The following is a 70,129-nucleotide window of genomic DNA, read 5'->3' on the forward strand; positions in this document are numbered from 1 at the left end:
GAGTATTTTCCCAAAAGTCTTGGGGATCATCAAGATGTTTTCTGGCAAAACTGAGACAAGCCTTTATGTTCTTTTTGCTCAGCAGCGGTTTTCATCTTGGAACTCTGCCATGCAGGCCATTTTTGCCCAGTCTCTTTCTTATGGTGGGGTCATGAACACTGACCTTAACTGAGGCAAGTGAGGCCTGCAGTTCTTCGGATGTTTTTTGTGGGGTCTTTTGTGACCTCTTGGATGAGTCGTCGCTGCGCTCTTGGAGTAATTTTTGGTCGGCCGGCCACTCCAGGGAAGGTTCACCACTGTTCCATGTTTTCGCCATTTGTGGATAATGGCTCTCACTGTGATTCGCTGGAGTCCCAAAGCTTTAGAAATGGCTTTATAACTTCTTCCAGACTGATAGATCTCAATTAATTTCTTTCTCATTTGTTCCTGAATTTCTTTGGATCTCAACATGATGTGTAGCTTTTGAGGATCTTTTGGTCTACTTCACTTTGTCAGGCAGGTCCTATTTAAGTGATTTCGTGATTGCAAACAGGTGTGGCAGTAATCAGGCCTGGGTGTGGCTAGAGAAACTGAACTCAGGTGTGATAAACCACAGTTATGTTTTACAGCGGGGGACAAGCACTTTTTCACACAGGGCCATGTGGGCTTGGATTTTATTTTCCCTTCATAATAAAAACCTTAATTTAAAAACTGCATGTTGTGTTACTTGTGTTATCTTTGATTCATATTTAAATTTGTTTGATGATCTGAAACAATAAAGTGTGACAAACATGCAAAAAAAATAAAAAATCAGGAAGGGGGCAAGCACTTTTTCACACCACTGTAGAAACTTAGCAAAAGCAACAATACTAGATTGCAATTTTTATATTAAATAACATTTTACTTTTACTAACTTTAACCTGTGTAAATCATTTCAATATCAGTCTGTAACCTACAAGTTTATTTTCCTGTTGTTTATCTCACTGTTTTTTTCCGACCCCAGTTTCAGATGTGGCTGAATCTGACCCAGGATCCCTCAGTCTGTCTGTAGTTATCAGTGTGCTGATGTTAATGTGTGTGGCTGTTCTCATCATAACTGCTCTCATCATATGGAGGAAGAAGAGACGAGCTGCTGGTAAATGTTCTGTACAGTCCAGTTCATTATATTTAATGCTCATTTAGAAAAACAAACCAAACATCAGTTCCTTTAGAGACTTAGAGTTCACAGTATGAAGCTTTTTGTTTCTGTAGTGTTCCTCTGTGTTTATTCTGGTTTAAAAGTGTCACGTTGTTTTAGGACGAGTCTCCGAGATGTCACAGTGTAAATACTTCCCTACTCCATGTAAGTACACTATATGAAATAATATGAATTCACCAACATGTTAATTTTAAGATTCATTTGAAAAACCTTCTAGAAAGGAAACCAAAAGGTTATTTTCTTTATTGCAGCTTCAAGATGAGGTTACGGCAATACATCATGCAAAACTTTGTAGATGCTTTTTGGGTTATGCTGTGATAATGACTTCTACAATGCTGGGACAGAGATGGGTCTTGCACATGTTGCCCACTTGGGACCCACCTAGTGTCAAGTGCAATTCTGCATGAAATCCATGCAATTTGCATGGTGCGATTATGGAACCCACGGACAATATAGAGCCAAGTTTTTCAGCCCATTCATTTCATACCCATATGGGCCCCACATACACATGTTGGCTGGGGAACTGGATTCAATATTTTGAATGCTTGGATACACAATCTGACTTTTGACTTGTGATGCAGCCTGAATCATAATAACACTGTGTTCGTTCATTGGCCAGAGGAGGGCCCCCGGCTGAACCTGGCTTCTCCAAGGCTCGCTTTTTTCTCCATTCCTGTCACCTGAAGGAGTTTGTGTTCCTTGTCACCGTGACATCTGTCTTGCTTAGTTGGGGACACTTAATATTCAGCAATATTACTGATTTGACTGCACTGACACTATTGGATGAGAACTTGATCCAAAGTGAATCAACAATGAACTGATTTCAACTGACTGTTTGTGACTGTTCAAATGACTGTTTATTATTGTCTTTTTAGAGCTACTTTACTACAGTTTAATTCTGTTTACATTATTGAATAATTTTTCAAACAGTCGGCCTAGAGTACTTTCTGTTCTTCTTCTCCTCTTTGTCATTTTTATCATTAAATGTGTCCAGAAACAGGCAGGAAGAACTCTGGAAGTAACACTGACCTGCATAGCTGATCTTTCCATTCTTTTGTTTGTGGAGGTAATACAGTTATTGCGTTGACAGACTTTACACATTAGGAACAACAATTAAGTAAACAGAATGCAAAGGAATAAGAAAAAATATATCACAAAGAATAAGCAGCACACCAGAAATATGATAATATAGCAAAGATATGTCTGAGAGAATAAAGCCCAGGTTTATAATAATCTGAATGGTGATCAAATATAAATGCTTGTGAAATATACAGTGGCATGAAAAAGTATGTGAACCCCTTGCAGAATCTGTGAAAATGAGAATTATTTTAATAAAATAAGAGGGATGATAAAACATGCATGTTATTTTTTTGTTTAGTACTGTCCTGAGTAAGATATTTTACATAAAAGATGTTTGCATTTAGTTCACAAGACAAAACAATAGCTGAATTTATTAAAATAACCCCATTCATGTGAACCATTGATTCTCAATACTGTGTGTGGTTACCTGATGATCTACGACTGTTTTTATGTTTTGTGATGGTTGTTCATGAGTCTCTTGTTTGTCCTGAGCAGTTAAACTGAACTCTGTTCTTCAGAAAATTCCTCCAGGTCCTGCAGATTCATCAGTTTTCAAGCATTTTTGCATATTTGAACCCTTTCCAGCAGTGGCTGTATGATTTTGAGATTCATCTTTTCACACTGAGGACAATTGAGGGACTCAAACTCAACTATTAAAAAAGGTTCAAACATTCACTGATGCTCCAGAAGAAAACACTATGCATTAAGAGCCGAGGGGTGAAAACTTTTGAATTCAAATATAAAGGTAAATTGTACTTAATTTTTCTGCCAGGAAACATGCAAGTATCTTCTGTTGGTTCCGAATGGCAGTACTAAATGAAAAACAATGATATTTAAACAAAATAAGAAAAATTGTGACATCTTCATCCTTTTCAAACGTTTTCACACCCCGACTCTTAATGCATCGTGTTTCCTTCTGGATCATCAGTGAATGTTTGAACCTTTTTTAATAGTTGTGTTTGAGTCCCTCAGTTGTCCTCAGTATGAAAACACAGATCTCAAAATCCTACAGTCACTGCTGGAAAGGGTTCAAATATGCAAAAAGGCTTGAAAACTGATGAATCTGCAGGAGCTGGAGGATTTTTCTGAAGAACAGAGCTCAGTTTAACTGCTCAGGACAAACGAGACTCATGAACAACCACCACAAAACAAAAAAACAGTCGTGGATCATCAGGTAACCACACACAGTATTGAGAATCAATGGTTCACATACTTATGAATGGGGTTATTTTAATAAATTCAGCTATTGAATTGTTTTGTGAACTAAATGTAAAAATCTTTTATGTAAAATATCTTACTCAGGACAGTACTAAACAAAAAATAACATGCATTTTGTATTATCTCTCTTATTTCATTAAAATTATTCACATTCACAGATTCTGCAAGGGGTTCACATACTTTTTCATGCCACTGTATGTCCATGTTCTTAATATTAATTCTAGAAATTGGACATTGAACGTTTGCTGACAATTAATATTAAACTTTACATTATACATATATATATATACAAACCCGATTCCAAAAAAGTTGGGACACTGTACAAATTGTGAATAAAAAAGGAATGCAATAATTTACAAATCTCATAAACTTATATTTTATTCACAATAGAATATAGATAACATATCAAATGTTGAAAGTGAGACATTTTGAAATGTCATGCCAAATATTGGCTCATTTTGGATTTCATGAGAGCTACACATTCCAAAAAAGTTTGGACAGGTAGCAATAAGAGGCCGGAAAAGTTAAATGTACATACAAGGAACAGCTGGAGGACCAATTTGCAACTTATTAGGTCAATTGGCAACATGATTGGGTATAAAAAGAGCCTCTCAGAGTGGCAGTGTCTCTCAGAAGTCAAGATGGGCAGAGGATCACCAATTCCCCCAATGCTGCAGCGAAACATAGTGGAGCAATATCAGAAAGGAGTTTCTCAGAGAAAAATTGCAAAGAGTTTGAAGTTATCATCATCATCATCTACAGTGCATAATATCATCCAAAGATTCAGAGAATCTGGAACAATCTCTGTGCGTAAGGGTCAAGGCCGGAAAACCATACTGGATGCCCGTGATCTTCGAATGCTACTGTAATGGAAATCACAACATGGGCTCAGGAATACTTCCAGAAAACACTGTCGGTGAACACAATCCACCGTGCCATTCGCCGTTGCCGGCTAAAACTCTATAGGTCAAAAAAGAAGCCATATCTAAACATGATCCAGAAGCGCAGGCGTTTTCTCTGGGCCAAGGCTCATTTAAAATGGACTGTGGCAAAGTAGAAAACTGTTCTGTGGTCAGACGAATCAAAATTTGAAGTTCTTTTTGGAAAACTGGGACACCGTGTCATCCGGACTAACGAGGACAAGGACAGCCCAAGTTGTTATCAGTGCTCAGTTCAGAAGCCTGCATCTCTGATGGTATGGGGTTGTATGAGTGCGTGTGGCATGGGCAGCTTACACATCTGGAAAGGCACCATCAATGCTGAAAGGTATATGCAAGTTCTAGAACAACATATGCTCCCATCCAGACGTGTCCTGACGCTGCGTGTTCAGCTCCTCCAGTCTAAATCCGTGTTCTCCTAAGATCCAGTATAGACTAGAGCATCCACGTTCTATATTTAAATCCTTTCACTTAGCCCAGTATATATATATTTTATTAATATCCTGTATCCAACTCTATCTCTATTAAAATCATATCCTAATAAATATTCTAAATCCTTATTTACCTTTCCTTTTTTGTTTAAAAATTATATTAATTCCTTCCTTTCTTCATCATACCTTTTACAATCATATATTACATGCTCCACTGTTTCTTTCTTCCCACAATTCTCACACAGACCAGTCTCATGTATTCCAGTTATAAACAATGAAGCATTCAATCCCGTATGTCCAAGTCTCATCCTAGTAATAATTACCTCTTCTTTCCTATTTCTACCACTTATATTTCTTTTAGTATTTACCATTTTTTTTAATATTATATAAATGTCTTCCCTTATTATCAGTATTCCATTTTTCCTGCCATTCTTTATTAATATTTTCCTTAATAATAGTTTTAACTTCAGCTTTACTTAAAGGAACATTAAAATCTATGACTTCCCTTTTTAAAGCATTTTTTGCTAATTCATCAGCAGATTCATTACCAGCTATTCCTACATGTGCTGGCACCCAACAAAATCCAACTATCACTCCTTTTCTTTGAATCCGCCACAATAATGTAAATATTTCACACAAAAGATCTTCTCTAGAAGAATGATGAGTTAATAGCGATGTTAAAACTGAAGCAGAGTCAGAGCATATCACTACTCTGTCTGGATTTACTTCCTCTACCCATGTTAATCCTATTATAATAGCAATCATTTCAACAGAATATATTGACAAATTAGATGTTAATCTTTTAGTTATGGATATTTTAAAATCTGGAATGTACACTCCTACTCCTGTAGTACCTGTTTTGGGGTCTTTGGATCCATCCGTATAAATGTGCATACTTGCATAAAATCTTTCCTGAATATACTTATTTACATTATATTTAATCTTACCTATTTCCTCCCATTCCCTTTTCTTCTCTAGGATCTCTAAATCAATTTTAATATCAGGAATTATCCATGTTGGGACCTCTCCCCACACAGGTGATACACTACATTCTATATTTGAAATCTGATATTTCTCTGCTAGCTGATGTATATTCCATCCATATCCTCTCCCTTTGTTGTTGTATTCCCAGCAATTATTTAAAACATCTTTAGCTATATGTTTTCCAGTATAACTCTTTAAAGCTGACATATATACCAAAGACAATTTAGCTCTCCTTAAACTCAATGGTTGCTTGATTTTTTTTTAAATCATTGTTTATAAAAAGGCAGCCTTCCGTTTAAGAAGCACCATGTGAACTTTTATTTTGGTTTGGTGTTATGACGTCATAAGGCTGCGCCGCTCTCATCTTACTCGACAAAGGTTTGTGTTTCTGAACGATTATGTATTTAAGGTGTTTAAAGCGATTCATATATATATATATATATATATATATTATTTATATATTATTTTTTTTTTTTACAAGTAACATAAAATAAATCAATTAATTGTTATGTTTAGTCATGGTCCGTGTGCGTAGTGAAATTATTATTTGAATAACCGTGGGTTTTAGCATTAGCACGAGGGTGTGTGTTGGGGGAAAAGATGGCCACGGGCTGCACTGACTTTGAGGAGTAGTTATGCCGCGTTCCAGGCAACCCGTAACCCATGTTTTCCAACCTTCTTACCCGTGAAAGTGCACTGGAACAGCAGTCAAACCCGTGACTTCCCACCCGTGAATTCGTACTAGATCGATGTACTCCCAATTACGGGTTCTGACGTCACATAGCCCGCGAAACAACAATGGCAGCCCCTACGGATGCAGTGTTTATGCAAGTGCACGGTAAAATAAAAGGTATAACAGCTTCTCTTGCCTTATGCGCCGTTTTCCTCCTCTGTTTCCCTCAAATATATTACAATATATTATTGTTAATGAGCATAAGCCCCTTACGGTCCGCCATGTTGGGTTGTTTACACTTTTACGCAGTTTTGCGTGATTTTCCTGGAACGCTACAAAGTCGTGAGTTGTTTTTTGAAGTCGTGACTTACGGGCTCAAAAACCTGCCTGGAAAGCAGCATAAAACACAATGGACCTTTTTGACACGAAGTTCCATATTTTTTCTTGTTAATGATTGCATTTATTAAATGTAGATCCCAAAATGATAATACTGTATTACTCACTCCCATGTCGCTCCAAATATGTATGGCTTTCTTTTTTTCCGTGAAACACAGGCTATATTTTCCATTTGTATTGGCATGGTCTAAAAATTGTTACATTGATACTGTTAGTTTGTCCCGTAAAGGGCTCATAAATGATGTGTTATTTGTCTGTAAGTAAAGTGTGTTCATACTTAAGTAATATTGGGTTTTTCATACTTAACATGACAAAATGTCTAAAATACAGGAAAAACTCCCGGTGAAACAATTAAGATCACGTGACATATCAAGATGGAGTATATTAAAGAGGAGACTGAGGACATGAGAATCTCAGAACCATTCAGAGTGAAACATGAAGAAACTAAGGAACAAACAGGTTGGTTCTTAAATGTGAACTCTGTTATTTGTTGCTTATTAAATTGTTGACATCTAAACAAATGAATGATAATTTTGAAATATGTTAGTCCTGTAAATTGGTATGATATTAAGAATCCAATCAAATGAATGCCACAATTAATGTGGCGGATGTATAAGAGCTATACGTAGATTTACAAGATGTTGAACTCATGATACCAATGTAAGTAGTCTGCATCAATACTAGTAAAATTTTACAGTTCTCAGTACCAGTTTGTGTATAGCATAAAGAACTATTAGCCTAAACTGTTTAGTGATTTAATTTGCTATTACTTAGTTTATTATTTAATTTTATAAACACCGAGACTATACTACAGGGCTGGGCGATATATTGCATGCGATTGTCACGCGCATTTCGTCAGTAAAGCCGGTTCTCTGATTGCCGCTAAATCGCCATCACCTGCTTTCAAATGGAGCGGCATTTAATAAACAGAGCCATAGTTCTCTGATAAGCTACGCAATATCACGTTCATTATCGAAGGCGATTCATCTGCGATAATGAACGCGGTATTGCGTAGCTTATCAGTGATCTACGGCTCTGTCTATTAAATGCCGCTCCATTTGAAAGCAGGTGATGGCGATTTAGCGGTAATCAGGTAACCGGCTTTACTGACGAAATGCGCGTGACAATTGCATGCGATATATCGCCCAGCCCTATGCTGATGTCTTTCCTCCATGGTATTGTTAACACACACCTGAAGGCTCAAGACGAGCAAACTGCCAAAACTTCTGCTTTTATAGAGGGGATCACACTTGCTGATGATCAATTAATCAAAGACATTTGATTAGCAGTGCCTGACTGCTACTTACCCTCTTAATTCCTATAGAAGCAGTAATGGTGTACATAGTTTGTCACACATGGCTTTTAATTTCATTTAATTTTTGCCTAGTTTTTGTTAAAACAATAATGACACACTGTTGTTGTTCATCTGAGGTTGTATTTACCTAATTTTAAGACCTGCCAAGGAACCAGATTAATTTTTCATTATTTCCTGATATATAGCGTTGGGGATAAACAGTTTAGGACCCTTGAAACCAGATATGTTGAATAAAGACCCGGAGTCAAAGTTTAAAAAAAATTAATAAATTGAAGAAAAATTTAATGAAGAATAGTTTGCAGTTTCATCAGCAGAAGCCAACTTCAAGTCTCACAAGGAGTTCCTAAGGCCGCCCTGCATACATACACATTTCCACACCAATTATACTCTAACAGAGTCTACTAACTACGTCATTACCAAGGTAAAAAGGATTCTGATTGGTTAAGAGAAGATAGACAAGATTAGAATTTTTCCACACATGGTCAGATAGTAAGAAGCGTATCTCCAGGCATCAGGAATCTGACGAGGGACCCCTAGATTTAGGGACTGGATGTCCCTTTAGGGTCGTGAGGTGGCGTCTCTCTGTCTCCAGCTTGAACTGCCAATTGTCCGGACCTGCACAGATTATTAGCACACATACACAGATTCACAGCTTCACAGCTTTTTCTCCAAGGTTGAAGTCAACCCAGGCTCCAACTGTAAACAGGAAAGTTTTCTTCAAAACATAAGATAACATGTTCTAGTTCTGTAGAGAATTACGTATAATATTCATCTTTATTCTTTAGAGAAGTACATAGAGACAGGATAACACTGTGAAATGAGAAAAAGTCACGTAGTCCAGCTACTAGGGTGACCTTTGTGACCTAGCTGTCCAGGGTGTTAGAGAAACATGGATCTATGGCTGGACATATGGTGAGAGTGTCTCCAAATGGACAGACAAAGACACAGATATCAGCAGAACTTCTGAAAAGAACATTTCAACAGCCACATAATCATTCTATGGATGTATATGAAACAAATCACTCAAATCAGTTAATAATAAAAGAGGTTACATATTGATTATTGATTATCACTCTTATTATAATCACTCATGTCAATCATTCAAAAAAGGATATATGTATATATAGTGAAGAGGCAAGGGAATTTTGATTATCTCCCTTCAATAGGCAGCAGAATTCAATAGGCTGTCCTTTCTTTCTCACATGACTGTGGCTGTTTGATGTCTTTTGCTCTTTATTAAATTGGTGTTAACTTGTTTTTTTTGTTTTCACCTTTCAGACCTGATGCTGCTTAAAGAGGAGAGTCCAGATCTGAATGAAATGGAGGAGGAAGATCAGTATGAGAAACATGATTTCATAAATGAAGATAGTCTTTGCTCACAGACTGAGAAGTCTTCCGCACAAAAAAGAGGCGAGGAGGCAGGATCTAAAAGATCTTTTACTTGCCATCAGTGTGGAAACTTTTTCACTACAGCAGGAAACCTTAAAATCCACATGAGAGTTCATACTGGAGAGAAGCCTTTCACATGTGATCAGTGTGGAAAGAGTTACACACGAAGCAATACCTTAAAGGATCATATGATGGTTCACACTGGAGAAAGACCTTTCGAATGTGATCAGTGTGGAAAAAGTTACACGCGAAGCAAGACCTTAATGATTCACATGAGGATTCACACTGGAGAAAGGCCTTACACATGCAATCAGTGTGGAAAGTGTTTCATACGTAAAGACAACCTTAAATTACACATGAAAATTCACACAAGAGAGAACCATTTTATATGCCATCAGTGTGGAAAGAGTTTCAAAGACATAGAACACCTTAACAAGCATGTGATAATTCACTCCGAAGAGAAGCCTTTCAAATGTCACCAATGTGGAAAGAGGTTCAAAATAAGTAAAAATATTAAGGCGCACATGAGAAGTCACAGTGAGGAGAAGCCTTTCAAGTGCCATCAGTGTGGAAAGGGATTTGTAATAAATAAGGACCTCATAAGACACATGAGAAGTCACACTGAGGAGAGACCTTTCAAGTGCCATCAATGTGGAAAGGGTTTAAAACATGAAGAATCGCTTGCTTACCACATGAAGATTCACACTGGAGAGAAGCCTTTCAGCTGCACTCAGTGTGGAAAGTGTTTCATACATAGAGGACAGCTTACTGTTCACATGAGAGTTCACTCAAGAGGGAACAATTGGAAATGTAAATTTTGTGGAGAGTGTTTTACAGAAAAGAAACTCCTTCAGATACATAGAAGTACTCACAGCCACAAAGAAAAGCCTTTCCCCTGTCCTCAGTGTGGAAAGCGTTACACATTTAAAGGACGCCTTAAGAATCACATCAGATCTCACAAAAGGGAGAAGGCATTCACCTTATTTCACCATGTGGAAAGTGGTTCATACATAAAGGACACCTTAATTGTCACATGAGACTTTATAAAAGAGAGAATGATTTAAAAATGTCAACCATGCAAAGAGTTTTACATACAAAAACAAAACAAACAAAAACACTTAAAAGGCATGTAAATATTAACAGAGGAAAGAAACTTTTATTTTTCAGATTTTTCATCTTCTTTTGTGTTCAACAGAAGAAAGAAAGAAACCCATACTGGTTTGGAACAACATGAGGGTGAGTAAATAATGACAGAATTTTTAAAGGGTTATTTCACCCCAAAATGAAAATTACTCACTCTTATGTCATTCCAAATCCAAACCCATAAGTCTTTAATTAATATTTGAAACACAAAGATATTTTGAATGAAATCTGAGACTGTCAAATTTTATTAAAATATCTTAATTTCTGTAAGAAAAAACCCTGTATGTATGCACTTTTCTTTGACATATCTATTTGTATTTTATTTGTATGCATTAATTTATGCATGTACCAGGTTGATGTAAAACATCATACAAATTATTTTTGACAAAATTAAACATTAAATGGAAGGGTCACCCTGTTAGGGATAAATTAACTCCATTTTAAAATACTTATGATTCTAATTTATGGGCATCGTGTACATTATGTAGACAACTCATACCCCTTTGTCCCTTTCAAAGCATAATAGATTATCAGAATAATATATGTGTATATATATATATATATATATATATATATATATATATATATATATATATATATATATATATATATATATATATATATATATAATATATATATATATATATATATATATATATATATATCCTGAGACACCTTCATCTGATGGATTTCTGAAGGCAGCATAGATGTATCCTTCGCTGCCTTTAATATCCCACAATCCTGCACATTCCATTCCCTGACTGTTAACTAAAAAAATAAAGATGGCATCTAAAATTTGAGGTTGGTGTGTCAGTTTGTGTATAAAGTGTACATTTTGACCAACTTTCCCCACTTTTGATGACATTTCTAGCGAGAAGTTAGTATTGTAGTAATTAAACATTCAATTTGTTGTTACCAAAGTGCTCTCTGTTTTGTTATCTGTCATTAAATCGTTACGCTGCCTCAGAAATCAGTTTTGTACCTTCGTGCGCTGCTTGCCAAGTCATTGCCTGATAGGGCAGTGAGGCAACAAGTCAGCTGGTTTTCGGATGCAGCAGTATTACATTAAAAGGTCATATATTTTATAAATGTGCTATATTGCAACTTCATCACAAATGTGTAATTACAAACATATTTAAAAGCATACAAGTTTCAATAAAAATGAAGTTAAAGTGTATTTTAGTTTATCATAAATTATTGTCTGTATATTTGAACTATATTTCAGTGACGATAGAAGAAATTATATTAAAGGTCTTCTTAATTGGGTTGAAAAAAAAGCACTCTAAAGTTAAGTTAATTGCATTTAACATAAATGTTAGCCTATAATACATTTTCGTCTCATTGCAATGAGCATGCAGTGTCCAAAAACATTACATTCATTTCACACTCAAGTATATTTTTTAAATTATATTATTTTTAATAAGAATGACACTTTTTAAAAGTGTACTCTTTTTCAAAACACAATTTGGAGAAACCGTGTCAAGCTATGAGCTTCTTAAGATATCAAGTAGCCTGGTTAAATAACTACAGTTAAATTCCTCTTTTCAAAAAAAAAAAAGAAAGAAATTCAGTCAGCTACATTACATGTTAGATAACTACACTGAAAAAACGTAAGGAGGCAATATATTTTTAAAAATTGTATGTGCGCCCAAAGTCTTGATTTGGACCTGATGGGACTTCTGTGCTGGGAATCTTTAGGCTCCACAGTTCAGATTTATTTGTCATCTTGTTGGCTCAGTTTGATTCTTATTCATCTAGTTATCACTGTGAGATTTCCAGCCTGAGTCATCAGAGCTGCCCAATATTATCTGCCTGCAAAACCAGAGGCTGCACTTTTAGGACCTTTGTTTTTGTGACAGCGCCATCTAGTTTAAATATTTAAACAAGGTTAACAATCGGTAGGTTTAGGGATAGGGGTTGGTTAGGACAATATATCAATTAAATTTAATCAGTAGCATTACCAACAGGTAGGTTTAGAGCTAGGGTTGGTTAGGATAATATATAAATTAAACTTTTAATCAGTTAAACAACTAAATCATTGCTAGGGTTCTAGCAATGCGGTTCTGAAAATAAAGCATGCTTTAGAAACATCAGCTTTTGCTTATTTTATATAATTTTATACAAATTTGATATAAATATCACATCAAAATGGTCTTAAAATGTTGACTGGGTTAGATTTTGAAATTCTTAAAAATGCCATTAAAGAATAAAGAATGAAATCTCTGTAGAAGAATGTCCTTGGACTATTTTGTGTGTTTGAGGCTATTATTCATTTTATATATATATATATATATATATACACACATTTATTTATTTTTTCAGTGTGCTGACTTGTTACTTTTCTTTTATAGTCCTACCAAAATAACCAAACCTCTGTGTATATGGACTAATCTGGACAATCCGGATAAAGTGCTGTACATTTGAAATAAACAAGACTTGGAAATTCTGTCATATGCTGAAACAATAGTTAAAAATAAATACTTTGTCTCAGGTTACTTCAGACATGGCACAGATAAGAAAACATTATCACTTAGCACTCAACATTGTGATTAAAAAAGCATGTTTTTTTAGCATAAAGATCAGACCACTCCTGTATCACAGCAAGAAAATTATTGATGAGTTTCTGTAACATTAAGTGCCCTCAGTTGTCATCAGAGTATAAAGGGTTTCTGCACCAGCTCACTCTTACAATAGTACTTATATTTTCAGCACATTGGTTGACAATTAAAAAAAAAAAAAATAAATATATATATATATATATATATATATATATATATATATATATATATATATATATATATATATATATATATATATATATATATTTGTCAACCAATGTGCTGAAAATATAAGAACTACTATATATATATAATTATATATATTGTGGACGGGACTTTTATTTTGGTCTGGCGTTATGACATCATAAGACTGCACTGCTCTCCTCTGGCTGAACAAAGGTTTGAGTTTTTGTGTGAGTATTTGAGGCGTTTAAATTTATACAAGTCGTTCAATCAGTTAATATCTTACATGTAGTTTGAAACGAATGGATTAGGTGCCATTTGACGCTTTACAGTTCAGTTTTCAGGTAATGGATATCTGCCGACTTCTTTCTATCATTTGTTTTCCTGATATTAAACATGAATAACGTCCAAACACACAGGAACAAGAAACAATTGGTGAAACAACTGATATCTACGTGACACTGTTTTCAAGATGGCATTTATTAAAGAGGAGACTGAAGACATGAACATTTCAGAACCATTCAGAGTGAAACATGAAGATACTGAGGAGCAAGAAGGTTGGTTTTCAAATGTGAACTCATTTTGTTCTCATGAAAATGTTGACATTTAAACAAATAAATAATCGTTTTGAAAAGTCATGACTTGAAATTGACATGAAAGAATCTGAACATATGAAGAATATAGACATATGAGTGTCACAACTAAAGCATTAGACATAATGCTGTTATGTCATAATCAATAAATCAATCACTATAGACACTCCAGAATCCTGAGTTAAATCCATGCTTTTTAAGAGAAATGTCAATTTACAAGATCCAGAACTCTTAGTGTTGTCACGATACCAAAATTTAAGTAGTCTGTGTCAATTCCAGTTTCAGTATATAGCAAAAACTATTAGAACTATTAAACAGTGTAATTATTTGATCTATTTTTTAAAAATGGTTGGTCTTCAGGGCACAGCTATGCAACATGTACATTTATGTGACTCTAGTGCAGGAGATGTCCACTCAGTTGACCAAAACACATCTTAAAGGATTAGTCCACTTTCAAAATTTTCCTGATAATTTACTCACCTTCATGTCATCCAAGATGTTCATGTCTTTCTTCAGTCGAAAAGAAATTAAGGTTTTGATGAAAACATTCCAGGATTTTTCTCCTTATAGTGGACTTCAATGGCCTCCAAACGGTTGAAGGTCAAAATTACAGTTTCAGAGCAGCTTCAGAGGGCTTTAAACGATACCAGACGAGGAATAAATTATCTAGCGAAACGATCGGTCATTTTTGGAAAAAAATACAACTGTATATGCTTTAGAAACACAAATGATCGTCTTGCACGCGATTGTCTTGAACGCAGCGCCAGTTCCGTTTTTTTCCATAAATAGAATAGGGAAGGCGTAGGACATACAGCGTAAGCTTGTTGAAGAATACGGAAAGCGGAAGCTTAAAGCCCTTTGAAGCTGCACTGAAACTGTAATTTTGACCTTCAGCCATCTGGAGGCCATTGAAGTCCACTATAATGGAATGTTTTCATCAAAAAACTTAATTTCTTTTCGACTCAAGAAAGAAAGATATGAACATCTTGGATGACATGGGGGTGAGTAAATTATCAGGAAAAGTTTATTTGAAAGTGGACTAATCCTTTAAAGTGTTAGTTCACCCAAAAATGAAATTTCTGTCATTAAATACTCACCCTTATGTCATTCCAAAACTGTAATTTTCGGAACACGAGTTTAATATATTTTTGATGAAATCTGAGAGCTATAAGCCAGCAACATCAATGCAACATTCAGTGCCCAGAAAAGGTTGTAAAGACATCATTAAAATTAGTCCATGTGAATACAGTGGTTCAACCTTAATATTTTGAAGTGACGCAAATACTTTTTGTGCACTAATAACAAACAAAAATAACGACTTTATTCATTTTTGAAGGTACTCAAGGATCAGAGTTGGGAAGCCCTGATCTAAATGATCATAAAATAACTGTTACAGGTATCTAAACTTGCAAATTTTTCATTATGATAATGATAGAATATCCTTTAGCACATTGAATACAAGTAGTCATTTGATGTCTGTTGCTTTATGTTAAGAAATTGGGCTTAACTTGTATTTTTCGTTTTTCAGACCTGATGCCACTTAAAGAGGAGAGTCCTGAACTGAATGAAACGGAGGAGAAACAACAGTGTGAGAAACATGATTTCATAGCTGAAGAAAAACTTTGCTTGCAGAGTGAAAACTCTTCCTCAGAAAAAAGTGGTGAGGAGGCAAGAGGATCTAAAAGATCTTTCACCTGTCAACAGTGTGGAAACTTGTTCACTACAGCAAGAAACCTTAAAATCCACATGAAAGTTCATGCTGGAGAGAAGCCTTTCACATGTGATCAGTGTGGAAAGAGTTACACAAAAAAAAAGACATTAAATGATCACATGAGGATTCACACTGGAGAAAGACCTTTCAAATGTGATCAGTGTGGAAAGAGTTACACCAAAAAAAAGACATTAAATGATCACATGAGGATTCACACTGGAGAAAGACCTTTCGAATGCGATCAGTGTGGAAAGACTTACACACGTAAAGACTCCCTTAATTTCCACCTGAGGATTCACTCAGGAGAGAACAGTTTTATATGTCATCAGTGTGGAAAGCGTTTTACACGCAAAGACTCCCTTAAATTACACATGAGAATTCACACAGGAGAGAACTGTTTTATATGTCTTCAGTGTGGAAAGCATTTCACACGTAAAGACACCCTCAATGTACACATGAGAATTCACACAGGAGAGAATTGTTTTATATGTCACCAGTGTGGACAGTGTTTCACGACTTTGAAACGCCTTAACAAGCACAGGATAATTCACTCTGAAGAGAAGCCCTTCAAATGTGACCAATGTGAAAAGGTGTTCAAAATGAAAAAGCACCTGAAGAGACACTTGACACTTCACACTGTGGAGAAGCCTTTTAAGGGCCATCAGTGTGGAGTCTGTGAACAGGTGTTCAAAAGAAAGAACGACCTAAAGAGACACATTACAAGTCACTCTGCAGAGAAGCTTTTTAAGTGCCATCAGTGTGGGAAGTGTTTAAAACATGAAGAATCCCTTACTTGTCACATGAAACTTCACACAGGAGAGAGGCCTTTCAGCTGCCCTCAGTGTGGAAAGAGTTTCATAAATAAATCATACCTTACTACTCACATGAGATTTCACTCAATAGAGAATATTTTTAAATGCACTCAATGTGGAAAGAGTTTTACAAAGAAGAAACACCTTAGACTGCATGAAAGTGCTCACCCCAAAGCGCAGTATTTCCCCTGTCCTGAGTGTGGAAAGAGTTTCACACCTAAAGAAAACCTCAGAAAACACATGAGAATTCACACTGGAGAGAGACCTTACACCTGGGAAGATTTTCTTATATAAAGTTGTCAAATGAAAATCCACAAAAGAAGGAACAATTTAAAGGTGCCCTAGAACTTTTTTTAAAAAGATGTAATATAAGTCTAAGGTGTCCCCTGAATGTGTCTGTAAAGTTTCAGCTCAAAATACCCCATGAATTTTTTTTAATTAATTTTTTTAACTGCCTATTTTGGGGCATAATTAGAAATGAGCCGATTCAGGGTGATTCCCTGAATTCCCTTTAAATCTGGTGCTCCACACCCCAAGAGCTCGCGCTTGCTTTAAACAACATAAAAAAGTTCAAACAGCTAATATAACCCTCAAAATGGATCTTTACAAAGTGTTCGTCATGCAGCATGTCTAATCGCGTAAGTACAGTGTTTATTTTGATGTTTACAGTGATTCTGAATGAGTTTGAGGCTATGCTCCGTGGCTAACGGCTAATGCTACACTGTTGGGATTTATAAGAGATTTATAAAGAATGAAGTTGTGTTTATGAATTATACAGACTGCAAGTGTTTAAAAATGAAAATAGCGATGGCTCTTGTCTCCGTGAATACAGTAAGAAACGATGGTAACTTTAACCACATTTAACAGTACATTAGCAACATGTTAACGAAACATTTAGAAAGACAATTCACAAATATCACTAAAAATATCATGTTATCATGGATCATGTCAGTTATTATTGCTCCATCTGCCATTATTTGCCATTGTCCTTGCTTGCTTACCTAGTCTGTTGATTCAGCTCTGCACAGATCCAGACGTTCTGCACTTGTCTAATGCCTTTCATAATGTTGGGAACATGGGCTGGCATATGCAAATATTGAGGGCGTACACCCCGACTGTCGGTGTTATGTTGAGATTTGCCTGTTCTTCGGAGGTCTTTTAAACAAATGAGATTTATATAAGAAGGAGGAAACAATGGAGTTTGAGACTCACTGTATGTCATTTCCATGTACTGAACTCTTGTTGTTTAACTATGCCGAGGTAAATTCAATTTTTGAATCTAGGGCACCTTTAAAGCCCGGGACACATCAAGCTGATGGTCGGCCATAGGGAAATGTTGAGCTGTTTTTGAGAGTCAGTCGGCTTAGTTTTTTCTGTGAGTTATGCACCGGTGGCTCTCATCAGATGCTCAAATCAAATCATGACGAGAAGTAAATGGAACTGACCATAGCAAACGTCAAAGTAAAGAGGAAAACGCACTACAGACAGTTGTCATTATTGTCATTTCATCTCATTTGAGCAGTGGATTATGTAAGGAATAACTGACAATGGCCCGTTGAATTATTAGAAAATAACGCACACCCGAGGTGGTAATAAGGCTGTGATGCGAAGCATTATTATATTCTAACAATTCAACGGCCCAGAGTTAGTTATTCTGTTTGTCAGGTTTTTGTCCTTAAAACACTCTTGTGTGTGTGACTAATTTCTTGTTCATCTCATCCTAAGCCTCTGTTGCAAATTCCAAAATGTCATTTCAGAGCTAGTTACAGAGGTTTTTAGTAACACTTCGGCAGCAGCATCTCTACTAATAGCGAAACAGTAAGTTTATCTACCCTCAAGAACTGCACCATTATTACCTTGCTGGGGAGAAGTGTCATCTGTGCATATGCATAATAAAATGTATTTTGTGGCAAAAACCATGACAATACTTTGTTGTTTTTATCCTGTTGTTTACTATATTTATTTGCTTGGTTGGTTGGTTGGTGTCGTTTAGTTTTTTTTCGCGGTTGTAGGCTGTAAGGTCCTTTTGAAATAACTGAATTCATTTGGTGAAGTGATATGGAACTGTAACGTGGTCAAGACCTGCCTATTACTACTTTGGCTGTGCGTTTGCCAGGAAATGATTGCACGCCTTAGAACGTTTGTGAACCAATCAGGTTCGAGCATTTAACAGCCCCATAGTATAATTTAATAATAACCAAGAGCTGACATGCCAGTGACAAATTGGCAGACATAATGGAAAAAGCTATACAATTCTGTTAAGAGTGAGACTGGTGTAAACAATAGTAAAGGCAAGCGCTGTTTGCTTTTCAACAACACATATCTAATGAGGGAAAACTGGTCAAGAAAAACAGTAGTCGACTCCAACAGCAGTCAAGCTAAGTAGGATTCGAGATGGTCCTCACTGAGCACGAGATCCAGGGGGTGAGGTTGGATCCAGATCCAACTCTTCTCACTTTCCTGTAGTAGACATGAAAGTGTTAATGGGTTTTTGCTTATGTCACGTGATCATGGTTGGGGTTCACAGGGTCATGTGTAAGAATGGGAATATAAGTCACCTGTTCACTGATTAATGGCAGGGAGAGGGGGTGAGCAGGGACGATGTATTTCTTTGTTGACCATAACTTTTTTACCATCCAGAAATACCAGTTATAATATAATGAATGCAATAAAATGAAAAAGCCTATCAGAAGTACTTTTGCCTCACCGATATTTCATTTATGCGTCATCAATGCAGTCCCTGTCTTAGTCTCTCAGCGGCTTAGAAAGGACATAGTAGCCGCTATATTTCCCAAGGGTGGTCATACACTGTGTGATTTCAGCAAGGTTACCAACTCACACTGTACGAGTAGATTGCATGCGATAAAGCCAAAGCACACAATTTATGTGCTCACGCTATGTGGTCCAATGGTCGAGCTGTGACTTGTCCCAAATCACTATTGAAAGCCTATAACTTTAAATAAAGTTAAAGTCCCTGTGAACCGGAAGTTGCAAAGGACTTTTCTCCAGTATTGTGACGTATTTCCAAGTGAAATGAAATATTGAATAGAGTGCAGATTTTTACTTTAGCGCTCCTCCTCTCCATATCTCACTCATACCAGACAAACGGTTGCAGAAGAGTGGTTTAGGTGTTTTCAAGCCGTCAAACTGACGTTATCAGCGAAGGAATGGCATTCCAGACCGGAAGTAACTTTTCAGATTTTGATTAAAGATAGACAAATTTTTTCTGTGTTTAACTTGCACGTATTCATTGTTTACCACAAGACTAGTAATATGCACTAACAAAGTAAATAAGGTCAATTTTGATTTCATGTGTACTTTAAAGTAAACCAAAAACGCCCTATTTTTTTGTGTGTGTGTGAAGCTACTATTCATAATGTATTTTTTCCAGTGTGCTGACTTTTCTTTGCCAATTTTCTTTGAATTAAGACTCTTAAGGGAAAATCGTGAATTTTAGCATGAGTTAGTGACTTTTCAAAAAGTTGCTAAAAGTTGCCAAATAAAATTTAAAAGTAGATACATTTATTGCTGTGTGCTTTTTGGAAGAAAAAAAAAATGACTAAGTTGGCACCACTGCTTTTATGTATGATTTATTTTCTATGCACTTTCTGTTTAGACAGGATGTGGACGGGACTTTTATTTTGGTCTGGTATTATGACATCATAAGGCTGCACCGCTCTTTGGCTAAACAGAGGTTTGAGTTTTTAAACGCTTAATTATTTGGCGTGTTTAAATTGATACAAATCGTTCAATCTACTCGTAGTTTTTACAAGTAATGTGAAATGAATGCATTTTGTGTGAGGTGCTGTGTGACGCTTTAAAGTTCATTTTTCAGTTGATAGTTGCCGTTTTCTCATTCAGTTTCTAAATCGTGACTTCAGGAATGATTATTTAATCATATTACACCCATTTTATTATATTTTTGTGTCTTAAACTCAACTACTAAGCGTTGCATTAACTGATAGTCTTGGTCCTAAAACGCTATTTTATTATTGTTATCTGTTTGTGATTAAAGTACGTTTATACGCGAGTAACAAATCAGGGTTGGATTTATATTTCTTTCTATTAGTTGTTTTCTTCATTTTAAACCTGGAAAATGTCCAAACATACAGGTACAAGAAACTCTGAAACAACTGAGATCAACACTGTTTTCAAGATGGCGTTTATTAAAGAAGAGACTGGAGACATTGCAGAACCATTCAGAGTGAAACAAACAGGTTGGTTTTCAAATGTTAACAGAGAACTTATTTTTTTTCCTCGTTAAAATGTTGACATTTAAGTAAATAAATTATAATTTTGAAAAGCCATGAAGGAGTCTGAACATATGAAGAATTAATGAAGAATATGAAGAATCCAGTCTCATATGAGTGCCACAATTAAAGCTGATTTGCCAAAAATATTTATAATTGTCTTAATGTCATTATCACCAAATCTGTTATAATGTCAAAAGCACCAAATCATTCACCATAATAGGCACTGTGGAATATGGGGTTAAATCCATGCTTTTTAAGAGATAAAAGTACATGTACAAGATGTAGAGCACTTAGTGTTGTTACGGTACCAAAGTTTAGGTAGTCTGTGCCAATACCAATTCAGTATATAGCAAAAACTATATTAGATTAAAATATGCAATTATTTTATTTATTTATTTTAAATTGAAATACATAAGTTATCAGTAAATAATACATTAAAGGGATAATTCACCCTCAAATGAAAATTAATTACATAAATTACTCACCCTGGTGTTGTTCTAATGCCATATTCCACTCTTTCTTTTATAAACCACAAAAGGAGAATAAAAAAAAGTCCTGCTCCCACTCGTCCATATAATGGCAGTGAATAGCGACCAGCATCAAGCTTTTTAAAAAAAAGACGTATCACAGAATGATCCCATGCGACACATGTTGTATATTCTGGTACTATACTATATTTTCAGAGTATACCATACTCTGGTGGTATTATATTAAATTTAAAGTATTAGTTAACGAAAATCCTGACTTTGGCCATTGGTCTTCAGTGCACGGCTATGCAACGTGCACGTTCATGTGTCTCTATTAGCGCCACAGTTCACTCCATCAAAAAAAAAGCACACAAGTTGTAAAATCTTCTAAAGTCTTAATTTCTCACAACTTGTGTGCTTTTTCTGGGCAAGACGAAATAAACTGTGGTGCTAATAGAGTCTCAAGAACGTGCACGTTACATTTTCGTGCACAGAACACAGATGCAAATTTTTTTATTTAATAAAACATTGATTTTCTAATTCATGTACAAAGCCAAACACTGGAATTGGAATGATCTACTGGTATCAACATTGTTGCCTTAAAAGGCTCTGAAAAAAAGTATCTCTGATTACAAACTGATTTAATTTATTGTTTGTAATTTTTATATTCCAAAGTCTGATGTAAAATCCTTGATATATTATTATGATTGGAAGTTGGTTGATCCTCTGTCATTCTCTACTGCAATCAGTGACTCCCCCTTTCTGCCTGTTTCTGTCTTTGCAGTGCAGAAGTCCCTCTTAATGTCTATGATGAAATTTCTTCTACTTTTTTGAATGAATATTCTCCTTAAAATCTATATATGTTCCATCCTCTTGCACTTATTCCTTGTTCAACACTGAGCTTAGGGCAATGAAAACCAAGGGCTGCCATCTAGAAAGGCTTTATAAGAAAACTCACCTTTCTGTTCACTCCTTGGTATATATACTGACACATTCAGCAGTATAGGGTAACTATATAAATAAAATATATATAAAGTATATAAAGCACTATATAAATAAAAATTATTATTATTATTAACCTTTAGCATGTTGAATACAAATATTTGTTTGATGTATGAAATTGGGGTTAACTTGTATTTTTCTTTTTTTACCATTCAGACCTGATGCCGCTTAAAGAAGAGAGTCGAGAACTGAATGAAATTAAAGATAAACAACATTATGAAAAACCTGATTGCATAAATGAAAAAAAACTTTGTTCAGAGCCTGAAAAGTCTTTCTCACAAAAAAGAGGTGAGGAGGCGGAAAGATCTAAAAGATCTTTGACCTGTCAACAGTGTGGAAAATCGTTCGTTACAGCACAAAACCTTAGAATTCACTTGAGAGTTCACACTGGAGAGAAGCCTTTCACATGTGATCAGTGTGGAAAAAGTTTCACACAAAACAATACCTTAAAGGATCACATGAGGATTCACACTGGAGAAAGACCTTTCTTGTTGTGGTGAGTGCGGAAAGGATTTTGCGCGTAAAATCTGCCTTGATGTCCACATGAGGATTCACTCAAGAGCGAAACGTTTTATATGTCATCAGTGTGGACAGAGTTTCACTGCTTTGAAACGCCTTAACAATCACATGATAATTCACTCCAGAAGGAAGCCCTTTAAATGTTACCAATGTGAAAAGGTGTTCAATTTTAAAAAAGGAGCTGAAGAGACACTTGGAGCAGTGTTTTATGTGCCATCAGTGTGGAAAGTGTTTAGAACATGAAGAATCCCTTAATAACCACATGGAACTTCACAATGCTGGAGAAAAGCCTTTCACTTGTTCTCAGTGTGGAAAGGGTTTCATAGATAAAGGATACTTCAATGCTCACATGAGAGTTCACAAAAGAGAGAACGATTTGAAATGTGATCAATGTGGAGAGATTTTTACAACAAATAAACTTCTTAAATTGCATAAAAATACTCACCCCGAAGAGCAGCAATTCCCTTGTCCTGAGTGTGAAATGAGTTTCACATCTAAAGAAAACCTTAAGACTCACAGGAGGATTCACACTGGACAGAGAGCTTACTCCTCGGAAGATTTTCTTACATAAAGGACACTTTAATTATAACATGAAAATTCAGAAAAGAGGAAACGATTTAAAGCTCTGGACACTTGCGGGTTGGTTGCGGTGGATGAGAGATAAATCGATGTGTTGATTTTAATAAAGACACTGAACCTGGTAAAGCACAAAGAACGTGTGTTACTCTTTTACTTTTGTTTTCAACAACAATGTAAATCTCTTTGGGGAAAACCAACCAAGGAAAACATGCCTAGAGCAACTCATAGTGGTCATTATACATTATTAGCAGAAAAAATTTTGATGTGTTCTCCAACATGATGGAAATATCAGGCACTAATTTGCAGATTCAAGCAGCAATGGAGGTAAAACAGACCAGAGAGAAATTTCAAAAAGGAGAATTTAAGAACTAAAGGAAAGAAAAGTACAGTGTTGGAGTGTTTTACTGAAATAGTTAACCAGGGCGGATTAAATGCTGGTAAGTGATATGTAACACTGTGAAGTGCTGCATATGGCAATAAACTAATGATATCCAGCCTTTGCCTGTGCTGAACATATTTAATTTCATATATATATATATATATATATATATATATGAAATTAAATATATATATATATATATATATATATATATATATATATATGAAATTAAATATATATATAGTCTTGCTGTTATCTATAAGCTAGTGTGTTCCCAAACAATGACAATTTGCTTTTAGAAGATATAAGCATTCAAATACAGTCCCTCACTTCCACCAATATGGATCAATGACATCACCCTTCACTTCAGCTTCTCATCAGATTTTCTGTCCAATCAAATGAACTCTAGAAACTAAAGCTTCCCACTCCTTATAAATAGACGCTGAAGCTGCGGCTAAAATCAGTCACTGATAGGGAACAATTAAGAAAGTGTATGCTTTCCATTGGGGCTAATGAAGTCTGGTTTCATGTTAGTGTCATGCGAACCGCCGCAGCGCCCACACAGTCTGCTATGGTCCAGAGACACAATAGCACAGAGTGAATCATATGCGTGAGTCGACGCATACCAGAAAATGTATCCGACCCATTTGAATTTTGCACAGTATGCTATATTTTAAAGCGATATTGAGGAGATTAGGAGGAAAAGTGGTCAGATTAAGAGGAAACTGCGACTTTACCGAGCCCAAGAGCTCTGGCCAAGCTGTGATATAAACAAAACGCTATTGGCTAGTTGAAAAAGGGGAGGAGCTAATTGATATGTCCCATCCTACCCTATCTTCCTGTTTCAGTGGAAATTACATCAACACTGAATAATGCTGCATTTTTCAAGGCACTTCAGTGTGCCTTTAAGTTTGAAGGAGTAAATCCATATCATGCTTAATGTAACTTTTTTGTCCTGACGCAAGGTGACGTCATAGCTTTTATCAGCGCTATTCTTTGGTGTCGGTTTGGTGTGATCCTAGCCTAAACTATCAATGGTGTAGATAGAGTTTTACAGAAAAGATACATCTTACAAGGCCACGTAAAGTTTCACCTTTCCACACTCGAAAGAGTTTCACACTTAAATCTGGAACACACCAAGCCGACGCCGACGAAATCGTGGTGACGATAGCAGACTGCGGGGTTGGCTCACGTCAGCAGCGTCAGCAATTTCAAAAAAAATTCACTCTGGCCATTTAACTGTGATCACTGTAATAATAATAAAAAATATATTTTGCCTTCAGACTTAGAGATAAACCTGAAAAGTCATGCAGGTGACAAATCCTGTTTGTGTTCTCTGTGTGGAAAGACTTTCAAATGGTTCTGCAATTTAAGATCGCACCAGAGATTTCTACGGACTCCGTAATTTAATAGGTAAGAGTGTCTAATAAGTATCTAATGACTAAGTACTAATATCTAATAATATGTACTAGTGTCTAATGAATATGTACTAGTATCTTTTTAAAAAGTACATGTAGCCTACCTAAAGAATAATCACTAGCTAATAAATAAGTACTCGATAGGATAGATACTGGTACGAAAAATAATTGTTAGGGATTAATGTTAAATTGGCTTGCCATAGCTTTTTTTTTTTTTTTTTTTTTTTAAATTGCTTTTCCACTTGGCATTCAATGTTGTAATAAAAAAGCATGTTCTATAGCTTAAAGTTCAGATCACTCCTGTATAACAGCATGAAAATAATTGTTGACTTTTATTCAGTGCCCTCAGTTGTCATCGGGGTATAAAGGGTTTCTGCACTAAAAGGTCAAAATTTTGCCTTTAGACAGAATCTAGCATTTCAGATATTGTGCTCACTCTATCATTAGTAGTTTTTATTTATTTTATTTTTTTTCAGCTGATAAGTATTTGTTTTTAAATACGTAATTCAATAATTCACTTTACATTTCCGCTACGAATGTCTTTGACATATTATTTGTATGTAGTCTTTATGTATGTACATTCCTTTACGCTTTCTGCGTTTTTAGGCAGTATTTGTGGACGGGACTTTTATTTTGGTCGGGTGTTCTGACATCACAAGGCTGGACCGTTCTTCTCTGGCTCAACAAAGGTTCGAGTTTTTATTTATTTGGTGCGTTTAAGTTGATACAAACCGTTAAATGCATTAATATTTTGTAAATGTGATATGCCTTGTAACGCTTTGCAGTTCAGTTTTCAGTAACTGCCGTTTTCTCTCTTGCCATTCAATTTTTCTTTTTCTAAATCGTGTCTTCAGTAATAATTATTTCATTAATCCCATTTTATTGTTTCATTTTTGTGCTTGAAAACTGAACTATAAGACGTTGCATGAAACCTGATAGTTTCTCTAGTAAATTGCTCGTTTATTATTGTTATTTGTCTGAGTAAAGCACATTCATACATGAGTAAAGATACATTTTGTTTTTATATTTTATATTTCTTTCCGTTGATTGTTTTCCTCATATTAAACATGACAAAATGTCCAAACATGCAGGAACAAGAACGTTTTCAAGATGGCATTTATAAAAGAGGAGACTGAAGATATATGTATTTCAGAACAATTCAGTCTGAAAAATGAAGATGCTGAAGATCATACAGGTTGGTTCATAAGCAATCTATTATTAATAATAAAATGTTGACCTTTAAACAAAGTGATAAAAATTCATACGAGACACCTAATTGTCTCAAATTCATATGTCAATATGTTCATATTGTCACCTAAATTCATATGAGACACCTAAAGCTGATGTATGTACGCAGAGTGGGTCACCTCATGATTGAATGATGTGAAGTGAAGTCCTCAGAGGTGTGTGTTTACATTGTGTTTAGATATTAAAAGCTGATGTTGACCTCTGGTCCTGAGTTGTAGCTCTTATCTGCTACTAATGTCCACTACAGTTTGACTCTAAAATTTAAGATCCAACACAAAACCACACTCTAAAAATGAATGTTCTTTAATTGTTCTTTACACATAGTTCTGTTTAGAACCATATCATCCTGCACTCTCAGAAAAAGGATAGGCTACAAAGGCTGTCAAAGGGCTACACTTTTTTTTAAAAAGTTACACTTTTGTACCTTTTATGGTTCTAACATGTACAATATGTACCTTTAAAGTAGCAATATGCACCGTGTAGGTACAAAGGTGTACCCTATGAATAGGTACCACAGTGACAGCTTTTCTTTTTTTCTGAGAGTGTGAGGAACCCTTTTAAGATGAAATGGAGATTTTGGGGTTCTTCTCACCTTTTTGTTTTTTTAAATCTGCAACTTTCAAAAACTTACTTCAAAGCAATCGCATTGATTTTCTGGAGCTTAACCATCTAACTACACTGGTCAACACTCTCAACAGGTACTTGATAATTTTCTTAAAATGTCTATACATTTTAAATTTCAAATTGTAACTGGTTTCCTAGAAAACATACTGTCATTTTTTTATCTTAGTTTTTAAACGGTACACGTAAGTGTGACAAGCTTGGTTCAGTTGATGATTCTTCTCTCCTCTTCTCCACTAAGCAAGTAAGTGACAGTGATACTGGATTTATGATCCATATTAGAGATTTTTCAGTTATTACTTGGGTTTATGCTTACAAATGCCCAGTCTACAAAAACATGAAATCTAATTCCTTGATATTTTATAATTTATTTTTCTTTTTAACATTACTAACTGTAATAACATTCACAACAGCTACTTTTGGCCTAATTGCTTTTACTTAAACAAATGGCAGAGTGTGACTCTAAACTCAGTTGTGTTTTTCTACCCAGACAGATCATGTCACACCCCACAACCTCATCATCTGCAGAGAGAAGCTGCCACTCACTCAATTACACCAAAATACACATAATGATGGACATAGAGACATCACAGAGGACTGTAAAGATATATCACTGGAACTACTTTACTTTGTGTTTCTATTTTTTTCTTTTTCTTTTTTTTTTTTTTTCTCTGCTTGAAGTAATCTACTTGAATTTGACTTTTTTTGAAAACAGCTATATTTGTGAAGAGGTACTTGAAAAGTGCTTGAATTATTGAAAACCTTTGTATATATGAATGAAATTAGTGTTTCAATTTTAAAATAAAAAGCACAAATACAATCTTTTCACGTAAAATTAATGCTGCAGCCCATCTGATATAGTGACTGAGCCATTTCGCATGGCTATGAGCATGATATTACTCATGTATTTTCAAGTATTATATATTCTTTATGTCAATCTTATATTCATGATTGAGGAATGAGGAAAGCAATATCTTTGTCACAGAATTATTTCAATTGTTAAGGGGATTTTCCTTGACTGGGACAGCGCTGGTCAATGGATTGATCTCTTTAAAGTGAATCATCAGATTCAGCTTCACCCCGTAGCCGCATTGCTCGTCAGTTGCGCCTTATAAGGTGTTGTTCAAAGTTAAAATAATTTCCTTGTTTACAACCTTGCTTTGTTCCATAATTAATCTACTAACTCACTCTTAAAGTCAGCCCCTTGCCACCACCTATAGGCATAACTATGTAACCTCTACTGAAGTTATAAACCCCCATTTACCGTTTCTCAATACCAAGTATGCCAACATTATAATATAAAATATTGTTTATTGAACAATAATAGCCATTATAAACTTTGTGTGTAATACATATTATTCAATAAGTTGTAATTTTGGTTGTGACGTTGTATTTTGGATACCTTATATGTGTAATTTGTGAAAAAAATATCTGATTGTAGTTCTTCAAACCCCAAAAAAATCCTTAAAATTCTTGGAAATTCATTTTATAGCATCTGTACAACACTGTAATCACTGTTGTTAGAGCATTGTCATTTTCCCCCTTCAATTTGTCAATAAAATTGGTGTCAATAAAAAAACAAAAAAAATAAAAAGTACCTAATTCAATCTTCATCAGGCAGATTTTTATAATAATAAATAATAATAATAAAATATTATTTAAAAAGTTCTTTATAACATTAAGGATTTATTTAGCACTTTCAAAGCATTGTTCTTTATGGAAACTTGTAAAATGGTTCTGGTATATAATACAAAAATCTGGTATATAATCCAAAAATGTAACTGTTGCAGGAATCTAGACTTGCATATTTGCATATTAATATAATATGACTGCTAATTAACCCAAAAAGAAATATGAAAAATTACTTAACTAGTTATATTCTATATCCCTTAATTATTACCCAATACCTAAACTTAACAACTACCTTACTAACTATTAATAAGCAGTAATTAGGAGTTTATTGAGGCAAACGTTGTAGATAAAAGTTAATAGTGAGAATTGGACCCTAATCTAAGTGTGGACCCTAATTTATTCACCCCCATGTCATACCAGATGTTTATGTCTTTCTTTCTTCAGTCGAAAAGAAATCAAGGTTTTTTTAAGGAAAACTTAAAATCCAGAATTTTTCTCCATGGACTTCAACAGGGTTCAAAAGGTTGAAAATCCAAATTGCAGTTTCAGTGCAGCTTCATAGGGCTCTACACAATCCAGAGGAATAAGGATCTTATCTAGTGAAACAATCTGTCATTTAAAAAAAAAAAAAAAAAAAAATTATATACTTTTTAAACCACAAATGCTCATCTTGCACTAGTTCTGCGATACGCTGCACATTATGTAATCATGTTGGAAAGGTCACGCGTGACATAGGCGCAAGTACCGCAGTAAGGTGAAAAACTCCATCTCATTTTCTCCTCCAACTTTAAAATCAAACAACATCGTTGTTTTTTCCTTTTTTTTTGTAAAAAAAACTTCCTTTTTTTTTGTAAAGGCCGTTGGACTTAGTCTTTCCAGGTTCGCTTTGTAAACACTTGCTCGGTACTTCCGTCTCCGCCACGTGTGACCTTTCCAACATGATTACGTAATGCGTGGTGCATTGCAGAGCTAGTGCAAGATGAGAATTTTTGGTTAAAAAGTACATAATTTTATTTTTTTATTTTTTTCAGAAATGACTTTCGCTAGATACGTCTCTTATTCCTCGGCTGGGATTGTGTAGAGTCCTTTAAAGCTGCATTGAAACTGTAATTTGGACCTTCAACCTGTTAGTAGCTGTTGAAGTCTACTATATGGAGAAATATTCTGGAACGTTTTCCTCAAAAACCTTAATTTCTTTTCAGCTGAAGAAAGAAAGACACAAACATATTGGATGACAAGGGGTGAGTAAATTGTAAGGAAATTTGAATTCTGAAGTGAACTAATCATTTAAAAATCGCAACCGGAGACTGCAACAACAGCAGACACCTGGGGCACGGTCAAGCTCAAACCGGTGCGCAACGTTTTGCTACGGTTTCCAGGTTGAAAGACATGTTTCCTGGAAACATGGTGTGCAACAGGTTTGAGATACGTTTTCTCTTGTTTGGTGGGTGTGTCAAAAATGTTAGCCCAATCAGCATCAACATGCATATAAACCACGCGGTATTAAAGAGACAGCTCGTAAATGTAATTAACAACAAAATAAATTCATAAGAGCAAGTATATTGTTTGCACATGTGTATTTACATTAATGGCAAAATAACTTAAACAATAAGAGCACAAGTATAGATCTGGAACTTCTTTAAGTCTGTCTAAATATCATTTAGGCCTATTTGCAATGTCTTCTGGTCCATATCCGAATGTGTGCTAGACACTGATTAATGTAACATAAAAATACTAGGCCTATACTATTTTGCTATTGTATTGTGGAGTGATATTTTCATAAACTTTCATAAACAAAGGCAAATGTTGTATCACAATAATTAGAAGTTTCCACAAATCCCTTCACTCGATTGGGATGTCCTCTTTTATTCTGGACAGCAGGGCAGTGACTGTAATATCGAGCGTATTTTGCAGTATTAAACACGTATTTATACCGATTTCATCAGGCTCCGAAAATTCTTCAAAAAGAACACAAAGAATGGCCTTCTCAGCTGCCATAGTTACATCTCTTGTGTCATCACAACGGGGTGTTCAACGCACCACCGTTTCCGTTTAAAAAACCTTTTGCAACGTTTTGTCGGGGCTGAACGCAGCCCTGCATTAACAAACGCTTGTGTGAGGGGGTTATGAGGCCACAACTTTAGTTTAAAACAATACAAAAACATTTTTATCAGTCATAACTAATGGAGAAAAATAGTGCAGGCACTGGACAAAGATGACACATTCTAGAGTGTGTGTTCATGCACACTATCAAATGGAATAAACACAGCAGCAGAATATGGTCGTCAGTCCTATATTTGAGTCGTTAATATGGTTACGTTCACGCAAAGTTCAGTTATTTACGGGAGTAACAACCGCATCCTATAACCGAACTCACACCTGTAAATTTTCAGGACAGCCACATTTTTGGAAAACGGAATGGAACAGGACTGGACAGCTAGATGTATGTCACGTCATACAGTGCAAGAGATCTGCTGTATGCTGCACAAACACGTGTCTACTGTGTGTTGCAGGTTTTCATGTGTGGTTTTGGTAACTTACAGCAACAGAGATATGAGCTGCTGTCGATTAATGAAGATTTGACTGATGAACTCGCAGCTTAATTGGACTCTTTTTGTGTCAAAAGTGATAAGACTTTTCAATTTTATGGAGTTTGGATGTCCTCATCTTTGATGGATGTCCTCATCTTTGATATTAAGTCATTGTCACTATGGTTACTGGTAAGAGAATGTGGGCTTGACTCCTGTAGCACTTTTGTACAGACTTCATACATTCGAAACTGCACGATATTGGAAAAATCTGACATTGTGATAATGTTTTTCTCTGATATATATTATGATATGAAACAAAAAATGACTTAAATAGCTCTTTTTGTAAATAATTAAACATTCTTTTGATTTGATTAATTCACAAATCATTCAAGATTGATTTGTGTGATCTTGTAGGGAATCTGCATAGAAAATAATAAGCAAATTACAAGCACAGATAAATACAACCTGAATTCCTGAAATGTTGGGACATTTTTAAAATTTGAATAAAATGAAAACTAAAAGACTTTCAAATCACATGAGCCAATATTTTATTCACAATAGAACATAGATAACATTACAAATGTTTAAACTGAGAAATTTTATCCACTAAATGAGCTCATTTCAAATTTGATGCCTGCTACAGGTCTCAAAAAAGTTGGCACGGGGGCAACAAATGGCTGAAAAAGAAATTGTGAAAAGATTCAGCTGGGAAAACATCTTGCAACTAATTAAGTTAATTGATATCAGGTCTGTAATATGATTAGCTATAAAAGGAATGTCTTAGAGAGGCACAGTCTCTCCAATCTGTGAAAGAGTGCATAAAAATATTGTGGAAAACAATGTTCCTTAACGTCAAATTGCAAAGGCTTTGCAAATCTCATCATCTACATTGCATAACATCATCAAAAGATTCAGAGAAACTGGAGAAATCTCTGTGCATAAGGGACAAGGGCGAAGACCTTTATTGGATTCCCGTGGTCTTCGGGCCCTCAGACAGCACTACATCACTCATCGGCATGATTGTGTCAATGACATTACTAAATGGGCCCAGGAATACTTGCAGAAACCACTGTCAGTAAACAAAATCTGCCGTGCCATCTGCAGATGCCAACTAAAGCTCTATCATGCAAAAAGGAAGCCAAATGTGAACATGGTCCAGAAGCACTGTCGTGTCCTGTGAGCCAAGGCTCATTTAAAATGGACTGTTTCAAAGTGGAAAGTGTTCTATGGTCAGACGAGTTCAAATTTGATATTCTTGTTGGAAATCATGGACGCCGTGTCCTCCGGGCTGTGTTCGTGTGTGTCTGTGCAGATATGTGTGCATTAGATTAAAAAAATGAATTACACTTTGGACTTTAGTTGCTCTTCAGGGGCAGTGCCTTAGAACTCTACCTCATGGTTTACTTCTTGGATGAGAGGTATTGTTGAATCATAGTTAAATATAACAATATTTGTGTGTGTGATCTGTCTTAGTCACTACATAATTAACCTTTAGCACAAAGGATAAAAATAACAGTTTGATGTTACTTTGTGCCATTAAACTGGGTTAACTTGTATTATTCTTTTATTTTACCATAGACCTGGTGGTAATGAAAGTGGAGAGTCAAGAACTGAATGAAATGGAGGAGGAAGATCATCATGGAGAAACACTTTGCTCACAGACTGAACAGGCGCCCTCACAAAAAAGAGCTCGGAAGACGGGTTCTAAAAAGTGTTACATCTGCCCTCAGTGTGGCAGGAATTTCACTTATGAAAAAAGCCTTAAAAAACATGAGGCAAATCACACTGGACAGTGCCCTTTCACCTGCCAACAGTGTGGGAACATTTTCACTACAAAAGGAAGCCTTAAAAACCACATGAGAGTTCACACTGGAGAGAAGCCTTACACATGTGATCAATGTGGAAAGAGTTACACACGAAGCAAGACCTTAAGGGATCACATGAGGATTCACACTGGAGAAAGGCCTTTCACATGTAATCAGTGTGGAAAAAGTTACATACGAAGCAAGACCTTAAGGGATCACATGAGGATTCACACTGGAGAAAGGCCTTACACATGCAATCAGTGTGGAAAGAGTTTCATACATAAAGTAACCCTTAATTTACACATGAGAATTCACTCAAGAGAGAACCATTTCATATGCCATCAGTGTGGAAAGAGTTTCAAAGACATAACACGCCTTAACAGGCATGTAATAATTCACTCTGGAGAGAAGCCCTTCAAATGCCACCAATGTGGAAAGGGGTTTCAAATAAGTAACAACCTTAAGGCACACATGAGATGTCATACTGAAGAGAAGCCTTTCAAGTGCCATCAATGTGGAAAGTGTTTAAAACATGAAACATCCCTTAACTACCACATGAGACTTCACACTGGAGAGAGGCCTTTCACCTGCCCTCAGTGTGGAAAGAGTTTCATTCTTGAAGGACAACTTAGTCGTCACATGAGATATATCCATACCGATGAGAAGCCTTTCGTGTGCCATTACTGTGGAAGGATTTGTGAAAGCAAATCAAACCTGAAGATTCACATACAAATTCACACTGGAGAAAAGCCTTTCTCCTGCCCTCAGTGTGGAAAGAGTTTCATACATAAAGGACTCCTTAATTATCACATGAAACTTCACACTGGAGAAAAGCCTTTCAGTTGCCATCTGTGTGGTATGGGTTTCAGATATAAGGGACTTCTTAATGGTCACATGAGAAGTGTGCACACCAATGAGAAGCCTTTTACCTGCCATCACTGTGGAAGGATTTGCGAAAGCAAATCAAAACTTCAGATTCACATGCGTATTCACACCGGAGAAAGGCCTTTCTCCTGCCCTTGTGGAAAAAGTTTCGCACTTAAAGGAAACCTTACGGCTCACATGAGACTTCACACTGGAGACAGGCCTTACATGTGTGTTCAGTGTGAGAAGAGTTTTGCTTATCTAAGACAGCTTAAAAGTCATTTGCAAACTCATTTTGGAGAGAAATCGCAGTGTTCTGAGTGTGGCAAGAGATTTGCAAAGATGAGCAATTTCAAAAATCATCTGCGCATTCACTCTGGACTAAGGCCATTCAATTGTAATCAGTGTAATAAAACATTTATTTTGCCTTCACACTTAGAGATACACCTGAAAATTCATGCAGACAAAAGACCCTATGTGTGCTGTCTGTGTAGAAAGAGTTTTAAATGGCTCTGTAATTTTAGATCGCATCGGAGATTTCATGTCCGTGGGAAACCTAATTCCAGAGCAAGCTACTTGAAACGAAAGAAACAAATCCATACTGGAGAAAAACCTGACATCGTAACAAGTGACTTTTGTGGGGGTCATGTAATGGCGCCTTAATTGTGTTAAACAAAGTTACTGCTTTTTGTCAGTGTTGTTGTGCTACAAAGTGTCATGTGGTGGAGGAGGTACTATATCACTGTTTTTCATTTTGTATCACAGAGTAAATAGTTTTACTTAGTCATGGCTCATCTGTAGGGGCAGGTGTGGCAGGGTCACCGTGATTTTGCCAAGTAAGACATGTTCCAGGATCAACATATTTTGTTGATCCTGGAACAACATTCCAGTCAGAAAATTTAGTCTTAACCCTATTCCTACTCCTAAACCTAATCCTACCCATAACTTATCCCTAAAATCAGAGGGGAAAGATAGGTGAATAACATTGATGTGGAAGCACCTAACCCTGGTTGCAAGCCTAAACTTGACATAAATGGTAAACTTGTTCCTTTAAATCTGATTGGTTGATTGGAATGTTGTTCCAGGATCAACAAAGATGTTGATCCAGGAACATGTCTTACTTGGCAAAATCATGGTGACTGGTGTGGCAGTGCCCCATTAAAACATTCATCCACTTGAAGAAATAGACGTTAGTTTAATCAATCCTAAATAACTCGTAAATGTGTTCATCATTCTGCAACAAATATTTTTCAGAATTTCTAGACTATTTTAAGTCATAAAGTGAGATGGATGTATTAAAATTTCATGTATGGCTTTAGTCTGCATCAGTTCAGCAACTAGTAAGTCTGATTGTGAACTTGTTCATTGTTCTTTAACATGAGGCAGGAGGATGTGTGAAGTAGTGTACTAAATTAGTGAATGTGTAAATCCTTTGTGCTCATGTTAAAAGAAGCTGATCACTGTAGAGCCAATGGGTGGAGCTTGAAGTTCCAACTACACCTTAACCCTACTCATAACCCTATCCCTAGTCTCAACCTCAGACGTCATGCCCACAGACTGTTGGCTGAACGCTTGATGCATATGGCACACAAAATGGGAAATTCTTCTGGAGTTTAGAAGTTGTCATCTGAGGGTTTCCTGGAGATGTGTCATGGTCTTTAATGGCCCACCTGGGAACAAAGCCATCATGATGCCAACCCCCCCTTATGGAAGAGGAAAGCTGTTGCGATTGTATCTGTGACAAGGAAAGCTTACCAGGATCAACCAGCTGGATTTTCAAAAGTATGTGAAGTTTGCGATTCCACTGTTGCAGTAAACTTGCACAATGTTCTTGAATGAACAATTTATTAAATGCACAGCAATCTGTTATTGTAGAGACATTGACTTTATATTTTCAAGCCCCTAAACATGACGCAGAAACAAAATGAACTGTGATTGGTTGCTTTACGTCGGCTAGATGTCCCCTTGAGTGGTCCTTGGCAATTGAAAGCTGCGATGGAGTCCAGACCTTCTACTGTCAGTCTGAAGGTCTGGCTACGCGAGACTACCCTATCCATAAATATAAATAGGTCAAGCTCCATCCATTACATCCAGAGAGGGAGATCTGGACGTCATTTGGCTCTGTGAGCATTACTTGCATGTGAACAGTGTATAAACTGTTTGGTTGTGTTTGTTTTATATTTGTTATGTCTATATGGCTTTATTTTTCTTTCTTCTGAAATCCTAATATTCTATATCAACATTCAAACACAATAAATACTAGGCTACATTAAGGAAAATCAATTTTAGAGTGCTAATATTATCTATTCCTATTAGTTGCTTTTGCGTGTTTACATCATCTACTTAAACACATACAAATGTCAGGCTACAATAGTGTAAAGTGTATGTGTTTTAATTGAAAAAACCACTAAACATTTGATTTGGATGTGCTCTTCGGTCTTTCTAAGCAAGGCTTGAAAATTGCTTTCTACCACAAATATCTTTCATGTCACTTTTGTATTTTTACTATTTTTGCATGTATGCTGTATTGTAGCCTACTTTTTTTTTTCAATGTGTTGCCTTTTCTACTTTTATAGCTTATCAATATAACAAAAACTGTATATGAACTCATCTGGCAAATCAGAAAAAGATGAAAGGTTTGAAATAAACAAGGCTTGGAATTTCAGTTATTAACTGGCAAGACTTTGGAACAGTGGTTAAAAATTAATAGCTTATAGTCTATATTAGGGGGAACTGTAAACAGTGCACAGGTGAGAACAATGAAATCTGCAGTAAAAGTTTAAATGAGTTGTGGCAATTGCTATTTGCACTGCGTTAAATATTGTGACAAAAATATCCTCAAGATCAGACCAATCCTGAATCTTGATCTAGTCAATCCTATACTGGCCTGCAGAGAGCTATAGCCTACTTGGAAGATTCTGTAAAACCACATGCCCCCAGCAGTGGTCGACAGGGGAAGTCCAGACAGCCGTTACTAAAGACTGCTCAGAAACTGGGTAAAAACGGTTAGAAGAGTTTTGATCAAATACACACTACTATACATAGAGAGAGAGGACTGCTCATTTATGTGTACTGCAATATCTGATACAGTACTGTTAATAGCCTACAATTAACATCATAAAAGTTAAAAATACATCTTTGTTTTAATTTCTCCCCACAATTTCAGATGTGGCTGAATGTGACCCAGGATCCTTCAGTCTGTCTGTAGTTATCAGTGTGCTGGTGTTGATGTGTGTGGCTGCTCTCATCAGACCTGCACTCATCATCTGGAGGAAGACACATGCTGCTGGTAAATGTTAAGTAAGGAAATGAAAGTGTCATCTTGAGAAAAGCAACCTGGTCCATGATATTAAATCTGATATCCAAGTTGATTTGTTAAGAAACAACAAAATATTCCAACAAAATTTTCACTTTAGTGAAAACCCCGAAAACCTAAGAAAACTAATCATCCTGTTTTAGAGATGCTCTGTATTTCATGCTAACTTTGTGTAACTGCATCATTCTCATTTAGGTTCATATTCCAGGACATCACAGATTCAGTACATCTCCAAATGAGTATTTTCTTTTGTTATTTTTTTTTATTGGGAAATCTTTACGTTTACAAACATTTGTTAATTTTTATAATATCATAAAATTTAATAAATTATTAAAAATGACAAGTAAACTATTTATCTTTTTTTCAGCTTCAGTGAAAGATGCAACATGATAAATGAGCCTGAATGGTAGTATGCAGTATTCAAAAGTATTATACAGTATGTCTCCCAAAATGTCTCATCGGGTTTACAGGCTTTCTTATTGTAGTCTCTGTAGATAATTTTAGAAAGGAGAATGTTCATCTGATATAATTATATAATAGCGAATAAAACCTCTAAATGGCACGCAGAACCTGATTTCACCAAGTGCAACATGTTCAAGGATCATGATCTTTGTTTTGAAAATTCTAAATATTACAGCACAATCCAGTATGTTATGTAATATATAGTGGGCCTATTTAAGCAACACAATTTATATAGTACGGGGATGTAAATGTTATTGTAAGAGCTTTGGATGAAGTGTATAGTTACAATCCATTGTTATCAAACAAAACAGTACAAGAAAGTGCCATGACAATACCATGGCTAGTACCATGGTGAGCCTATTCACAGGTAAACACAATCATTATAAGTAATAATAAACTATTTAAAGGTCCCGTTTTACGTGGTTTTTTGAAGCTTTGATTGTGTTTATAGTGTGCAATATAACACGTATTCATGTTTCGCGTGTAAAAAAACACAGTATTTTTCACATAATTTACTTATCTGTATACCGCTGTTTCCACTGTCATAAAAACGGGCTGATGACTTCCTTGTTCTATGAAGTCCCTCCTTCAGAAATACGTAACGAGTTCTGATTGTGCCAGCGGTTCCTGTGTTGTGATTCAACAGCTCTGAGCGCACCGTGCCCGGAAAAGTCACGCCTCTTACCATAACGTGGAGATGCACGCGCTCAGTGTTATTGTAAACATGTCTTTAATTTTACCATATCAATTTGAGCCGGAATCAGACCCGGTGATTGGACTGCGGGATGAAAATAACAGCGTTTCGACGACATGGCGACAAACACACTCTACAAACGCAACTCTTGTGTATTCCTGTGGGCAGAGGTTAGTCAAAAAACTGTTTTAGTGACGTCATTAAAGAAGGAAGTAGAGGGATGTAGTCCAAACTGGCCGTTCGATGTAGGCGACTTCTGTTAAATAAAATATCTTGCTTGGCATTGAACTTTGAGCTTTAAAATTTTACAGATTTTATTTATACTCTAACAACAACATTACACACTAACTAAAGTTTGAAACATGGGATCACGGAGAACGGGACCTTTAATAATCAAGGTACTGATATCATCACTGTACCACACTTTGTTATTTTGAGATTTTGGGGGGAGGAAAATACTTGGTGTATTTGTGACTTAAGGTTGCTACTAATTATTATCACAAGAGTATATACTTTAATTTAAATATTTCAGTAGTTTTATTTTGGTGCCCGAGACCCTGAACTGGTATGCAGTTTATGTCTGGCACAGATATTTTACTGTAGATGAAGTTGACTGGAAAGTAAGCAGAAACAAGATTGTAAAATCATACCTGGTCAAGGGTTATCCAGGGTACTCATGGTATTCTTGAATTGGGCACTCTTAGGAGTCACACTTAATTGTGTCTTGACTTTGCCAGAAAGTTATTTAGCCACCTAATGTGAGACCGTGGCGGTGGAAACCTTTATGACATAGCCATGCTTACCACCGTCTCATTGAAGCATTTAATGCTGAGGAGCCTACAAGCTTGACACAGCCTCGCTAGAATGCAGCTATTTAAGGAGCACCGAATAAATCATCTCTAATCCTGAAAAAAAAAAAAAAGTAATCTATATAACTTAATGTTAGAAATGAAAGACATTCTTTTAGGCTATGATCACCCCCGTCCCACACACCTTGTTTCTATCTCACTCAGAGTGTAAGTAAATAAAAGGTTTTACATTCTCTTCCGTGTTGAGAAAGTAACAGATAAACTTTGAAAGGCTTCCAATGAAGATCAGATAAGAAACACAACTCATGTACCATTTTCTGAATCACAGGGATTTATTATTTGAGAGAATGCTCATTGTGTGCATGTTGTCATTTTTGGCAGTCGTTAACGCAGGTAAGTTACTGCCATGATTTTTCTTTCAACATATTTTATGCACGGTCACAAATCTGTGATTTTGAATTCCTTTATAGCCTACTAAATCCAGCTTAGCTTTTGCTGGTGGTTAGCATTTTTAGTGAATAGTGTTAGTGTATAGTTTTAAGAATCAAGTCTTTCTTTTAGAACATATTGGGATAGTTTGCTAACAGAATGGTTCAGTTGTGTAAGCAAATGAGAGGGAAAAAAACTGCCAACTAAAGGATGTTACTAATACTATATCGCAATTTTTGTTATGATGTAGGGGTTGTTTTAGCATTGTGTAGCAATCAGTATTATGATTGTCATGAACATTAATAATAACTTTAGAATCGGCTGAGGGGCGGGACTTAACTAACATAACTAGTTTGGGAGGAAAAATCACTTCCATTAACAAATAAAAACTATTTATGGTGTTTCGTTTTTAACATTTCTGTAGATGTTTGCAGGAATAATGTATATGTACAGTAAATGTATATGCAGGAATAAAGTATATGTACAGTAATAGTATGAAGTCACACTAATATTGCATGCTTGTTCAGGTGTATCCACAGGTTCTCACTCACTGATGGCTTTGGCAACATATATAGTTGGACAGACACCATTTCCTGAGTTTACTGTTGTGCTGATGTTGGATGATCTGCAAATAGCATATTATGACTCAACCACATGGAAAGTTGTCTATCGCTCTCACAGCGATTCACAGTACTATGATGAAGAGCAAAGTGATGGTGGTGTTATATTTCAATATATATATAACAACCTGAAACGTCAAGCAGTTTATCTTAAGGAACAATTAAATGACACGGATCACTCAGGTTGGTTCATGCAACAGATTGATAATTCCACACAATACGTTATTAACAAATTACAGCATTTTTTTGTTTGTTTGTTTATGCATGTATGTACACTGATCAGGCATAACATTATGACCACCTTCCTAATATTGTGTCCCCCTTTTGCTGCCAAAACAGCCCTGATACGTTGAGGCATGGACTCCTCTAGACCCCTGAAGGTGTGCTGTGGTATCTGACATCAAGATGTTAGCAGCAGATCCTTAAAAGTCCTGTAAGTTGTGAGGTGGGGCCTCCATGGATCGGACTTTGTTCAGCACATCCCACAGATGCTCGATTAGATTGAGATCTGGGGAATTTGGAGGCCAAGTCAACAGCTCAAGCTCGTTGTTGTGAACCATTCCTGAACCATTTTAGCTGGTGGCATGGAGCATTATCCTGCTGAAAGAGGCCCCAGCCACCAGAGAATACCGTTTCCATGAAAGGGTGCACATGGTTTGCAATAATGCTTAGGTAGGTGGTACGTGTCAAAGTAACATCCACGTGGATGGCAGGACCCAGGTTACCCAGTAGAACATTGCCCAAAGCATCACACTGCCTCCGCCGGCTTGCCTTCTTCCCATAGTGCATCCTGGCACCATGTGTTCCCTAGGTAAGTGACGCACATGCACCCGGCCATCCATGTGATGTAAAAGAAAACTTGATTCATCAGACCAGGCCATCTTCTTCCATTGCTCCATGGTCCAGTTCTGATGCTCACGTCCCCACTGTCGGCGCTTTTGGCGGTGGACAGGGGTCAGCATGGGTACCCTGACTGGTCTGCGGCTATGCAGCCCCATAAACAACAAAATGTGATGCACTGTGTATTCTGACACCTTTCTATCAGAACCAGCATGAACTTCTTGAGCAATTTGAGCTACAGTAGCTTGTCTTTTGGATCGGACCACACGGGCCAGCCTTCGCTCCCCATGTGCGTCAATGAGCCTTGGCAGCCCATGACCCTGTCACCGGTTCACCACTGTTCCTTCCTTGGACCACTTTTGATAGATACTGACCACTGCAGACTGGGAACACCCCACAAGAGCTGCAGTTTTGGACATGCTCTGACCCAGTCGTCTAGCCATCACAATTTGTCCCTTTTCAAACTCGCTCAAATCCTTATGCTTGCCCATTTTTCCTGCTTCTAACATATCAGCTTTGAGGACAAAATGTTCACTTGCTGCCTAATATGAGATGAAGAGATAATCAGTGTTATTCACTTCACCTGTCAGTGGTCATAATATGCTCGTTCGAGATGCATCGGTGCTGCGCAAATCGATCAGTGTATGACATCAAAGTACCATGAGAGCGATTCAAAAGCATAAGGAGTCGTATGCTCTTAAAAACGCTCTTGCAGCACTTTGATGTCATACACCGATCGGTCTGATCGGTCAGTGCTGATGAATCTCAAACAAGCCTAAAGTTATGCCTGATCGGTGTAAAGCTTTAATGTTGAAGTGAGAAAGCTACATGTACAAGAGATAGAAAGAATGCTTAATTCTCCACATCTTATATGTAAGTCAGTGTATACCAGTAAGTCTTAATTCAGTTTCTTTCCATTTATCTACAGGTGTACATGTTCATCAGAGACTTGTTGGGTGTGAATTACTGAACAATGATAAACCAGGTCTACTGAAGTCATGGGATGCTTTTGATCAAATAAATACAGAGGAATTTGCCTTTAATGCAGAAAAAAATGAAATGCAAGCGAAAATGCCATGGATGCCATGGAGCCAACAAGAATGGCATAATAAAAAGTTTCTGCATGAATACATTTATCAACCTATTTGCATTAAAACACTACGGAGGTTCCTGAATATGGAAAAGAACAAGGTGATGAGAAAAGGTGAGAAAATCAACCTGATTAACTTCAGATAGCATAACTATGACTCACACAGCGGTGCTGACAGAAAATGCATCTGCCTTCAAATGCTTTATGAATCATAAAATATTGATTCTAATAAATGAACCCAACAGTTTAACAACAGTAACACTTCCCATTCTTTTCTCTAGTGAAACCCAGAGTCAGACTCATAAGGAAGACACTCACAGACTCTCAAGGTCTTCAGATCAGCTGTCTGGCCACTGGTTTTTACCCCCGTCACATTAACCTGACTCTGTTCAGAGATGATCAGCCTGTGGATGATGATCAGATCACAGGAGGAGAGATTCTTCCCAACGGAGACGGAACTTACCAGATGAGGAAGAGTTTGGTGATCAGTGTAGAAGAACAACGTGAAAAACACAAATACAACTGTACAATGAAACACCTCAATCTGGACAACAAACTGGACATTACATTTGGTAAAGAAAAACTAATAAACATCTAACAAACAAAACTGAACAACAAATTAGATTCAAGATACTTTATTACCATTCTACAATAAAATTCAGTATATCAATCCTTAGAAAAAGCAACAATACTATTAGACGTTTTACTAACTTTATTTAACTTTCTTTTCCAGTTGTCTATCTCACTATTGTTGATAATATTTAAAATTATTATTATTATTATTATTATTTTTAATTCATTTCAGATGTGGCTGAATCTGACTCAGGATCCATCAGTCTGTCTGTAGTTATCAGTGTGCTGGTGTTAATGTGTGTGGCTGTTCTCATCATACTCATCAAATGGAGGAAGAAGACACATTCTGCTGGTAAATGTTTTGTAAACTCAATTAGGAAAAGAAACCAAACATCATTTCCTTCAGAGACTCTTTTAAAGTTCACCCCAATGCAGTTTCATGTTTCTAGTGTTCTTTGTTTAACTGTGCCATTGTTATTCAGGACGAGGCTCTGAGACGTCAAAGAGTGATTACTCCCTTACTCCATGTAAGTACTCTATGTTTAATGAAGTAATATGAATTCACCAATATGTTCATTTTAAGGTTGGTAGCCTATTGGAGATGACAACCAAAATATTTTCTTTCTTTATTTCAGCTTCCACGCAAGATGAAACATGAAAAGTGAGTCTAAATGGGCCTATACTAAATTCAAACTTAAAATTAAAAAGCCTTAGCATTTGCTCAGAGATACCATCAGGTTTTGTTATGATAATGACCATCAAATGATATTTGATTAAAACGACAAAGGAATGTAATATAGTTACACTACAATAACAGATAGTGAACAGTATATGCAACATGAAAATTAAGCCTGTTTGGCTGTTTTTCGTTGTCGTTGTTTTGCTGTTCCAAGGTGATCTGTGTTTTATTATTCTGCTGTTCTGTACTGTACATGCAGAACAACTTTTACCTTTAGAAAATTGCGATATTTTTATTTAGCATTTTGCTGTAACATTAGGTGGGTAACAAATATACAATTGTTTCTGAAAGGCTATGTGCATGTTCTCTGTTGCAGTGGTTCTCAAGGCCCCGTTGTCAATATCAAAGATCCTTCCTCTGTTCTGATGAAATGACAAAGCTGCTTATTTTCAGCTTTGAACTTTTTATTAAATTATGTTTAGTGATCTTGCAGCCCATTTTGGTAGTTTGCTGAGGCCCTCTAGTGGTTTCACAAAATCAACAAAGGTGGCAGCACTAGACTTTAGGTGTAGCAGAAAACATACTGTAAACTTATACAGACTGTAAACTCAGAATTTCTTGTGACAGTGTAGAAAGATTCAGAAAGGAGACACTCATCACTCAGACTTTATACATTAATAAAATTAGACATTCATATAATTATCTGCTTGATAAATACTTTTGTAAACAGATACAGTCAGTTCTTTTTTGTATGGTGAATATGTCATTCTCTTGAACTGTTTTAACTTTTTAAAGCATTGTAGATTTATATGGTTGAATAAAATGTTGCATTTGAATAATCTACTTTGTGTCTGTTATGTTATGAAAGCTTTTCTTTTCAGTGTCATGGGAGATTGTGTCCTACATAAACACCTGACACACCTGGTGCTATTGACACAGCTTAGGACTCAAAATTCCCAAAGTTTTCACTTTCCTGTTGAGACAAAGCACATCTAGCATGTAAAAGTTAATTATTAAAAAAGTGACTAACAAAGACCTTGTCTGGTAAATGAGAAGAAGAACATGAAAATAGTCATACAACAGATGAATGGCATTTACAGGTCAAGGAGAGCTGACTGCAAGGGAGCAGAACAATCATGGATACCAGGGTTCCTACACAGTTTGGAAAAGTATGGAAAAGTATGGAATTTGATTTGAGTAATTTCCAGGTCTGGAAATATATGGAAAAAGAAATCACAGTATGGAAAAATATTTGTGTTTCCAGACTATTGGCTCTATTCAGTTTTCTAATTTATCATACCTGCAAACTAGTCACTTTTTGGCAAAATTAGCCATTTTGAATCAAAATACGTCATTTATATGAATCGTTTAGAGTTTTTTTTTTTTTCGGGGCGAGTGTGTGTGTGTCACAAGATTCTCACAAGAATTGAAAATGGGCTACCATAGACTGGAGTGAGTCGCAATCTTTCTTGGTGCTTTGTGGTGTGACAGATCACTGTAGCGCTCATGAACCAACCATCTCTTCCGCTTCACTAGTTACAGCACAAAATAAACATGAATGAACATCCGAAGGTATGTTGAAAGATACAGTACAACTTACTGAAATCTGTATCATGTCACATGCAATCAATCAATCAATCAATCAATCAATCAGTGTTTCAACTGCAGAGGGGCGTCAATAAAACAACTTGTAAAAATGTCACATTTAGCCTATCTCAGAAAAGCGTTCAGTGTCCAAATACTCATTATTCAGCTACAAAAATGAATTTCGAGAGGACCATTTTGCTAAATACATGCACTATAAGCTATAAGGGCCTAGACGTGAATACTTAATACAAAACTTTATTTCAACAATCAAACACTAATTTAAAAATCACTAAAAGACTGTAGGACCCGGACTACAAACATGAAGCAGAGAAAACATAGAAAAGGACACAAAGCTTACCAATGGCAGAAATCGTTTTGAAGGAGGTCTGGAAAAGTATGGAATTTTGAAATGGAAAATTTGTAGGAACCCTGGATACACTCAAGCTGTCATCACTTTCTCATTAATCCAAGCACTTAAACTAAAAAGTGTACTTAGTGTAGTAGTGTAGTGTACTGTTACTTTAAGACATTTTCACACAGGTGTTCATGGAAGATACTGGAAAAGCACCAACATGTGCCATATATGCACAGACAACATTATGTATATGTCTGTATGTATGTATTCATTCATTCAAAATTCCTTTCAATGTATACTGTAGAACTTACTATTAATCACTTGAGTTTGACAATTCTTACTAAATTAAACCTAGTAAAATGCTCAGGATTTTCTTCTGAATATGAGATAGCAGACCATCTAAACATCTAAAATGTTCTAAAGATTTTAATATAGGTAAATCACTAATAAAAGCTTATATGGCCAACAAAGTATTTTACAATGGCATCAGTTTATCAAAGTAAATACAGAAGAGAAGAAGTAATATTTGAAACAGATTGGGACACGCAGAATTAAACAACACACTGTTAAAACAAAAACTAATAAATGTCAGTGTAGTGAGACTGTAGAACATGTTAATGAAATGAAGAAAAAAAAACAAAAGGAAAAAAAAAAAAAACTATTACCATGGACAATAGGCTAAAAATAATATCCTAAACTGGAAGAGAATCGACTGTATTATTAGAGACTAAAGACAGAGTAAAGTAATAAGGGTGATTTTTAAATATTTACAAGACACACAATTCATAGGATATAAACCCGTTGAAGGAGGCACACACACAGCACACATTTTCGACATCTCTCTTATCTCTCACACCCATTGCAGGTCTTGAAGTCTCAACTAACGGATAACTGCACTTGCATGCAATTCAGTGTAAAACTGATATGAAGCTATATTACACGCGCCGATATGGTAGATGGCAGTATGCAACTGTTTTGTAACACTCCGAAAACAAAGAGGAAGAAGAATAACAACAAACTGTTGAAAACAGTTACAATAAGAGAACACGTTTGAAGGGAAAATACACCCGCATTCTTTTCTGAACCACTGGGATTTATTATTTGAGAGGATGCTCATTTTTGTGTGCATGTTGTCATTTTTGACAGTCGTTAACGCAGGTTAGTAGCCTACTGCTGTCCTATAAACTTTCAACCATGGTCATCATACATCTCATTTTGAATATATGTTGGAAACTAAATCTGGCGGCAAATACCAGCTTTTGGCTGTTTTTGGTGAAAAGCAATTTTGAGAATTGAGCGTTTTGGGATGTTTCGCGTTTAGAATGGGTTGAATAGCGTCTAACCAATTAATAATAAAAAACAAAAACAAAAAACTGTATTTCTGAAACACGTGAACCAACTATGTCTAACTTCTTAATGTCTCTGTGTTGGAGGAGTAAAGCATTAGACAGAACTGCTGAACAAAGCCCGTAACAAAGTCCCTTTCAAGGATAATCTGTTCACTCCACGGTCATATTTGCAACGCCTCCGGCGTTAGGTTATTTAGGATAACCTAAATAGCTGCCCGAACTCAACTGTGCTATTTTAAGACACCGTGAAATATGAACTAAAATGTGCTTTTAATATACTATCTCTGTATTTAAAAAAATGTATTTACTTACTTGTAGTACACTGGGTTCAAGTAATATAAGTGGTAACTAAATAATTTTTTTTAAATAGTAGGCTATATTAAAAGCACATTTTATATTTCATGGTGTCTTAAAATAGCACAGTTATACTTAGATGTTCTTAAAATTATCTCAATATACTAAAATTTCTTCTTTAGTACTAATTAAGTACAAAATTAATGTGCAAAAATAGAGCACTTTGTACTATTTATCACCTGGGTATTTGAATGGGGGAATCCTGAAATCTCAAAACCTGCTCAGCAAACTTATCATTAAATAACATATTTCAAATCAGCAACAAAATCTGAAGTGATCTGCCCTGTAAACATTGTTTCTTAGCCTTAAAAGGCTTATTTTTCAGACTATATGAGCCAAATGTGCATGTGCAGTCCTAGTGCAAATCTCAAGTTTCTATGGGAATCGAAGCTTATATTGGCAGCTGCAGTGAAGCAATGACTTTATCAATCAGCGATTGGCTCTTTTACCTAGAAGGCGGGACCTATTCTGCAATATTGCACATTGCAGTTTCTCCCATTCACAACAGTAATAAATGGTGCATTCCAAAACGGGATATATCGCCCTCTGAAGGGCATTTCGGAGTGAAAACAATCATGGACGCCATATTGAAGGGTCTTTCCAAACCAAAGTGCTCAAAACTGGCCACTTCAAAGGGCCCTTCTGAATGAAGGATTTCGAAGGGTACAACTGATGGACACTTTGGACCCCCACGATCCTTTGGACAGGGAAGTTGTTTGGCGTCACAGAATGGGTCAGTTCGATTTTACCTATAAATATATGTACAGTGGTGTGAACAGGGATGGGCAGTATTTCAGATACATGTATTTAAAATACGTATTTGAAATACAAAATACTATTTTGTATTTTGTATTTTAAAGCCTTTGGAAAAAATCAAATGTAATTTGTATTTAAATACATTTAAGATGAGTATTTTTGTATTTTCAAAATACTCAAAATACTTTGAGACCGACAGTCAACCTCTTTATCAGGGTGTTGTTTTCATGCATCAACTAGTTCAGACCAGACACACCTCTCCCCCCCCAACCCCAACATTCATGCACATGAGCCGGCAACTTTTCTGGAATAGTGAGGATGTGCTACTTGTTGATTAAAGTAGCTTGTCAAATGTGTTTGAAGCATTAACGTTACTGCATGTTAGGGATGGGTGATATCATATGACAATATCGTTTATTCGTTTATTCGATGGAACTTTTTCTAAATCATTTTCATAGATAGGACTTTAGCTTTGTGCAGTTGAAGCCTTGTTTATACTTTCACAATTCGCATGGCTCTACGCCATGAACCTGCTTACTGCGCACGCTCCTCAGTAAACCTACGAGGCTTTTATGCTTGACGTGCTCTCCGTTGTATAATTCTGTGAAACGACAGAGGGCGACTCTGAGTAATTGTTTTCCAAACCACCAAAAAGCAGCGATGAGAGGAAGTAGTTTGCTGAATAATTTGTCAAACACCTCTTATACTATGTCAAACACTCGTCTCGTGAGAAGTTTGTGAATAAATGGATTTCTTCACATGTAAACTGATTAGGTTGTGGGTCATTTTGACGACACATTAGGGGTGTGATGAGATCTCGCGAGACTAAACTGTGACGAGATTTCTCGTCGAGGCAAAAAGTAGTCTCGTGATGTTGCCATGACAGAGTGTTAGGATGATTAGGAAAGAATATGCCACCGCTACGTTTACATTACGCCTCCACTGTCGTTTTGCTTTGTATTTAAATAAAAAAACATTGAATTCAGTTGGATAACGGTCGCCGCTGCTCCATATTCACAGAGTTACGCGCGATCGTTGAAAGTGAAAATCGCTGAAATCGCATTCAAACGCGATTTCAATACCCCGCATTTTGAAAGCGGCTCCCTGATGAATGAAAATATCTCCCAATATGAAAGCTATTTTAGGCTGGGCAGTGTAGTTGTAACCATCTCTTAGCTCTGTATCAAAGAAAAATTTGGTCTTATTTGCACTTTGAATATTGAGAGAGTGTGATTATGGTTGCACTTATTGTAAAGTGTTACTATAAAAGTGAATAACAGTTTTGTCTTAATCTTATTAAGCACAAACAATAGTTTCATTTGTTAACATTAGTTAATGCACTGTGAACTATCATCAACTAACAATGAATGACTATTTTTATTAACTAACATAAACAAAGACTGATAAATACTGGAGCAAATATATTGCACATTGTTAGTTGATGTTGGTTAATACATTAATGTTAATAAATGAGACCTTATTGTAAAGTGTTACGATTTTTATTTTTACTGTTTTCTATTTCTATGATCAGTTTGTGGAAAGGAGTTCAGTTAGGAGGTCAAAAGTTGTAGAAGCTCATAAATCATGTACAGTAAGGTCTGAAGAGACTGAAATCATACAGAAGAGAAGTAAGTTAGTTGAGTTTGTGGCAAAACCTTTTACAGTGCTTGAGACTCAACATTTTTGTGTGCATGTTGTCATTTTTGACAGTCGTTAACGCAGGTTAGTAGCCTACTGCTGTCCTATAAACTTTCAACCATGGTCATCATACATCTCATTTTGAATATATGTAGGAAACTAAATCTGGCGGCAAATACCAGCTTTTGGCTGTTTTTGGTGAAAAGCAATTTTGAGAATTGAGCGTTTTGGGATGTTTCGCGTTTAGAATGGGTTGAATAGCGTCTAACCAATTAATAAAAAAAAAAAAAAAACTGTATTTCTGAAACACGTGAACCAACTATGTCTAACTTCTTAATGTCTCTGTGTTGGAGGAGTAAAGCATTAGACAGAACTGCTGAACAAAGCCCCTAACAAAGTCCCTTTCAAGGATAATCTGTTCACTCCACGGTCATATTTGCACGGTCAATGTTGAGTATTGTTGTCTTTTACTGCATATGATGATTCATACTCTGAAAGAACTGAAATGACATGCATTACAAGATGATTAGTTAAAACATTTCAAATACACCTGCAGAATATTTTTCCTAGTCATGTATTTCACCATTGAGGATTTCTTAAAAATAGTGTGTAAAAATCTTGTCTTGTCTTGTCACACCCCTACGACACGTGAAAAAGTTTTTTAGTACACTTCTTAAACACTAACCAAATAATCAAGTTAAACCAAGTAAACTTGAAATTGTGACTTGTGACATTAGAACAAAACATATTAATATGATAACATATGTATAACACTAAATTGATCAATACTGTTATATATGTTTTTTAATTCATTAATTATTTTATTTCAATTAACGATTGTATTAAACACCAACCATTACTTTATTCATTATTTCTGCTATGCAGGCTCATTTTGTAAATGTAATCATTATAAATTTTACAAACATGGTGCTTTATGAAAATGTAACTGGACACATTTCCAAATTGTGATTGTGTTTACCCATCTATGCAAATGTTTGTTTATGTAGAGACGAAACAATTAGGTTAATCATTGTCTGTCTCCATCAATTAATTTAATTTGTATTTTATTTTAGATAAACTTTATATTTTCTAATTATGTATATAGAAACATATAAACTTTACATTAAATAAATTTAAAAGATACTATACTACTTGCGTAAAAAAAAGCATCAAAAGAGTTTGAAATTCAGTTTTTGCTGTGGTATCAAAACTGATATTGATAATTTTGAAACCATGTCATATATTGTTACTGTGAAGTAAAATTAAGATTTTGGTCATATCACCCATCCCTATTCTTTGCTATATAGCAGAAAAGGTTCCCACAGTTTTACAGTTTTTTTTAGTAGTGTTCACCATAAGTAATAGACTACATTGTAACCTTGTCAGAAGTAAGTATATAAATGGCTGCTATTTTGCACTACATAAGTTTATTTGTAATTACCAGCAAGGAAGCAAGCACTTAAGAAAGAGAGAGAGAGAGAATGACAGAGAGAGCAGAAATGAGGTAAGGAATTAAAAGTCAGTAGGCCCATGTAGTTTCTTAATTCACTGTGACTATTTATAATTAGCTTAACAAATTATATATAACATTCAGTGTCTAAACATTCAGTTTTTTTGTAGTTTTTTATTTCCTACTGGGCAGGGGAAGGGAAGAGGTATATAAAATTAAAACGAAAGTTTTTAAGTAGTTGCACACATCTAAATGCTTTTTGGCATTCAGAATAGGCCCAGATAGATTTCAGCCTAATAGGGATACCTGCACTGAATCTTCAATTTCACATGTATTTTGTGTATTTTCAAAATACAAAATACTGTATTTGTATTTAAATACATTTTTCCACACAGTATTTTGTATTTGTATTTAAATACTTTTTTCTACACAGTATTTTGTATTTGTATTTCAAATACATTTCCATGTATTTACGCCCATCTCTGGGTGTGAAAAAGCGTTTGCCCGATTTTTTTTTTTTTTGCATGTTTGTCACACTTTAATGTTTCAGATCATCAAACAAATTTAAATATCAATCAAAGATAACACAAGTAAACACAACATGCAGTTTTTAAATGAAGGTTTTTTATTATAAAGGGAAAACAAAATCCAAGCCCACATGGCCCTGTGTGAAAAAGTGATCCCCCTGTTAAAATATAACTGTGGTTTATCACACCTGAGTTCAGTTTCTTTAGCCACACCCAGGCCTGATTACTGCCACACCTGTTTGCAATCAAGAAATCACTTAAATAGGACCTGCCTGACAAAGTGAAGTAGACCAAAAGATCCTCAAAAGCTACACATCATGTTGAGATCCAAAGAAATTCAGGAACAAATGAGAAAGAAAGTATTTGAGATATATCAGTCTGGAAAAGGTCATAAAGCCATTTCTAAAGCTTTGGGACTCCAGTGAGAGCCATTATCCACAAATTACAAAAACATGGAACATTTACATTTATTTGTTTGGCAGACGCTTTTATCCAAAGCGACTTACAAGTGAGGAATACAACAAGCGAGTCATCATGACGAGGCAAATAGACACAAGAAGTGCTCACAATACAAGTTTTAGGCAGTGCTCAGAGTATCATAAGCTACAATAGAGAGGGATTAGAGGAAGTGAAAGGATAGGTATAAGAAGTGTTCATGACTCCACCATAAGAAAGAGACTTGGCAAAAATGGCCTGCATGGCAGAGTTCCAAAATGAAAACCGCTGCTGAGCAAAAAGGCTCGTCTCAGTTTTGCCAGAAAACATCTTGATGATCCCCAAGATTTTGGGGAAAATACTCTGTGGACTGACGAGACAAAAGTTGAACTTTTTGGAAGGTGTGTGTTCCATTACATCTGGTGTAAAAGTAACACAGCATTTCAGAAAAAGAACATCATACCAACAGTAAAATATGGTGGTGGTAGTGTGATGGTCTGGGTCTGTTTTGCTGCTTCAGGACCTGGAAGACTTGCTCTGATAAATGGAACCATGAATTCTGCTGTCTACCAAAATAATCCTGAAGGACAATGTCCGGCCATCTGTTCGTGACCTCAAGCTGAAGCGAACTTGGATTCTGCAGCAGGACAATGATCCAAAACACACCAGCAAGTCCACCTCTGAATGGCTGAAGAAAAACAAAATGAAGACTTTGGAGTGGCCTAGTCAAAGTCCTGACCTCAATCCTATTGAGATGCTGTGGTACGACCTTAAAAAGGCAGTTCATGCTTGAAAACCCTCCAATGTGGCTGAATTACAACAATTCTGCAAAGATGAGTGGGCCAAAATTCCTTCACAGCGCTGTAACAGACTCATTGCAAGTTATCTCAAACACTTGATTGCAGTTGTTGCTGCTAAGGGTGGCCCAACCAGTTATTAGGTTTAGGGGGCAAGCACTTTTTCACACAGGGCCATGTGGGTTTGGATTTTGTTTTCCCCTTATAATAAAAACCTTTATTTAAAAACTGCATGTTGTGTTTACTTGTGTTATCTTTGATTAATTTTTAATTTTTTTTTAATGATCTGAAACATTAAAGTGTGACAAACAAGCAAAAAAATAAAAAATCAGGAAGGGGGCAAACAGTTTTTCACACCACTGTATATTATTTTTCTATACTACTGTAATATTTATACGAGTTAGATTTGATACGTCATTATAGTCAAAACAACATTGTACATCCACAGAAATACTTTACAGCTAATGTTATCAGTCCATTCAAATGTTTTAAATACATGGACACAATTTACAATATGGTGCGATAAACCAATAATAAATAAATAAACTAACGTTAAACAAAAGGCACAACTTGCACAATCTACTCATCGTTCATAATGTGTTTTTTTTGGGCGGTCGACCAGTGTACAAAATGTGCGATGAAGGCGCCTCTTTGATTGTCTCGTTAAGATGATGCAGAAGAGCATTCCAAAAAGTGCATTGACCCCTACACCCTTCATCCCTTCGAAGCTGTCACTCCGGAGGGTAAACCCTTTGAAGGGATTTTGGGCATAGGGATGATCGGAGAACGTGAGCTGTGCGTCTGCGTTCAGGTGCTGGGTTGAATCGCTGTCAATATAAAAGTCCCAGTGCTGTCAACGTTAAAAATGCTGATTTCAACACTTTTCAATTAACAAATATATATTGTGCATATACATTCATTGTAATGACTCCTCTCAAAGTTTAATTTCCCTCTACTACATGGAGTTTTTATTTGTTCAAAGACTATTTGCATTAGATGCTAATGCTATTTACAATGAGTGTTAATAGCAAAAAAGAAAAAAAAAGTATAAATAGGGTGCAAATATAAGATCCAGGAAGGCTTGGTTTTTAAGTGTTCAAAATGAGATTGCAGTCTATGTGCCAATATAACCTCTCCGATCAATGCAAGGGCACCACATTAAATTCCACACACTTCTTTAGCTTGACTGCTCTTTCTGACCCTGGTGTCTCTTTTGGTTGATGTGTGCAGAAATATAAAGTTGTACTGTATCTACAGTAATGATGTAATTTGACTTCATACTAATATTATATGCTTGTCCTTGTGTATCCACAGGTTCTCACTCACTGATGGCTTTGGCAACATATATAGTTGGACAGACACCATTTCCTGAGTTCAGTGTTGTGGTGATGTTGGATGATCTGCAAATACTGTATTATGACTCAACCACATGGAAATCTGTCTATCGCTCTCACAGCGATTCAAAATACTATGATGAAGAGCAAAGTGATGCTGGTGTTGTATTTCGTGATATGTATTACGACATGAAAGATCGAGCTTTTTATCTGAAGGATCACCAAAATCACACAGACGGTGAGTGTTAGACACAGCACATTTAATACCACATGTAGCTTTTATGTGTTTTCTGTTATTTCCTTAAAAGATTTTGATGTAGAAATGAGAAAGCTACATTTATATCATAAAAAGACCAGTATATTCATTTTAATTTCATCACATTTTATAATTCTTCATTGACATAGTACAATAAAAATCTTAACTAATTTTCTTTCCTTCATCTGAAGGTGTACATGTTCATCAGAGACTTGTTGGATGTGAATTGTTGAAAAATGGTAAACCAGGTCTACTTCATTACTGGGATGCTTTCGGTGGGCAAAATATGGAGGAGTTTATTTTCGACATAGAAAAACATGCCATCCAGATCAAAATGCCATGGGTGATAACATGGGACCAACTAAAACGACTTCATGAAAACTTTATGTATGAAAATGTGTATCATCCTATTTGCATTAAAACTTTGCGAAGGTACCTGAATATGGAAAAGAACAATGTGATGAGAAAAGGTGAGAGAATCAACCTGATTAACAGTATAATATATTCAGTAAAATAAAGTTTAAAAACATCTTAACTTACAAATATGACCCAGATAGCAGTGCTGACAGAAAATATGTGCCTCTGAATGCTATGAATGAATGATTACGATAAATGAATGACTGATTCAGTTTAATAACAGTAACACTTCTCGTCCTTCTCTGTAGTGAAACCCAGAGTCAGACTCATGAAGAAGACACTCCCAGACTCTCAAGGGCTTCAGATGAGCTGTCTGGCCACTGGTTTTTACCCCCGTCACATTAACCTGACTCTGTTCAGAGATGATCACCCTGTGGATGATGATCAGATCACAGGAGGAGAGATTCTGCCCAACGGAGATGGATCTTACCAGATGAGGAAGAGTTTGGTGATCAGCGCAGAAGAACTTCTTGAAGGACATAATTACAACTGCACAGCAAACTACCTCAACCTGGACAACAAACTGGGCATTACATTTGGTAAAGATATACTAACAATAAAACAATAACAAAAAACCCTTTGGATATGGAAGTAGACATCAGGTTTAATAACAAGAACAACAACAAAAACTACCCCTGTCTGTTTTACTGACTTTTTCTCCATTTCACCCCAAATTCAGATGTGGCTGAATCTGACTCAGGATCCTTCAGTCTGTCTGTAGTTATCAGTGTGGTGTTACTGTGTGTGGCTGTTCTCTTCATAACTGCACTCATTATATGGAGGAAGAAGACACATTCTGCTGGTAAATGTTACATATAGAAAGGCACTACATATAGTAGTTGAGTGATGCTCTGAACTCTGTTATGGTACAAGTGTGTTAACTGCTTCATTCTCATTAAGGTTCAGTTACCAGACCATCAAAGAGTCATTATGTCCATACTCCAAGTGAGTAAATGTAAACTTTATTATTATTTTTTTTTTACTGCTATAGTAAGTGATGAAATAAAATATCTATTGTAGATTGTTTACTTTTCAACACTTATTTCAACAACACAAACAATATTATATAATTTACATCTCATTTATACTTTAAATGTACTGAGAAACTATTGAACTGAGAAACATCTTTTTTTCTTTTTCTGCTTCAGTGCAAGATGCTACATGAAAAATGTGCCCAGATGGACCCAAATTCTGAAGAAATATACACACAATATTTGGTCTCAGGTGGATGTCAGACTCTCTTATTGGAGTCTCTGATGAGACACTGTGGAAAGTTGCAGAAAGGAGAACAGTCATCAAACTGATTTCTTTTGTGGAGAATTCACTTCTGTGTGCCACACTGCGCAGAAATAAGAGTGACTGCACAAAAGGACTGAAAACCACTTAAGACTTAAACCACCATGATAGGTTTTCTGACAAAATGTTGCTCTAGAAACCCCTTTCTAAATGTGCAAACATTACAAACGGAAAAACAATTTGCATAAACTGTTATGTTCAAGAGTTTGTTACATGTAACACTATGGCTTAATGCAGATATTAAAATCATCTCATTCAGCTATAATATCTGAGTCTATTAAAAAAAACTTACAGCACAATAGAAACTTCTAAAAAATATTGTTGTTTTCTGTTATAAACTTATTTTTAGTATATCAAGTGAAAACAGACACCTGGAAATGAAGGTTTATTTTTTTGATAATTTTGCTTGTATAGAAGACAACCCAGGTGAAAAAAAGTACACTTCTACAATGTACTTAAAGTGCTCTATTTTTGCACACTAATTTTGTACCCAATATAAACTATCTCTGTATTAAAAAAATTATTTAGTTACCACTTATGGTACTACATGTGGTAGGCTAGTAATTTTTTTTTACAGAGATACTATGTTAAAAGCACATTTTAGTATATATTTCATGGTGTCTCAAAATAGCACAGTTGAGTACACTTAGATGTTCTTAAGATTATCTTATGAAGTACTAAAGAAGAATTTTTAGTATATTAAGTACAAAATTATTGTGTGAAAATAGAGCACTTTAAGTAGGCTACATTATTTTCACCTGGGAACATAAGTAAAAATGTGCTATCTTACCCTACTCTCCCCTAGTAAAAATTTGGCCATATTTACATTGGACATGTTAAAAAACATTTGATTTGGTGCATTAAATTATATTTTCATTACATTTATGCATTTGGCAGATACTTTTATCCAAAGGAATTTGTAGTGCAATCAAGTTTTTTTTTTTTTTTTTTGCCAGTATGTGTGGCAAACCATGAGCATTACTAGCCAGTGTTGGGGAAAGTTACTTTTAAAAGTAATGCATTGCAAAATTGCAAAAACTCCTTAAAAAAAACTAATTGCATTACTTAGTTACTTTTTATGAAAATTAATGCATTATGGTTAAGGTCAGCAGCAAAGAAACTGCTTAATAAAGTGAGATACATAAAGGATACATTAAGGGTGTTCGTGTAATTTAACGTTTAATTATTGCAGGTCATATTCTGAATTTGAATTTTACTGTTTTTGATTCATTTTGAGGAATACAGACTATTTTTGTGCAAGTGAGATGTGTAAATGCCTGCTCACATCAGTATAACTACAATAACCATCTTGTTCATACACAACGTGGTACTTACTCTGCGATTTCTCTCAATAGGACAGGAGAGCTGTCAGTCAATACATGGGAAAACAAAGTAACTTGCGTTACTTATTTGAAAAAGTAACTTGAATATTTTGTTGTAAAATTTAAAAGTAATGCATTAATTTTCTAGTTACTTGAAAAAAGCAATCTGATTACGTATAACTCAAGTTACTTGTAATGCGTTACCCCCAACACTGTTACTAGCACTATTTTTGTTTTTACTGTATTATGAGACAAAGAATCTTTATCACAGAAAAGCTGCCCAATAAAACACCTCAATCTGGACAACAAAATGGATATTATATTTGGTTAAAAATCATCAAGTGAAATGTCCCTTTTGATATAAGCAACAACATATATTGTCCAAATCATTTGGCACTGTTTCAGTATCTGTTATTGGCTAATATATTTCTTTTCCTGTTTTATTTATTTTATTTTATTATTACTTTTATTATTATTTAATTCACCACAATTTCAGATGCAGATAAATGTGATCAAGGATCCTGCAGTCAAGGACATGCTACTGCCAATGCATACACGACACGTGTATGTGAGCAAGTACAACATGCTGCTGTCCAATATAGCGTACATGAATTACCCGTAACAGATCTATACAGGTGGAGGGTTTCTGAAACACGCTGCACTGCTAAGGCAAATGCTACTCATGTATTTGAAGATTGAGCACGCAGTTCATTGGCTACTGATACAGAGTGAACCAATCATCTGTGTCATATAGATACTGTAATGATGTGGTTACGAGCAAGTTGAGTTAAAGGACCTATTAGCCTGCCCATTAGAGTTTCATGCCAGAACTTTGTATTTCTGTCATGACAACTCTCGGAGTGTTTGGTATGGTAATGGGTATGAATATGTTGATATGTTTGGTCTTGGTGGAATAGATCTGCTATGCTGCTGCTGCTTTAGAGGAAGTATGGGACTTGCTACTGCCAATACATACACGACACGCTGCTGTGAGCAAGTAAGACATGCTGCTGCTGTACAATATAGCGTACATGTATTACCCCCCAACAGAGCAGGTGACATGATATTTGAACAATATAAGCCAAGTGTACTGTATGTCAGAAAATCCCCCATCACGCAGAAGGCAAGATGACGATTCAGCCCTCACCCCACAGCAGATCGACTGCCAAAACATATGTACTGCTGCTGCTCCAAAGAGCCTAAGGAGCCATGTGTATGCTAGCTATGTGTGCCTGGCCCATTAGTTTTGAGTATGAGAAATGGGGCATATGCTTGATCTTGGCGGACTAGATCTGCCTACGCATTATTCCCCCCAAGCAGATCTAGCTGTTAGACATGTGGGCTGCCATGAGGTGCATATAAGGCACGTGATGCATCTCGCAGCGTAGCCACTTTTTAAAGGGCGTCCCTGTTAACTTACCAATGTGGTGTTAGCTACATATGTTCCTACATACCAGTGTATGCATGCCACTAAACTAAGTATTTTGGCTATGACTATGTGTGCCTGGGCTACCACACCGAATGGCTTAACTCTAATGGCCTATGACTATGTGTGCCTGAGCAAAAAGGCTCATACATAACCGATTAAAATGTGCATTATGTGTGGCTTCAACAAATGGTAACACGTTGCAGGCTAATAGAGATGAGAAAAGAAACCCCCCAAAACCACCAGAGCAAATAAATAGTATAATGATCTAGCATCATTTGATAATTGTCATCGTCAAACCCTCTATACTCCTATTGTAAAAGTGGAGGTCTTTCGTACAACGGAAAAATAATGAGCATGGCTCTAACGCGTTCAGCTGAACCCAGCCTGAAAAACATGTAGGTAAATGAAAACATCAACTTTGAAAGTGTTATTGGACATTGAGCAAATAAGGTGAGCCCCGGTTAAATGATAATACGTTTTCTCATGTCCACTATGCTTAGTTGGAGTGATGGCTTGCTGCTGTATAAAATACATATCGCTGCTGCTGTATGCATGTATTTTACTCCTGCATCGAATGTAATACTAGTAAGTAACTTTCCCCAACACTGGCTAGTAATGCCCATGGTTTGCAACACATACTGGCAAAAAAAAAAAAAAAATTGATTGCACTACAAATTCCTTTGGATAAAAGTGTCTGCCAAATGCATAAATGTAATGAAAATATAATTTAATGCACCAAATCAAATGTTTTTTAACATGTCCAATGTAAATATGGCCAAATAATGCAAGTATCGTTTGAACACTAAATGGCAATTTAGTATTAAAATTGTGAACCCCTTTTAACAAAGGTGCTTCATAGTATTGAAACTGATGGTTCATCCAGCAATTGTTAATTTACTCTATTGTTTCATTCCCCTGTTATGATACGGTTCAAATTCATTTTCCACTCTCTCACTGCGTGAATGGTATGTTTGTGTTTGTTAGTTTAGTTATGTGTTTGTGATTTAGTTAAATGCAAGAGTGCGCACACAAGTTTTGAGTTGATTCTGGTCTGCTTATAAAAACCAATGTCCCTAATAATGATTCGATCACAGCTACGTGTTAAAGGTGCCCTCGAATGAAAAATTGAATTTATCTTGCCATAGTTAAATAACAAGAGTTCAGTACATGGAAATGACATACAGTGAGTCTCAAACTCCATTGTTTCCTCCTTCTTATATAAATCTCATTTGTTTAAAAGACCTCCGAAGAACAGGCGAATCTCAACATAACACCGACTGTTACGTAACAGTCGGGGTGTACGCCCCCAATATTTGCATATGCCAGCCCACGTTCCCAACATTATGATTATGAAAGGCATTAGACAAGGGCAAAACGTCTGGATCAACGTCTGAATCAACAGACTAGGTAAGCAAGCAAGAACAACAGCGAAAATGGCAGATGGAGCAATAATAACTGACATGATATCATGATATTTTTAGTGATATTTGTAAACTGTCTTTCTAAATGTTTCGTTAGCATGTTGCTAATGTACTGTTAAATGTGGTTAAAGTTACCATCGTTTCTTACTGTATTCACGGAGACAAGAGCCGTCGCTATTTTTCATTTTTAAACACTTGCAGTCTGTATAATGCATAAACACAACTTCATTCTTTATAAATCTCTCCAACAGTGTGTAATGTTTGCTTTAGCCACGCAGCATAGCCTCAAACTCATTCATAATCAATGTTAACAATATAACAGTACTCACATAATCCGAACACTTTGTAAAGATCCATTTTGAGGGTTATATTAGCTGTGTAAACTTTAAGGCACTGTTTAAGGCAAGCGCGAGCTCTGTGGGCGGAGATTTAAAGGAGCCACAGCATAAATCGGCGCGTTTATAATGATGCCCCAAAATAGGCAGTTAAAAAAATTAATAAACAAAAAATCTATGGGGTATTTTGAGCTGAAACTTCACAGACACATTCAGGGGACACCTTAGACTTATATTACATCTTTTAAAAACATAATCTAGGGCACCTTTAAGAAAGCGATATTCTGTGGCCACGGAAAATATCCTTTCTATAAGAGTTGATAGACAATTAATACTGAGTGTTCGCTGGCTGAACAGATGAATTGATTGTAATATTAATTCAGCTACATTAAGTTCATTTGATTAACTGATTTAGATATTTATAATTAATCATAACGACTTGACTAATTATTATTAATATTTCCCCTTTTGAGCTAATAAATATCGTTACATCACAACAGGTAACATATCAGATCGTCACATTGTAAATGTTAAAAAAAAAAAAAAAAACTATTCACCACAGGTAAGATCTGGTCACATTGTAAAGGTTTTACAAAAATAACTACACTATTTACACTGATTAGTTAAAGCAAAACTGCAGCAAAAAGTATCGACAGACGTGGAACGCACCTACAAATCAACACTTATTCGTCCTCAACATCAGAAATTATGTTGCTTAGAAGGTTACAGAGGGCTGCACAAACTCTTGTTTGGTTAATTGGAACTGTTGTGAGAAAGGATTTTGAAGTTTTTCAGTCATACGACCCACTCAACGTGGACATGTACATTGGCGATGCACCTAGCATTGGTGGTGTCTTCTTCAGAAAGTTGCATGCCTCTCTTGGTGAATGCTGGAATGACAAGTTTCACCTTCATTTCATAGAGGAGATCGTTAATGGTGAAGCCTCTGTAATCACTTCATCGCTTGGATGAAGATTCCAGGAACCCTGAATTTGCAATTATGAATTTATCACAACACCAAGAGCCTCATTTATAAAATGTTGCACAGAAACATTTCTCAGATGTGCGTACGTGTGATTCATAGAATAAACATACAAACAGAAAATGAGCGTGCGCCTGTCTTTCAGATGTGAAATCTTTAAATCACAAAAGATCTTGAACTTACACGCAGCTGAATGGTTTCAGTTCTCTGCATTGTAAACGATACCTAATTAATGTCATTTACATATAAAAGATCTCCAGTCATCGTTCAAATCCTTTAGAATGGCGAGTTGCAAAAATAGCTTAGATTTCCAAAAAACTGCAGTAATCTGAAAAGGAAAAGTGCATACGTCTGCTCAGACCCTGACGTGGTGCTAAGCACTTTTCCAAGTCAAAGGCCGTTTTTATAAATATGAGCGTTTATTTGGATTTAAGCATACGCACGCTTTATAAATGATGCCCCAGGTTTTGAAACACCAAACCTTTTAGCAAGATCACCCTGCAATAAACTAAGACACAGCTTCATCAGTCATCAGGAGCTAATCCCAAGTGTGTAGCTGGAAGCTGTTGGTGTATTGGTAAGGTGCTCGCCAACTGAATGGAATGCATCCAATGTCAACCCTGTGAGCTGACAAAGGTGGTTGTTTCTGAGCATGAGTTTTGTACATTATGTATGTTACCTGAATCTGACAACCTGTTTAGCACCCAGCGTGACTTCTCTACCGGAAAATCATAGCCGAGCAATTTCTCAGGGAAAGGGTGTTCGTCAGTCGGCTTCCCGTCCATGAAATGGTACGAACACTCATAAGGGCACTTGGGTGGGCACTTCAAGTTTAGCGCTTTCAGCTATTGCCTCCTCATCTTAAGGTGGTGGGTGTAAATTGTAAAGTGCATCACAACACTCCGACCACTTCACGTTGTGTTCATAACATCGTTCATGCAACTGTTCTCTCTTCTTAATCTAATTGTTATGGCAGCCCTAACTGAGCATATAATACTTGACATATTTGCTTTCTGTTATCATCTACCGTTACAGCTAAAGGATTATGGCTAGCAACTAAATTAGGTCCCTCTCAGCCGGAAGTAAGATGACAAAATGAACGCAATGGTGTCACCCTTGTTGTCATGGAAAACAAGGTGAATAGGACAATGTGAATCAGCTGAGTGTCAGCTGATGCGGCTTGACTAACGTGACCTGCTACGCTTGATTTGATTAACTGAATGTGCTCCTCCCCTGTTAATTAAGTTAATTATCTGAACATGCTCCTCCCGAACTTTGTTAATGTTGCAAAAGCCACCAGTGAGTAAGAATTTCTTAAAGTGTGCTGTGATTGCCTACTGAACTAATTACTTAGTAGAAAGCAAAAAGACAAATTAATTGGTTATTAATGTTTTTCAGTGAATTCATAGATCCAGTGTCATTGACCCATCTTTTAATTAAAGCTACAGGTTATCCATGCATTTACATTTATTCATTTATCGGATTATTTTTTCTAAGCAACTTACAAACAAGGAAAAATACAACATAAGCAATTCATGTAATGGAGGCAGTAACATGAGAAGTACTCCAATACAAAATTTCATAATTGGTCAGGTAAATATAGGTTAGGGGAGATGAAAGTAAAAGAGATGCTGATTAAAGTTTCAAAGCCCTTTTGCAGTGAAAAGCAGGATGCAAATGGTGATAGAGTAAGACACAATTTGTCATTAGCAAGAATGAAAAGGCAGACCAAAAGGGTAATAATATCATCATTTCTTATTGAAGGAATAATCAATACAGTAGAAATAGTTGGAGGTAAAGGCAGAGGAAAATGTTAATAACGGTCCACTGGTCATCCCTTGAAAACATATTAAATCAATATGATTTTAAGGAAAATTTCATCTCTATATTGGCATTAGTTAGTTATGCTTAATTTATGTCTACAAATATGGTGGCTAAAACATTTACACACCCTGTTATAATGACAGGTTTTTGAGATGTACAAAATGAATACAAGAAAAATAATGTCATATCTTTTTTCACCTTAAAGTGTTATTGAAACCAACAAAATATATGTAACAAGTATAAGCTTTTAATGAAGAAAAAAAAAAAAAAATGAACGAAATTCACGAGACATGTAGAATGCAGTTATTGATATATCAAAAAGCCTTTCCGTATTGTATAATATTACATTGTCTGGGATTTTACTAAAACATTGGGATGGTTGCCGTCAAAGCATAACCCACAATTTCAAGTAAGTCCTAAATGGTTAATAGCAGGAAATAATTAATTCTACAGTGATACTGTAATTTGGGGCCATAAATGGGCTTATGTTTCATGTTGTTTCTTGCTCTGAAGCTGAAAAGAGGAAAAAAATATAAAGAATGCTCAAATATTAAAATTTTGAATGATTTTGTTGCTAAATATGAAAAGTAAAAAAAAATATATTTTTTATGGTATATTTATTTTATGCATTTCTGTTAAACTCTAAGGAACTCACATGAAGCGGGCGAGTATTCATTTTGATGTGAAGTACTGGAACCTGATCCTGGAAAAGATATATACCATAAAGGTAAACTTTTTTTTTGCCTCAGATGTAATAAACTTTACTAGATTGCTTTTCTCTAAACACATTAAGAATAAAAACATTTACCAGCAGAACATCTCTTCCACCATATGATGAGTGCAGTTATTATGAGAATGGCCACACACACAATGGCCAACCAGGACACTGATAACTACAGACAGAGCAGAGGAACCAAAGTCCGATTTTTCCAGATCCTCATCTGTGTAAAAACCAAGGAAATCAGTGAGAAATCAAACGTTTAAACTTTAGAGTTTTGACACATATGAAGAAACAACAGATTAGCACTGTTACAGTTGAAACAAAGTGAGATGCTTTGTTTTGCCCTAACTGTTTTAGAGGTCTCCTACAATAGGTTTACATGAATCCAAGGTAAAAACAAAACAACAACAACAACAACAACGAAAACACACTTTTATTTTCTTATAATGCATTGCACATCACCTATTATACAAATTAGACACCTATTATCATATCTACTCTAGAGGCTTCCTCAGCACCCATACACAATGGAACTATGGAACTACGAAGAGGAACTATGTCGTTGGTATCAGTATCAGTTCCAGCATGAGTCCTTTTTAAGTGCATGCAAAGTGGATTTGCAGTGCTGAAAATATGGTGTTTGCCACATGCACTTCATCGACATGTCGGCAACATGAACCAAACTTTTCCTCAGCTTACAACTTAAGTGTTTGAGGATGGGTCAAAGTAGACTTTGTTCACAGGCAGCCAGTGAAAGACCATAGGCTGGCATGTTTGCAGAATAGTTACATTGTTATGTAGGTACAGGAAGTGAAGACTGGAATTACTGACGATTAATTTTGGGAGTTCAGAATGGATTCTTTCTTTTAGGAGAAATGCCACTTTTATTTTTACACTAAATGAAAGGTAATATTTGAAAAAGCACAAATGGGCACTTTAAATAACCAGCATATGGACACTTTTCACAAACTGACACATTTCCACAGTTATCAACATCACAAATAAACTATAGTTAATTTTGTTTTTTTTTTGTTTTTAATTAACAATTACAATTTTATACTTTGTGTTATGTTTACTGTAAATTACAAAGAAATGACACTGCTGCAAGGGTGTTTCTAATACAACGGCTGAGGGAGTGACAGCAAATTTCACATCATTCTCTCTTTTGACTGCTGTAATCAATCTCAATATTTTTCCCTCTTTTGGAAGCACTATCATGGATTTTTTTTCTTTTGATATTAGAGCAAATGGGAATACAAAAATTATATCTGCTGTCGTCTCTCCATTCACCAAGTTTACCCGATTATGAAGGCTTCTGAGAACCTCGAAAATGTGAAAAATGTCCTAATGATTGTTTTTATTATTATTATTATTAAGTTTTCTTTACCAAACATAATGTCCAGTTTGTTGTCCAGGTTGAGGTAGTTTGCTGTACAGTTGTATTTGTGTCTTTTACGTTGTTCTTCTGTGCTGAACTCTACCAAACTCTTCCTCATCTGGTAAGTTCCGTCTCCGTTGGGCAGAATCTCTCCTCCTGTGATCTGATCATCATCCACAGGCTGATCATCTCTGAACAGAGTCAGGTTAATGTGACGGGGGTAAAAACCAGTGGCCAGACAACTGATCTGAAGCCCTTAAGAGTCTGGGAGTTTCTTCTTAAGGATTCTGACTCTTGGTTTCACTTTAAAAATATATTTTAAAAAATAGTGAATAGTGTTAGTGTGACAATACTGTTGGATTCAATGCATCAGCCATTTATGCATATGGTAATATGATTTATTTTAAAACCAAACCTTTAGTCTTTACTCTCAGGCCTGCCTTTTTACTTTATGGTCATAATCTTGATTATATAAATAAATGGTTAAACTTGGAATGAAAAATGTGACAGCCTGGCAGTCAAGCTCTAATAAAGACAAAAAAAGCACTACTAAAATAGTACTCTTATATAATCCAAGACTTTGTGAAAACATAGGCTACACTATAATTAAATAAATGGTTTTCATTTAAAGGTGCAATATGTAAGAATTCTGTCTAGATGCCGCTAGAGGCCTATTCAAAACAAAGGCGTAGCTTGAGGACACCAAGTTTGAGTGCGGAGAATCTTGGGACATGTGGTCTTCACCTCAACGGACGGTGCAAAAGAATAGGGATTGGACTCGGGAAGAAATCATGTTCATGGATGCAATTATTAACATTTCTGTAGTATGAAGCAGAGCAGGACCGAGTGTTGTGGGAGCTGAATGAGGCCGCTGGAGCGATTGCCCAACACACATCGTGAGCAGTGGAATTTTTATTATGTCAAAGTCGCCGGCTCCGCATCCGCTTTTCCAGTCATGAGTATGAGGTAATGCAGCTCTGTTAATCATATTAGAAACATTTGAGTGTGTTGAAAATGTTATAACGTTACTCTGTGCATTCACTCGGCGGCTGCTATGAGACACTGTTACACACTGCAGTAAGATAGATCGATTTTAGTAATATTATATTAAATGCTGGATGGCTTGTGTTGATAAATGGCATGCAATTAATTTTAAAACGTATTGTATGATGGAGAAAATGCTGTATTACTTTTACCATAAATAAAGCTGTATCTGATTATGCTATGTTAGCTACTTGACAAAATAATGTTTTTCTCTGAGGCATGATACTCGCAAAAAAATTTACAATTTACAAATTTACAAACAATTTACAAATAGTTACAAACATTTTGGATATTGTAAGTACTCAAGTGAACAAAATATATAACACTGCCCTGTGTTTGGATATTTTACTGCAAAAATATTACATATTGCACCTTTAAATTGGCATTTAAATAATCCTACAATTAATGCTTCCTGTTTAGTCCTGTGATGTAACAAACTAAAAATTACTTTTATTTACTCATGTGCTATTTGGTGTTGGCAATCCAAAACTGATAAACTATCGATTTCATCAAGAGTACTATACTGGTTGCTTTTTATTAAAGCAATTTGAAGTCTGGTTAGCAGGTCCTCAATCCAAGCACAAGCTCCACACCTTTACCATAATGGTAACCCCAAATCCACTAACATAACATAAACTTTTAAAAACCAACATCACAGAACATTGAACATTAATGTCTCTCCATTTTCTCATCTTGCTAAAAATGCATAAAATAACACTTTATTTCAACATTTACTTTCCCAATTCAGCCCCTTCACAAAGCATGATGGGAAGTCAATGTCCCGTTTGATTGGGTTACTTGATTTAAACTTTATTTCAAAATTAAAACTGTTTCAAATCAATTTAACATGAAGCAATCACATTTTAACCAGAAACCTGATAAAATGTTGTTAAATCAAAATAAATTGAACTGCATCAAACAGCATCAAAAAAAAAAATCAATTTTTTGAGTGTATGACAACTTTGTATGAGGAACAGTCTTAAATTCAAGTTATTCACTGAAACTCCTGCCTTTATAGCTTTCATATCTCATTTATGTCCAGAAAAGAATAAACTTCTGAAACAATCTGATCAACCTCTCCTAGAATCCTAATTTTTGGGTGAACTATTATTTTAATAAAACTAAAGGCCTGTTCACACCATAATGATAAAGTTCTAAAAAATTGTTCTAAACATATAAAAGAATAGCAGAGTCCACACCACAACTATAATGATAACGGCACAGAGAAACAAATCATAATCAGAAGGACTTTTTTTTTTTTTTTTTCCAGCTGATTAACGGTAAAAACATTGACAGCCAATTAGAATCCATCCTGCTTTCAAGAGCTCAACAAGCATTTAAAGCAGCAGACGACAAAACTGTAGCACATGCTTAGAATAAACAGAACGATATAGTGCATTGGTGTGGACGCTAATATAGTTATCGTTCTTGGTCTAAATGGGCCTTAAGTCTGACTCACCTTTTCGCATCACAGTGTTCTTTTCTTTTTCCAGGAATGTCCTCAAAGTTTTCATGCAAACAGGATGATAAACATGTTCATACAGAAACTTCACATGAAGCCATTCCATCTGACCCATGCCTTTTATTCTCATCCATGGTAAATTAATTTGCATAGTTCTGTTTACCACATCAAAGGTGAAGTCTTCAGTACTTTGTCCATTGAAAGCATCCCATGAAAGAAATAAACCTGGCTGATCATTGTCAAGCAATTCACATCCCACACGTTTCTGATAAACATGTAAACCTTAAAATGGATAGGGAAAATGTAAAAACAGATCAGCCTTTACTGACATTGAGATAATACACATTGACACTTTTTAGTAATATAGAATAGAATATCCCAGCTAGCAAAAATGTTTCAAGGAATGTTTTGCTAATGTTCCCATGGTTATGAAAACATTATTTCTGAATGTTCTCTACATGTTCAAAATGTCCAGTTTATTTTTAAAACATTATTGGTTATGCAAATGTTAAAGAAAAATTTAACATGCAAATGTTAAGAGTCTCATTTTAGATGAACATCCAACTAAAACATTTCAGAAAAAAGATACCATGCACAATGTATAAATAATGTTTTTGTGCTAACATTTTGAGAACATTAAAGACCTGATACCATTAAATGAACATTCTGTTGACGTTAATGGAAAAACATTTGTTCATAACCTTGCCAGAACATTAGCCAAAGTTCTGAGAATGTTGGTTCTTCAATCATATTGTTATCTAACATTTGTCAGAAGCTAAACTAAGACGTATTGTCAAAAATCAGAGTATGCTTACCTCTTATTTGTTTTTGAAATAACAAAAATATGCTGCAATACATACACAAAGGTGATTGTTGGGAATACCCAAATTTAGGCTTGGACTTACCATCTGTGCAATTTTGGTGGTCCTTAAGATAAAATGTTCGATCTTTCATGATGTCATAAATATCACTGAATATTTTACCAGCATTGTCCTCATTTGAATTACTTTGACTTCGGTGAACATTTTTCAATGATATTGAGTCATAATACATCACTTGCACATCATCTAACATCAGCACAACAGTGAATTCAGGAAACTGTGTCTGTCCAGCTATATATGTGGCGAAAACCATCAATGAGTGAGAACCTGTGGGAACATAGAAAAAGATAACACTGCCAAATAAGACATCTTCTGATTAAGTACACAGATTCTTAACTTTGCCAAACTATGATCAATAGAGTGCTACAGTCAGGTTCTGGAGGTAAAAACCATTTTCCCCATAGGGAAACTGATTTTGAATGGTAACTTATAAACCTTTATAGAGCTACTGTGAACTACGTGGTTGTTAATTGATGGTATTAGCTTTTGCTGAAGATGTCAGCCTGCATTATTTCATCTTATTTTTAAAATAATCGTGTTTAACAGTAGAATTCCTGGTGAAAAACTACATTACTCATGATGATGTACAGAAAATTACACCAATCAGAGAGTTGAAAAAAGCAACACATGACAAAAGATGTTGTTAGCTCTGCCCAGCCGAATGTGCTTCCAAAATACTTAAATGTCTGTATTTGCATATTTTGCAATACACTTAAAATATACTTTTTATATATAAAATTTCATTTCTGTCAGGACCACTATCGTCAAATATGATTGATAATTGCAATGTTTGTATTGGCGGTATGGTTCTGCTCTGGGCAAGAACTCCCTGTGCATCCATGCAGCCTAGCATGGATAAGAGCAGGGAGAGCAGCAATAACCCTCCTAGGGTAAACAGAACAGAACCAATATATGCAGATATAATTAATGTCAGTAATTTAACATTAAGAGCTTATATATGGGTGCTGTTATAGGCGTCGTATTCCTATAGGTAGACGTGAGTCACTTGGGAGTCAGCTGATTGACTGACCTTGACTGACGTGACCTGCCAGAACTGATGCTAATGCTGGATTTTTGGGTGAACTACAAAATCTTGTCATGATGAATGCTGTCTGAACTACGTAATAATGACCTTTAATCTCTGTATTATTTTGCTTATGTACTAGCATAGCTTACAGATTCCCAAATTAGCCTGATAGCTTATTTTATACACACATTTGCACTGGCCCTGCATATAGGCCTACTCGCAATCAGCTTTAATATAACTAGCCTACGTGTTAAATTACACCGCGTTCCAAAATATTATGTAAGTGACATATCAGTAAGATTTCAGTACAATAAACATTCA

The 70,129-nt window shown here is 35.8% G+C and overlaps 6 protein-coding genes, 1 long non-coding RNA gene and 1 pseudogene across 18 annotated transcripts in view; 7 read left to right on the forward strand and 1 right to left on the reverse strand.

Moving 5' to 3' along the window:
• The window catches only part of LOC125280249 (major histocompatibility complex class I-related gene protein-like), a 4,755-nt gene extending 2,273 nt beyond the window's left edge, over window positions 1-2,482 (forward strand). The window contains exons 4-6 of one of the 3 annotated variants that reach the window (XM_048210644.1): window positions 983-1,114; window positions 1,277-1,321; window positions 1,429-2,482. In XM_048210644.1, the coding sequence (XP_048066601.1) occupies window positions 983-1,114; window positions 1,277-1,321; window positions 1,429-1,439 (188 nt within the window). In that variant the 3' untranslated portion in view covers window positions 1,440-2,482. Of the gene's footprint in view, window positions 1-982; window positions 1,115-1,276; window positions 1,378-1,428 lie in introns of those variants that run through there. The other 2 variants (XM_048210642.1, XM_048210643.1) reach the window with 2 other exon arrangements.
• A 3,644-nt stretch (window positions 2,483-6,126) lies between these two features.
• Window positions 6,127-10,877, forward strand: LOC125280248 (gastrula zinc finger protein XlCGF52.1-like). Of its 3 annotated transcripts, none has more exons than XM_048210640.1 (3): window positions 6,127-6,206; window positions 7,228-7,356; window positions 9,491-10,877. In XM_048210640.1, exons 2-3 carry the CDS (start codon window positions 7,272-7,274, stop codon window positions 10,636-10,638), a joined length of 1,233 nt encoding a protein of 410 aa, XP_048066597.1. In that variant the 5' UTR covers window positions 6,127-6,206; window positions 7,228-7,271; the 3' UTR covers window positions 10,639-10,877. The 3 variants fall into 3 exon arrangements, with proteins under 3 accessions (XP_048066597.1, XP_048066598.1, XP_048066596.1); XM_048210641.1 differs by lacking the exon at window positions 6,127-6,206 and adding an exon at window positions 6,251-6,678; XM_048210639.1 differs by lacking the exon at window positions 6,127-6,206 and having other exon boundaries at window positions 6,876-7,356.
• Window positions 10,878-13,634: 2,757 nt separating this feature from the next.
• LOC125280247 (gastrula zinc finger protein XlCGF26.1-like) lies at window positions 13,635-17,051 on the forward strand. 3 transcript variants are annotated; one of them, XM_048210637.1, is made up of 4 exons: window positions 13,635-13,715; window positions 13,905-14,042; window positions 15,415-15,474; window positions 15,607-17,051. In XM_048210637.1, exons 2-4 carry the CDS (start codon window positions 13,958-13,960, stop codon window positions 16,893-16,895), a joined length of 1,434 nt encoding a protein of 477 aa, XP_048066594.1. In that variant the 5' UTR covers window positions 13,635-13,715; window positions 13,905-13,957; the 3' UTR covers window positions 16,896-17,051. The 3 variants fall into 3 exon arrangements, with proteins under 3 accessions (XP_048066594.1, XP_048066595.1, XP_048066592.1); XM_048210638.1 differs by having other exon boundaries at window positions 13,638-13,701; XM_048210635.1 differs by having other exon boundaries at window positions 13,667-13,829.
• A 723-nt stretch (window positions 17,052-17,774) lies between these two features.
• On the forward strand, window positions 17,775-23,554 carry LOC125280250. Its single transcript, XR_007187566.1, has 3 exons — window positions 17,775-20,295; window positions 20,714-20,818; window positions 22,480-23,554. It is a non-coding gene; the product is annotated as an uncharacterized LOC125280250 (long non-coding RNA).
• Window positions 23,555-25,062: 1,508 nt separating this feature from the next.
• Window positions 25,063-34,587, forward strand: LOC125280246 (gastrula zinc finger protein XlCGF57.1-like). 4 transcript variants are annotated; one of them, XR_007187564.1, is made up of 6 exons: window positions 25,079-25,213; window positions 25,825-25,907; window positions 26,310-26,413; window positions 27,105-27,164; window positions 27,257-27,331; window positions 27,578-28,412. XR_007187564.1 is itself a non-coding variant. In XM_048210633.1 (4 exons), exons 3-4 carry the CDS (start codon window positions 26,329-26,331, stop codon window positions 34,580-34,582), a joined length of 1,839 nt encoding a protein of 612 aa, XP_048066590.1. In that variant the 5' UTR covers window positions 25,063-25,213; window positions 25,825-25,907; window positions 26,310-26,328; the 3' UTR covers window positions 34,583-34,587. The 4 variants fall into 4 exon arrangements, 2 of the variants coding, with proteins under 2 accessions (XP_048066590.1, XP_048066591.1); XR_007187565.1 differs by lacking the exon at window positions 27,105-27,164 and having other exon boundaries at window positions 25,067-25,213; XM_048210633.1 differs by lacking the exons at window positions 27,105-27,164; window positions 27,257-27,331; window positions 27,578-28,412 and adding an exon at window positions 32,829-34,587 and having other exon boundaries at window positions 25,063-25,213.
• A 4,135-nt stretch (window positions 34,588-38,722) lies between these two features.
• Window positions 38,723-44,222, forward strand: LOC125280252 (major histocompatibility complex class I-related gene protein-like). Its single transcript, XM_048210645.1, has 8 exons — window positions 38,723-39,593; window positions 40,157-40,432; window positions 42,018-42,293; window positions 42,461-42,751; window positions 42,985-43,104; window positions 43,235-43,279; window positions 43,388-43,413; window positions 43,808-44,222. The coding sequence occupies exons 1-7, from the start codon at window positions 39,506-39,508 to the stop codon at window positions 43,408-43,410; spliced, it is 1,119 nt and encodes a 372-aa protein (XP_048066602.1). The 5' UTR covers window positions 38,723-39,505; the 3' UTR covers window positions 43,411-43,413; window positions 43,808-44,222.
• A 1,747-nt stretch (window positions 44,223-45,969) lies between these two features.
• LOC125280253 (major histocompatibility complex class I-related gene protein-like) lies at window positions 45,970-57,656 on the forward strand. 3 transcript variants are annotated; one of them, XM_048210647.1, is made up of 7 exons: window positions 45,970-46,531; window positions 53,994-54,251; window positions 54,461-54,739; window positions 54,935-55,225; window positions 55,366-55,488; window positions 55,587-55,631; window positions 55,835-57,656. In XM_048210647.1, exons 1-7 carry the CDS (start codon window positions 46,483-46,485, stop codon window positions 55,849-55,851), a joined length of 1,062 nt encoding a protein of 353 aa, XP_048066604.1. In that variant the 5' UTR covers window positions 45,970-46,482; the 3' UTR covers window positions 55,852-57,656. The 3 variants fall into 3 exon arrangements, with proteins under 3 accessions (XP_048066604.1, XP_048066603.1, XP_048066605.1); XM_048210646.1 differs by lacking the exon at window positions 45,970-46,531 and adding an exon at window positions 46,543-47,809; XM_048210648.1 differs by lacking the exon at window positions 45,970-46,531 and adding an exon at window positions 49,493-49,554.
• A 5,250-nt stretch (window positions 57,657-62,906) lies between these two features.
• On the reverse strand, window positions 62,907-69,367 carry LOC125280756 (annotated as a pseudogene).
• Window positions 69,368-70,129: the final 762 nt, after the last annotated feature.

The sequence above is a fragment of the Megalobrama amblycephala genome, linkage group LG12 (genome assembly GCF_018812025.1).
Source record: "Megalobrama amblycephala isolate DHTTF-2021 linkage group LG12, ASM1881202v1, whole genome shotgun sequence".
In the NCBI taxonomy this organism is placed as follows: Eukaryota; Metazoa; Chordata; class Actinopteri; order Cypriniformes; family Xenocyprididae; genus Megalobrama; species Megalobrama amblycephala.

Bases quoted from the DNA above. Each gene is read 5' to 3' on its own strand.
- LOC125280246 (XM_048210633.1), top strand. From the start codon at position 26,329: ATGGCATTTATAAAAGAGGAGACTGAAGATATATGTATTTCAGAACAA. The intron at 26,414-32,828 runs GTTGGTTCATAA...ATTTTACCATAG, and splicing joins AGATGCTGAAGATCATACAG to ACCTGGTGGTAATGAAAGTG.
- LOC125280248 (XM_048210640.1), top strand. From the start codon at position 7,272: ATGGAGTATATTAAAGAGGAGACTGAGGACATGAGAATCTCAGAACCA. The intron at 7,357-9,490 runs GTTGGTTCTTAA...TTCACCTTTCAG, and splicing joins AGAAACTAAGGAACAAACAG to ACCTGATGCTGCTTAAAGAG.
- LOC125280253 (XM_048210646.1), top strand. From the start codon at position 47,749: ATGGACACTTTGGACCCCCACGATCCTTTGGACAGGGAAGTTGTTTGG. The intron at 47,810-53,993 runs GTCAGTTCGATT...GTGTATCCACAG, and splicing joins TGTTTGGCGTCACAGAATGG to GTTCTCACTCACTGATGGCT. The intron at 55,226-55,365 runs GTAAAGATATAC...CCCCAAATTCAG, and splicing joins CAAACTGGGCATTACATTTG to ATGTGGCTGAATCTGACTCA.
- LOC125280247 (XM_048210637.1), top strand. From the start codon at position 13,958: ATGGCATTTATTAAAGAGGAGACTGAAGACATGAACATTTCAGAACCA. The intron at 14,043-15,414 runs GTTGGTTTTCAA...TCATTTTTGAAG, and splicing joins AGATACTGAGGAGCAAGAAG to GTACTCAAGGATCAGAGTTG. The intron at 15,475-15,606 runs GTATCTAAACTT...TTCGTTTTTCAG, and splicing joins TCATAAAATAACTGTTACAG to ACCTGATGCCACTTAAAGAG.
- LOC125280252 (XM_048210645.1), top strand. From the start codon at position 39,506: ATGTACCATTTTCTGAATCACAGGGATTTATTATTTGAGAGAATGCTC. The intron at 39,594-40,156 runs GTAAGTTACTGC...ATGCTTGTTCAG, and splicing joins TTTGGCAGTCGTTAACGCAG to GTGTATCCACAGGTTCTCAC. The intron at 43,105-43,234 runs GTAAATGTTTTG...ATTGTTATTCAG, and splicing joins GAAGAAGACACATTCTGCTG to GACGAGGCTCTGAGACGTCA.